This window comes from Selaginella moellendorffii, unplaced genomic scaffold (genome assembly GCF_000143415.4).
Source record: "Selaginella moellendorffii unplaced genomic scaffold, v1.0 SELMOscaffold_103, whole genome shotgun sequence".
NCBI lineage: Eukaryota > Viridiplantae > Streptophyta > Lycopodiopsida > Selaginellales > Selaginellaceae > Selaginella > Selaginella moellendorffii.
In genome coordinates this window covers 351118-418511 of record NW_003314364.1, presented here as the reverse complement: position 1 = coordinate 418511, position 67394 = coordinate 351118, and the positions used below count along the sequence as shown (strand labels likewise).

At 47.7% G+C, this 67394-nt stretch overlaps 8 protein-coding genes and 2 long non-coding RNA genes across 12 annotated transcripts; 4 read left to right on the top strand and 6 right to left on the bottom strand.

Moving 5' to 3' along the window:
* The first annotated feature begins 673 nt into the window (after window positions 1-673).
* Window positions 674-1214, top strand: LOC112342257. Its single transcript, XR_002990901.1, has 3 exons — window positions 674-806; window positions 876-1012; window positions 1065-1214. It is a non-coding gene; the product is annotated as an uncharacterized LOC112342257 (long non-coding RNA).
* A 29025-nt stretch (window positions 1215-30239) lies between these two features.
* LOC9646769 (beta-adaptin-like protein B) lies at window positions 30240-33848 on the bottom strand. Its single transcript, XM_024663816.1, has 14 exons — window positions 33743-33848; window positions 33461-33658; window positions 33300-33413; window positions 32986-33236; window positions 32763-32898; window positions 32541-32720; window positions 32395-32487; window positions 32127-32338; window positions 32011-32074; window positions 31753-31932; window positions 31609-31701; window positions 31192-31541; window positions 30743-31133; window positions 30240-30679 (listed from the first exon to the last, which is right to left on the bottom strand). The coding sequence occupies exons 1-14, from the start codon at window positions 33827-33829 to the stop codon at window positions 30374-30376; spliced, it is 2655 nt and encodes an 884-aa protein (XP_024519584.1). The 5' UTR covers window positions 33830-33848; the 3' UTR covers window positions 30240-30373.
* An 80-nt stretch (window positions 33849-33928) lies between these two features.
* LOC9646768 (sorbitol dehydrogenase) lies at window positions 33929-35223 on the bottom strand. Its single transcript, XM_024663821.1, has 3 exons — window positions 35035-35223; window positions 34744-34980; window positions 33929-34689 (listed from the first exon to the last, which is right to left on the bottom strand). The coding sequence occupies exons 1-3, from the start codon at window positions 35191-35193 to the stop codon at window positions 34009-34011; spliced, it is 1077 nt and encodes a 358-aa protein (XP_024519589.1). The 5' UTR covers window positions 35194-35223; the 3' UTR covers window positions 33929-34008.
* A 12-nt stretch (window positions 35224-35235) lies between these two features.
* On the bottom strand, window positions 35236-37000 carry LOC9646767 (phosphoribulokinase, chloroplastic). The gene is made up of 5 exons (XM_002990000.2): window positions 36223-37000; window positions 36071-36155; window positions 35940-36024; window positions 35640-35884; window positions 35236-35581 (listed from the first exon to the last, which is right to left on the bottom strand). The coding sequence occupies exons 1-5, from the start codon at window positions 36843-36845 to the stop codon at window positions 35321-35323; spliced, it is 1299 nt and encodes a 432-aa protein (XP_002990046.1). The 5' UTR covers window positions 36846-37000; the 3' UTR covers window positions 35236-35320.
* A 43-nt stretch (window positions 37001-37043) lies between these two features.
* LOC9646763 (actin-interacting protein 1-2) lies at window positions 37044-39295 on the bottom strand. The gene is made up of 6 exons (XM_024663819.1): window positions 38894-39295; window positions 38662-38823; window positions 38411-38600; window positions 37953-38363; window positions 37504-37899; window positions 37044-37437 (listed from the first exon to the last, which is right to left on the bottom strand). Exons 1-6 carry the CDS (start codon window positions 39280-39282, stop codon window positions 37189-37191), a joined length of 1797 nt encoding a protein of 598 aa, XP_024519587.1. The 5' UTR covers window positions 39283-39295; the 3' UTR covers window positions 37044-37188.
* Window positions 39296-39298: 3 nt separating this feature from the next.
* LOC9646785 (ATPase family AAA domain-containing protein 1-B) lies at window positions 39299-40938 on the bottom strand. The gene is made up of 5 exons (XM_024663820.1): window positions 40724-40938; window positions 40356-40656; window positions 40120-40278; window positions 39753-40054; window positions 39299-39695 (listed from the first exon to the last, which is right to left on the bottom strand). Exons 1-5 carry the CDS (start codon window positions 40916-40918, stop codon window positions 39498-39500), a joined length of 1155 nt encoding a protein of 384 aa, XP_024519588.1. The 5' UTR covers window positions 40919-40938; the 3' UTR covers window positions 39299-39497.
* A 10-nt stretch (window positions 40939-40948) lies between these two features.
* On the top strand, window positions 40949-41754 carry LOC9646762 (keratinocyte-associated protein 2). The gene is made up of 4 exons (XM_002990017.2): window positions 40949-41236; window positions 41297-41348; window positions 41414-41480; window positions 41549-41754. The coding sequence occupies exons 1-4, from the start codon at window positions 41012-41014 to the stop codon at window positions 41652-41654; spliced, it is 450 nt and encodes a 149-aa protein (XP_002990063.2). The 5' UTR covers window positions 40949-41011; the 3' UTR covers window positions 41655-41754.
* Window positions 41659-44249, bottom strand: LOC9646784 (exocyst complex component SEC15B). The gene has a single exon (XM_002989997.2). It carries the CDS (start codon window positions 44116-44118, stop codon window positions 41701-41703), a length of 2418 nt encoding a protein of 805 aa, XP_002990043.1. The 5' UTR covers window positions 44119-44249; the 3' UTR covers window positions 41659-41700.
* Window positions 44250-44256: 7 nt separating this feature from the next.
* LOC112342256 lies at window positions 44257-45453 on the top strand. Of its 2 annotated transcripts, XR_002990900.1 has the most exons (3): window positions 44257-44396; window positions 44458-44841; window positions 44906-45453. It is a non-coding gene; the product is annotated as an uncharacterized LOC112342256 (long non-coding RNA). The 2 variants fall into 2 exon arrangements; XR_002990899.1 differs by having other exon boundaries at window positions 44458-45453.
* A 1543-nt stretch (window positions 45454-46996) lies between these two features.
* LOC9646783 (exocyst complex component SEC6) lies at window positions 46997-50678 on the top strand. Of its 2 annotated transcripts, XM_024663818.1 has the most exons (25): window positions 46997-47066; window positions 47115-47231; window positions 47301-47428; window positions 47486-47576; window positions 47637-47726; window positions 47793-47872; window positions 47934-48026; window positions 48080-48106; window positions 48154-48261; window positions 48315-48444; window positions 48503-48547; window positions 48603-48658; window positions 48717-48825; window positions 48872-49012; window positions 49067-49246; window positions 49296-49379; window positions 49431-49517; window positions 49565-49609; window positions 49662-49740; window positions 49788-49857; window positions 49907-49994; window positions 50041-50130; window positions 50187-50303; window positions 50357-50419; window positions 50471-50678. In XM_024663818.1, exons 3-25 carry the CDS (start codon window positions 47331-47333, stop codon window positions 50573-50575), a joined length of 2076 nt encoding a protein of 691 aa, XP_024519586.1. In that variant the 5' UTR covers window positions 46997-47066; window positions 47115-47231; window positions 47301-47330; the 3' UTR covers window positions 50576-50678. The 2 variants fall into 2 exon arrangements, with proteins under 2 accessions (XP_024519586.1, XP_024519585.1); XM_024663817.1 differs by lacking the exon at window positions 46997-47066 and having other exon boundaries at window positions 47075-47231.
* The last annotated feature ends 16716 nt before the right edge of the window (window positions 50679-67394 follow it).

Below are 67394 nucleotides of genomic sequence, written 5' to 3'. Positions count from 1 at the left end.
GTGATGGCAGAGTGGTGGAGACTTACACTAGCAGCAATATGGCTCCACCACACTATCCTTTAAGACAGGGGGAAGCCAAAGTGGCTAGAGGAATGGCAGAGAACATGGCTACCATGTTTCGGTGATGGCAACTAGAAGAGGTTCAATGGAGATGGCACACCCCACAATTGATCTTGTGGTCCACACGAAGGGGGGACTTGGACCTGAATGCAGTACAATAGTAGTGACTGCAGCCATTTCTACTTCAGATTTATTGTCAAAGGGAGAGCTCCACTAAATAGTGTATGCCATTAGTCCTTATGGGACATTAGAGAATTTACATACACATTTTATCAAACAACCACATAGAAGAAAAGCAAAATGCATCAAAGAGAAACTATGCCATCTCTTGGGATACTGTTTTCATGGCACTTTTGGGAGTACACTTCACTCGCAAGGAGTAAACTCTTCATTTTAGTCTAAAGTGAAGTTCACTCCTTTCTGGAGTAATCTATTCAAATGCTACCACCTAATTTTTGTTAGTTTTTATAAATTTTAATTTGGTTTAAATTTGATTAAGTGAAGTTTCCTTTGCTGGAGTAAAGTTTACTCCAAGAGTGAACACCCTTATGAAAACAATGTTACAATTGTCCTTTTTGCTATGTAGGGTTGGGCCGTCACGGAGCAGGGGAAGGGCACGAGATCAACGCGCCGTTTGGTTTTGGCCAGTACCACATGAGGGAATCGATCTCCTGCCGTGGAGAAGTGAATCGTTCTCGGTGGCACAGCTGCTTGTGTCACACGTTGTTCCAGTCCTCCAAAAGAAGGTGAAAGAAATTTATCCGAGCTTATAACTCACGATCCAATCTGGGTCTGGCGCATTCTCTCTTTTGTAGAAAGAGAGGAAATTGTAGTCCAGTATGCGAGGTCCTTTGCTGCAGCCACAAGCGAAGGGTACAATGAGTATTGTTTCTTTTCTTCGTCCATCATGACGGGTCGAGATCTTCGTGAGGTTGTTTGTCAACAAGCAGAGGTGAATTTCATTTTTATTACTGTGAAAGATTTTACATCTTCGATTCATACAGCTAATCAAGGACTCGTTTCAAATCCACCCGAGCTTCCTCCTGCTCTAGTGTACATGGTCTCTGCTGCAAAGATACTTGTGAAATAGGCCGAAGAGCAGGTTGTACAGCAATCCTCCAGCTCTTTTTTATTGCCAGGCTTCACCTTTTAGATAAGTTTGAGAATCGTTCAAGGAGCGCAGGTCTCAAGTAAGCTCTCATCCTTGACAAAAAAGACTCTCAGACCACCAAGCCTGGTAAGTCGTCGTCCTCCTTATCACTATCAAACTTCTCACTCTCTGCTGCGTAGGTTCTGTTTTGGAGAGCTCTCTTCCTCAGCATGTAGACGTTGAAGTAGTAGCTTACCAGGTCCTCCCGGCTCCTCCTTCCCGCGAAGGAAGCTTGGAGGTCCGGCCAAAGCTTCTCCTCCTTGTCCCCGCGGCAGCTTCTCACGATCGCCGCAAACTCAGCGTGCTCTTGCCTGCTCCACTTGCCCGACTTGATCAAGCTCTCCCCCATTGTGTGGAATCCCCACTCCTGGAAGATGTCCTCTCCCAGCTCCAGCTTGAGCTTCCTGCGTTGCTCGTCGACGTGTTGCTTCACACAGTCTTCCGAACGATCGTCCGTGCAGAAGCACATACTAGTGGTATGGCTTCTCACCGCTCTTTTGGACCAGACCACTCTTCCTAGAAAGAGCTTCGAGTCGTCGTCGTCGTCGGCATTGAGAGGCACGGAAGAGGGAACTTCGGCTTGAAAGCTTGGTCCGATTGGAACGCTCTCAGGCTCTGATGTTGAACGCTGAAGTTTGGGTCGAGGTGTCAAAGAACGAAGGCTATACTTGGAAGGTCGTCGTGGTCTATTGTTCTCGTATCTCTGTACATATAAGTAGTACAGTAATTAGTTATGAAAATGACCATAAACTATGTAGGGTACCTTCTGGTGGCTGTATTGCTGGTTGTCTTGCCTCTGGAGGCGACCCAAAAACCCCCTTATTATTGCTTGAAATTTCTCGTTCTCCCCTTCACTGTGGGCTGCAATTGCTGGATCTAGAGCCAACTTCCTCACATGGGCTAGGGCCTCTTTGACATGAGAGTGGATTGGTCGCTTTACATTTGGGTCAACATTCCCTTTGGTGGCATTTGCAGGTGCAACACCAGCATCAAAGACTCGGCCACTCTCAAAAGCCTTGAGATACTTGAGATACACTAACTTAACACTAGGCCCACAATGTGGTGGCAACCCTATAGAGGATGCCATATCCCCCCACTTTCTAGACCCACTAGTTTTAGAGTACCCACCTGATTCTTTCACTTTGTCTAGCAAGAGTGCAAGGTTCACTTTGTTGCCTGCTACGAAAGCTGGAAGTGGCCTCTGCCCAAGTGCTCTTCTAGCTTGTAATACCCACTCAACCTTCTTCTCAAATACACTCATCTCCTTATCAGACCTAAAGCCCACTAGGTAAGGATTTTGCACCTTAAAAGGGGCAGATAAGGGTTTCAAATATTGAAGTTGCAACTATTCTAATTTCAGAAATTAAGCACCAAATTGGGTAATGATCCAGTCCTTGTTGCTGGTGACTGATTCGAGCAAACGCATCGCAATAAGCCGTCACTTGCCAAATACAGTTAGCTGCGGCCAAATGTCAAAGTATTTATACTCTTATGAAATGAGGCCATTGGCAAGTGGAAACAGTCAACTAGGCAATGTAGAATCATGTTGCACAGTGAGTTTGTCAAGTGAGAAAGACCTGGGGTTGTGTTTGGGAGTGTACAGGGCGGCTGCTAGGGCTTTTGAGGGGCATGAAGGATCGAGAGTTTGTATCAGTAGTTGCCAACATCAGTGTTCACTGGTGGTAGATATGGATAGCTTTTGTCAGCAAATCCTCTTGATGCTAAGTAGGACAGGATACATCATTTCAAGAGGCGATCACATATCTCAAGCATTTTTCTGCAGGGTTTAGATCGAAGCAATGACCGGCAATCTGTTTTGCAAATGCTAGTCCGAGATTGGATTCCTTGCGGTCTCTCTAGTGTGATTGGTGTGCATAGCAAGAGACTGGAGAATGAGGCTTAACGTCACCAAGACGTGGTTTCTGATTGAATAGATCACTCCAAACGTTGCAGAAACAAATACCAGGATGGAACTTGTCTCCTTTTGGAGAGAAAACACTAGATTGTCTCCGAGGACATGTGGCATACTCAAGTTTAGGGATACCTCGAAAGAAGTTAGGTATGTTTTGTTTGCACGGTTGTTCAAACATATGGAGCTTTATACTGAATTCCGGTGGGAATTTAACACATCCTGGTGCATATACAGCTTCATAGCTTCATGCATCCTACCATCGGCATGCTCTTACGCTTGTCAACTTTGCTCAGAAGAATAAATGCGCGATTTAGTTGGACAGCTAGGCAGATAGTGTCCAGCAAGCCTTGCAGATATTGTTCTTTGTCCCAGGCCTGGGGAGTCCGAGTGGTATGCACGCTCGTGCATAGCTGGAGAGTGTGTTTGCTCTGGACCGAAATTTTTTGTAAGTGTGCTCAGTAGACCACTCGCATCTTGGGACGACTGAGATGACATGCAGACCTACACGGTTCAGATGGCTCTGCAATCCCGCAAGACTCTAGCTTCTTCAAGCTTTCCACAAGCATCGCTACATACCACATGCCTATATTGCAAGATGTAGTACAGTTGGCTTCTAACTGATTCAGTGCTCACGGGTTTTTGATTTTTCTGAGAACACTGGAAATGGTTCAGAGTAAAAAGTAAGGGTAAATATTTGGGTTGGTTTTTAAGGACTGATGTTTTTTAAACTCTGAATAATCTCTTCAAAAAAATTGAATAAACTATCTTTTATTTTTTATTCTTATGACATATAATTATGTCAATTTTAGATTTAAATATATTTAATTTCAGTAAACACTTTTACAACAAGTCAAAGCCACATTAAAAGAAAGCATTTTCTACAAGTTCTACAAGTTTAAAGTTTAATGTGTGGTAGTGAATATACTTAAAATATTCTTGGATATTTTAGAATATTCTACCATTTAACAGATTTAGATTAATCTTGTGTTTATAATTTATAAAATTTTCTAAACACCTATAGTATATTCTAAATTACTAACAAGGATATGTTAGAGGAGGTGCCATAGACCATTTGATCTTCTAACAGTCAGACTCCCATTGTAATGTTGGCAACAAGAAGTTTCTTGTGTTTGAGGGCATGTGCATAGGAATTGCCATCCTTCAGCTTGTTCTCCTTGGCATGCACTTCAGAAATATAGAAGGCCCAATCAATCTCCACACCAAAACATTTGACCACCATCCCAACCAATAGTATGCTTGTTAATATAGTTTTCATTGTATATATGGTTTTTTTTTTTTTCTTTATAGGTTTCCAGCAAACCTGTGGGAATAAATGTAAATCCTTAGACTGATAACTCTTGAATAGGGTTATCACCATGCATATAATTTATATATACATGTGTTTCGACATGATTCTCTCTCAAAGCATAGTTATGAAACCGGAACTACATAACATATAAATTGATGTGGTTTTAAATGTAGATGATATATGATTCTCTTAAGCACTATTATAGAACTAGAACACAATCTAGTATTTATTATAGATATTTTTTCATATATATAATGTTGTGGTTTATAATGTCTTGAACAGATAATGCTGTGGCTTATTAGATTTAGTAAAAAATTAAAACACGATATAATTTATAATAAATATGATATATGATTAATAATTCTATCAAGCATTATCATGAAATTAAAACACAATATGGTTTGTTAATATAAATAATGTTATAGTTTATATTGGCCTTATAGAGTATAAAATTTTTTAAAATTATAACATAGAAAAAATTGTAAAATTTTGCAGAAAAATAAACTTTAAATACCAAAAACCCATAAAAATTATATTAAATTCTCTATATATTTTTTTTACTATAATTTCAATTTTAATACAGTTTGTGAATTTTTTTTTCATGTTAAAGTATTATCAAATTTACTATATACCAAATTTATACTAATTCAATTCAATTAATCAATCATAATTACAGTAGAAATATCATATAGCTTATATACAAAATTTTTATTAAAATAAATATTTTCTTTTAGTTTATTTATATATATATATATATATTTATTTATTTATTATGTATGTAATGTACTTAAAATTTTTAGGATTAGTCTTTAAACTTATTTATATTAAATTCATTTGACTCTTTCTACTTTTAAAAGGTAAGTAATACTTTATAAAGTATATACTATAGTATACCACAATTAGTTTTCCTTCTGGGGGTGAGAGTTGCTCTCAAGCGCTTCCTTGAGAGGTCTTTTTGGCATCCCTCGAGTCCATGTTCATTCCCACCCATTAACCCTTAATCCTAACATTAATTTAATTTAGAAGCACTAGTGAAGAGTTTCTTCAAGACTAAGTCTTTAGCCTCATTATTTTTATTATACTTTTGGAACTTTTTATACCTCCTCTCTCCCCTGGGAAACGATCGCTTTGGGTTTTCACCCTACAACTTGTATTAATATTTAAACTCAATCTTAGACTCAACTTCAGACTTTGTTTGCACAAAGCTTTGCTATCGAATAGAAAACTTGAGCTAGTTCACAATGTCCACACTAATTGCACCATTGGATTTGAGATTATGGGACATAGAGGCATTCAGAGAGGTAGAACTTTTTTCTTAAATATCAGCCATTGTAGCAAATCTAGGACAATCTCCATTTTGAACTTTGAGGGGCAATTGAACAAATTTATATCCAGAAATTTTTCTTGTGCTCATGGCTTTGCTTTTTGCTTTTCCTTTTCTAGCTAGTAAATATGCAAGATTCCCTACACGCTGTAAAATTTTCTAAGGCCCATAATATTGTGGAAACAACTTAGCATTGCCACCCCTTTTTAAAGACCATTGTGCATCTGACAGTTTAAGGAAAACCTTGTCACCAACTTTGTACTTTTGATGACAATAATGCTCACCAACCAATCTTTTATTTCAATCTTGAGTTTGCTTCATGTTCAACTTTGCCAACTTAAGCTTGTCTTGCATATCCTCTAGAATCAAATGGATTTTGGTTGAGTGTCATAATATGCCAAGTGCTAGGCATCCAAGGGTACTAAGAATCTATATGTTAGTGAAGAGGCATTTATTTTGGCTTGGGATGAAGTTAGATGTTGAGAAGTATGTACATGGTTGTTTGACCTACCAAGCGGTCAAAGTTGATCATCAAAAGCTCCCTAGCCTCTATCATCCTCTACGTGTACCCAAGAATAAGTGGGATAGCATCCCGAAGATGTCCCTTAATAAAACCTTCGTGCAAATATTAGTGATAAAGAAGTTGAAGTCAACAAACTCCTTAATCTCATCCAAGAGATAGAATTTACCATCCTAGATAATACATCAGCCATTTTATTGTCACCATTGTGCGTGTATCAAATCTTAATAGACATTTCCTACAAGAACTCTTGCCAACAAGCAAGGCGGCCTCGAAGATCCTTTTGTCGACTGAAAAATTGGAAAGACTGATGGTCGAAATCCATATGGAAGTCTAATCCATACAGATAATGTCACCATTCCTTCACAGCAGCAATCATAGCACACAACTCCTTGTCTCGAGTAGGCCAATTCCGCTGTGTGGCATCAAACTTATGGCTCATGTACACAAGAGGATGCCCAACTTGAAGCAATACGGCTCCAATAGCAATGTCACTTGCATCTGTCTTGACTACAAGAGGCTTCTCAGGATAACAAATCTTCAACACAGGAGCAAAGATACAACATTGCTTTAAACATTGAAATGCTATTTAACACTTCTTATCCCAACTATGAATAGTAGCATGTTTTGGAGAAGATTGGTGCTACTATCTCAGAAAAATTCTTCACAATTTGTCAAAAAACTTTAGCCATATCAAGGAAACTATAGAGATCATGTTTTATCGAAGGTATAAGCCAATCAATGACAACTTGAATCTTTGTGGGATCAACTATTACTCTATGTACTGAAATCAAATGTCCGAGATATCCAATTTCCTCCAAGAAAAACTTGCACTTAGATAACTTTGAGTAGAGTTTGTTGTCCTCAAAAGTTGCAAAACACTTCACACATGCATCTCATGTTCCTCTATTGAAGAGCAAAATACCAAGATATCATCAAAATAATCAATTGCAAACTTTCCCAAGGTTGTAGAACTTGATTCATCAATCTCTAAAATGCTGCATGAGCATTTATTAAACCAAATAGCATCATCAAAAATTCATAGTGACTTGTTCTCATCCAAAATGCAGTTTTTGGAACATCCACTGGCTTGACACAAATCTGATGATACCTTTGTCTTAAATCAATCTTCAAAAAATATTAAGCACCACAAAGACGATTGAGCAAATCATCAATACGAGGGATTGGGAACATGTCAGGAATCCCCCAATTCTTGCCACAGTCCTGACTCTCGCCAGATTCCTGACCTACAGACCACATTCCTGACTCTCGAGACACTTCCCTATTCCTGACTCTTTAATTTCCCGTACAATTCCTAAGTCTTGAGCCACATTCCTGATGATGATATGGCGCCTCCTCAACCTCAACTATATTTAGGCCGTCTTTAATCCAAGAGTGGTGGAGCTTCATCAACTTATAGTATATATAGGTTAGCCTTGTTTAATTTCTCCACAATCTGAATCAACGCTAGTCTAAGGCTTTTTCTTCGTTTCCACTAGCTTTTCTCTTTGTCTTTTGCATTTTCCAATCTTGATCTTGTTGGGGGTCTTGACAGAACATATTCTTCACTGTCTGATCATTCAATCCCTTATAATTCATGCAGAGACACCATATACCATCTTTTTTCTTGACCATCACTACTGGAGTAGCCCAAGGAGACTTGCTGATTCATAACCACCCTCTCTAAAGGTATTCAGCAAGCTGCTTATTAATCTCCTCATCTTTAATGGGACTAGTATGAGTCAATTGTCGCTAATAAAGAGTAGCTCCAGGAACCAAGTCAATCTCATGCTGAATTCCTGTAAGCGACTAAATTTTCCATTCAACTTTAGTCACTTAACCATACTTCTGACCACTAAGAGGAGTCTCACTCACAACCTCCATAAGTCCTATTTTGGACTTGGGCTTGCTAGCCCTGAGAATGGCATCCCCGCCATTCAACCTTTGCACTTGGTCCAAGTGCTCCACATGTCCGATCCCATGACCGACACCCCAAAGTACCACCGTCATATCAGCCCGTTACGTTAAGGCCATGCCCATTCACCTTGGTCACATCGGTGGTCTAACACCACCTACATCATAGTCCTGTCTCTCAAAGACTGGGCCATTCGTCCATGAGTGATCATCCTAGATCCACTCTTTAGCATCCTTAGGATGCCCCTAGCCATGGGGAATAGCCTTCCCCAATATCCCCTTTCCAGTCCCCACCAAGTCCCTTTCTGTCTTGGGCCGTGTTTGCCAACACTGCCATTGGATCAAGGCTTACGAGCCTAACCACTAAGTCTCACTGTCCTCTAGGACTTCCTCACTGTGTGATTGTGTCCTTGGTCACCACACCAAAGGGCTACTCCTCTTCCTTTACACAGTCTGGGACTTTGGGACAATATTTCGGAACACCATGGCCCTATGCAGCCCTCATGGGTACTCTCCCCACCTTCCGCATTTAGGTGCTCTAGCTGTGGGCTTAGAGCGAGGTTCCGTTGAGCCACGCCTGGTATCCAAGTAGGTAGTGCCACCCACACTTGGACTGGGAGCATCGTCCAGTCGATCTCCCAGGGGAACTAGAGCCGGCTCTTGAACACTTCACCAAGCTACCCCACTTGTCGGTTTATGTTCACTTTAGTTTTGGACTTCCCAGTGGGCAGCTCATCACCCAACACTGGGTACAGGCTTTCTGGGCCAAATTGGCCTTTCCTGGCCAAACTGGCTCCACTGCAGTCCTCCCCCTACTATACTTTTGGAGCTCACCAAACCCCCCAAGGTCTGGGAGACGAACGCTTTGGGCTTTCACCCTCTCAGATTCGAACTCAGACTCGGACTCGGACTCGGACTCGGACTTGGACTCGGACTTGGACTCGGACTCGGACTCGGCCTTAGCCTCGGTCTCAGTCCCGATCTCGGTCTCGGTCTCGGTCTCGGTCTCGGTCTCGGTCTCGGTCTTGGTCCCGGTCTTGGTCTCAACCTCGGACTCCATCTCGGGTCCTTCTCGGATTCCATCTCGGGTCCATCTCGGACTCCATCTCGGACTCCGTCTCGGTCCACCTCGGACTCCATCTCGGACTCCGTCTTGGTCCACCTTGGACTCCATCTCGGACTCCATCTTGGACTCTGTCTCGGTCCATCTCGGACTCCATCTCAGGTCCGTCTCGAACTCAATCTCGGATCCATCTCGGGTCCATCTCGGGTCCACCTCGAACTCAATCTCGGATCCATCTTGGGTCCATCTCAGACTCCATCTCGGACTCCATCTCAGGTCCATCTCGGATCCACCTCGGACTCCACCTCGGACTCCGTCTCAGTCCACCTTGGACTCTATCTCGGGTCCATCTCGGATCCACCTTGGACTCCACCTCAGACTCCTTCTCAGTCCACCTCGGACTCCATTTCGGGTCCATCTCGGACTCCATCTCGGACACTTCCACGTGTCATGTGTTGGTCCTTTTGGGTCCCTTTTTGGGGCCTCGCTTATTGCTTGCTTCATACTCGTTCCTTGAGCACTCCGTTGGGAGTTCCACTCCCGCTCTCAACCTTTCAAGTCGGAGCCTTTTAGTCCAAACGTGTTATGCTCGTTTGGCTTTTGCTTCAGCCACTACCACGTGGCACCCTTTCGGCTCCACTTTGGGGCTTAGGGATTTGTGTCTCACAATTCCATGTTCGGGAGGTAAACCATCAAGCAACTCATCCAGAAACACATCACAGAACTCCTCCTAAATGGAATCCACCTCCAAATCAGACATGATCATATTAGAAAGAAACAGGTACACCATGAAAGAGCTAGCTATCTCATACGTGCAGGTCATCAACTCCAAAGCGTTAATCAATGGAGTATCACTAGTGTCTATCCTAACAATTTCTTTCACAATGCCACCAACTTTGATATGTAGAACATTACACTTCTAATCGATCCCTAGCTTCCTATTATAAAACCATTCCTTCTCAAGAATAACATTTGTGAAACCAAGACCCATAACCTGGAACAAGGGATGGTTGAGAATCCCTTGAACCATCAAAGAAACATTTGGAGCCCATTCACCGTAAACACGAGTGTTATATCCATCTGCCATAACCATCTCATAGATTACTGAACTCTTTTCCACAAGCAAACCAAGTTTCTTCACCAACTTGGATCTCAAAAAGTTGTGAGTAGCACTTGGACCAAAAAGAATACTAACAGCACTACTCTGAATGTCCCCCTTGGCCTTCACAAGTTGATTGCGCATAGAACCATTAATATCTACAGAGTTGATACAAATTTAAGACTTAGATTCTTGACCTTTTGCCACAGGGTGTGGAAGAGCCTCCACAATAGATGCCTGAGCTGTATCCACAATGGATTCCATCACATTCACTTTAGCATTCTTTGATCCTTTCACAAGAGGACATGCTATGATGTCTAGTCTTGTGACAACAAAAACAATTACCCTCCACTTTGTCTTTTTCTCGCTGGTCCAAACGATGTCTTTTGGCCTTAGTACTATTTCCACTCTTTGAGCCACAATGGAACAATGGCTGTTTCTTTCCCGAAGATGAAGTATTGGTGGGTTGGTCATCACGTTGACTACCCCATAGACCATCCTGTTGACCAGAGTTGACCAAGTTGACTGACAGTTTGGGTGAAAATATCTAAGCCTTAGTGATAGCATCAGTCAACATTATTGGAAAATCCTTCTTGACCTTCTGCTGCACATCCACTGAACTCAAACCTTTAATAAAACATTGCACCTTTAGCAGCTGATTATAGGTGCCCATGAGACTAAGGCAAAGATCACAGAACTTGCGAGCATATGCATCCAAAGACAAAGTCCCCTACTAAATCTCTAATAGCTAATTCATAAAATCAACTTCTTCAAACTTCTTGACAAATGAAGTATGGAAAACTTTTGTCAAATCAATCCAAGAAGTTAGCTTTGGATTAGCTTTGATGTAATTCTTCCACCATAAAAAAGCATGCCACACAACGACATCATCAAGAATTTCTTCCTCCATCATCACTAATGCCATACTCCTCATCAATATCAATATCTTGCTCACTTGCCATCCCCAAAAGAACATGTTATTCCGATACCAATGAAATGAATAAGAGAGCAAGCTCTAGGCTAACCTCCTAACCCTTAAGGCATTATGGCCTTAAATTCCACATGCTATAGAATATTCTTAGAATATTCTTATGGTTTGTGTCAGCATCCCTCTCATCCAGTATTGCTGTCCATGTTGTTTGTGCTCAGTACCCTTCTTTGGGCCGCTCTCACTAACCTCACCTTCTTCAAGACTTCCCCTTTGAGTGCTGACTGCCTTTTTAGAAGCTTGGTGGAGCAAGTACTTAGTGCTAAGACAAGTTCCCCTTTACACTCATCCAGTGATTCCCAGACAAACTCCAAAGCTACCTAGTCAGCAAATGTAGCTTTGGTGATCCTCCATTGCACTGCCATTCCTTTCTCAACCTATAACTTAAGGACACCTTGGAGTGGGTTGTGGTCCAAAAAGCTGGCAAATGCAAGCCACATTTTGAGCGCTTTGCCATCTTGTTGCAGCCTAGTGGAGGCATAAATCCTGTCTAGGTGTGCTTGGCACCCCATCAATTGCCATCTCGTGAATGGATGGGAATGAGTAGAAAAACCCTCCACATGCTGGAGGTCTAGGATTCCCAAGGCTTCCACTAGCACTGTTCAACTCTTCCTCTCTCGCCCTTAAATGGTTTCCAATGAGCCTCGATGGTGGCTCAAATCCTCGACCATATTAAAGTCTCCTACCATGAGCCACTCATCTGCCACTCCTTGAGTGCTCTACTGAATTTCTACCCACATCTGTGCATGCTCCCTTCACTGAGTAGGTGCATAAATGTTGACAATCCCAACACGCCCAAAGTGTAGGTGCATGACCAACAACTGTGCTTTCCCCAGGACTAGCACCCTGTGATCACATACCTACGCTGACCATTTGGTAGAGACGATGATCACCATACTTCCTGGCCGGATTCCACCAGAGTCTCCCTCGCATGCCCAGGTTGAAGTCTAGTGCCTTCACCATCTTGTGCTCTTGAATGCATAGTATGTCAATCCTCCCCTCCAGTCTGATCTTCCAGATGTGGGACTTGAGTTGTATTCTCTTGTTAAGTCTGTTTTTGTCAGAACTCAGTCCCCAATAGTTCCATGTTAGGATTGAGAGTGTAGTCATGGAGTAACGTATTTCCAAGAGAATACTGTGTTGCTGGGCCTAGCCCTCCATTCCATGGAATAGTCCACACTGCAGTGAGCTTCCCCTTATACTTGGTCTAGGAGAAGCCACATACTGCATATTCTGCAAAGCCCATCCACTCTATGATGGTGCATTCTATAGGAGTCTGGTAGTCTCCAAGCATGATGACCTCTAGGAATGTTGTGTGTCCCCAGTACATCAACCAATCGCCAGCCTCTATGGTTGTCAGCTCTCTCTTATGCGGGATCCATCTGACCACCATGTTCACTGTCCGAGGAAGAACTGGCTGAAAACCTTCACCATCCTTTTCAGCAATCAGGATCTTGAACATTCTAGGCTGTGTCTTAGGCCCAAAGAAAGGTGGCACACTTGGGGATTGGATATGTGGAGCCTATTCCAGAGGATGTTGCTTCAGTTGCTTCTTCACTACCTCTAGGAGTTCAAAAGGTTATCCCGGAGCAAGCTTGGGTTGTTTGGTGGTGCACACATTCTTGTTGTGCTCGGGATGTAGGTAGAAACCACACCATGGTGCTAAGTTCTCCACCTGGATTCAATGTATTGTCCCATGACTGCTATCTTTGTTAGAAGCTTTGATGGTGATGAGACAAAGACCTTAAGCCTGATAAGACCTAGGATCTTGTTTGTGTCCACGGTGTCCAAGCCCAAAGCAATCTGTCCAATGCTTCCTTCAACCAACTCTTTTATCACCTTCTTGATCCCCATCTCTATTGTGATTGTAGCGCACTTTATCTCTCTCCCCTTAAGCCAACTAGAAAAGGGGCAATTTTTTGATGAGAGAGCCCTTAGTGGCTATTTTATCCCCATTTATCCCCCAAGATTCCAAGGATCCACGGTGATAGTATATCCAAATCTTATCCCATTATCACATGCGCTACACTCACCCCCCCTTTAGAGATGTCAATGTCCTCATTGACTATTGACTAACAACCCCTACTGAGCTAAGGGGAACCAACACCTCCATTTCCGCACTCAATCTACCAATCCTTCCATTGTGTAGATTAGCTATTCCATGTGAGGCAACTAGTCATCTACCTCCATTTCCGCACTCAATCTACCAATCCTTCCATTGTGTAGATTAGCTATTCCATGTGATACCGCAGTCCCACAATGGATACTTTCGTTTGTGGATACTCCACACAAGAGGAAAGACGTATGCATGGATGCCCAATACGTACGATTTCATATTTAAGGGTAGGAATATACCTTGCTCAAGGGTATATTATATTTTTAAGTAGCCACTAATCAATGGGAATCGAACCCGTGCCATTTGCTCCGATACCAACTGTAACGCACTTTATCTCTCTCCCCTTAAGCCAACTGGAAAAAGGGCAATTGCTTGATGAGAAAGCCCTTAGTGGCTATTTTATCCCCATTTATCCCCCAAAGTTCATAGGATCCATGGTGACAGTATATCCAAATCTCATCCCATGATCACATGCGCTACAATGATGTCCCAAAGTGCCCTGTTGAGTGCAAAACTTGCCCACTTCAATGCTTTTCTTGATCATCAACCATGAACCTTAGAATCCATGGGTGGAAGGACATAGCCCAGTTGTCATTGATGAGTCCATGTAGCTCCTCTACTTGGGCCCAAGCCTCCTCTGTCTTGAACACCATTGTGTAGCACCCTCAACCGTGTGGGAGCAGGTCCTTGATGGAAATCCCCTGTTCAAGCACAACGTTTAGCCAGTCAATGGCTATATGTGTTATGATCCGGCACAAAAAGACAAAGATCTCGTTGCCCTAGACTATGCTACGCCACCTCTTGAGGTTCCTCACCACCCAACCACCCCCGAGCTACCTCAAAAGCTCCACTGCGCCGCCGCGCCGCCGCTCCACTGTGAGCCCTAGGGTAGGTTAAGTCCCTTACCCTAACATGCCTTAATATACCCTTGAGCCTCCCTTTGACCGACGTTGACCACGTAGTCAAAGCTGGCGCCTAACAATTCTTCCCCCCCAACAAAGTCCTTGTCCCAAGGACGAGTTGTACCGGTGATCACCCTTTCTGGGGAATCCTGCTCAAGCTCCTGGTCCATCTTCCACAGCCGTATACATCAAGGAGGCATTGGGCCCGTCACTCCGAGATAGTACACCTTTCAACTGGCTGACATAAAATACCGGATGAATTTTCACCCCAGCTGGCAGCCGCACCCGATAAGCCGCTTTACCAATGCACTCTAGCACTTCATATGGACCAGCATATCGATGGAAGAGTTTATCACTCTTCCCTATCCGTAAAGGCACCAAGGTGTTCCGCTGCTCACTTGACGGAAAGATCACTCACACGAAAACGAGATCACCCACCTTATATTCCCGGAATTGGCGATGCTCATTAGCAAACTTCTCCGCTCTATCCTGAGCTGCTTGCAAATTCCGTTTGCATACCACCAGAATCTCATCAAGTTCTGTGGCCAGATCAGTTGCCTCGGAATCAAGCTTTTCTTGAACGTCCTTACTCAAATGCAATCCCAACTCCACCGCTGTTCGAGGATGCCTTCCAAACATCGCAAAGTAAGGACTTAGCTTGGTTCCACTGTGTTGGCTATTGTTGTAAGCAAATTGCACCAACGAAAGATATAGATCCCACTGTCCTTGCCTTTGACCAATGCTACAACGTAGCATATCCTCCACCACCTGATTCACACGCTCAGTTTGCCCATCCGTCTAAGGATGATCTCCACTCGAGAGTTTCAAAGTCACTTGCATAGCCTTTGCAAAACTTTTCCAAAATCCACTGGTGAACTTTGAATCTCGATCACTAATGATATCCTCCGGCAAACCAAAATCAGGAAAAACCTTCTCCAAGTAAACCGCAGCCAAGTCTGAGGCAGTGACAGTCTTCCGAAGAGCCAACAACCGCACATACTTCGTCAACCGATCTACTATGACCTATACTTGCTCCTTTTGCCTCTGTGTTCGTGGCAAACAAGTGATGAAGTCCATAGAGATACTACACCAACGGCTCTAAGGAATAGGTAAAGGTTGCAAAAGTCCCCCCGGCTTCTCCCGTGGCACCTTAACCCGCTGACAAAGCTCGCATGATTTACAATACTTGAGGATATCAGCCTTCATATTCCTCCAATAAAAGTTGCGCTTAATCAACTCATACGTCTTCTTCCCCCCAAAATGACCGGCCTCTGGACGATCATGATAGTGGAATAAAACTTGAGTAATTAACGCATCCACCCGTGGCAAATAGACACGGCCATTGTAGTAGAAACTCCCATCCACCAATGAGAAAGGAGCTTCCATCTGGTCTCGCAAAGAGGCCACCTCAGCATCCTGAGCCTGAGCATGCTCAACCAACTGCCCAAACTCGCTGACCACCTTACTCAAATGATGACAAAATCGTGTTCGTAACATCGTCACATGACGAACACGAGATAAAGCATCCGCCACCACATTTGATTTTCCCGGACGATGCTCAATAGGAAACTCCCCAAACTCCATGAGTTTGACCATCCAACGAGCTTGCCTAGTGTTCAACTCCTTCTGTGTGAAAAGATACACAAGTGGTTTATGATCTGTCAACACCACGAACACTGCACCATAAAGATAGTGCCGCCACGTCCGCAAAGCATGAACAATAGAGAGTAACTCTTGCTCATATGTGGAATAGCGTTGCTCCGCGGAATTCAAAGTTCGACTCTCATATGCAATAGGCTGTCCCTCTTGCATGAGAACTCCTCCCAGTGCATAACCACTCGCATCGCATGTCACCTCGTAAGGTTTCGATGGATCAGCAATGCGAAGCACTGGAGCCTCGATCAACAATCGTTTCAGCGCCACAAAACTCTCCTCTTGTGGCGTCTTCCACTCGAATGGCACATTCTTGCGTAACAACCGCGTCAACAGAATAGCCACCTCTGCAAACTTATGCTGGAAATGTCGGTAGTAACTAGCCATACCAAGAAAACTGCGCAACTCGGCCACTGTAGTCGGTGTAGGCCAGTTTTCCACCACAGCCACCTTCCTTGGATCCATCTTGACACCCTTAGATGTCACAATATGGCCTAGATATTCCACCTCCGACTTTGCAAATTCACATTTGCTCTTCTTCGCATAAAGTTTGCTGTCTCGAAGTAACAAAAGAACCTTGCGCAAATGCACCCTATGCTCCTCCATATTCTTGCTAAAAACAAGAATATCGTCCAAGAAAATCTCCACAAACTCATGAAGATAACGCCTAAATACCTCCGTCATCAACTGAGTAAATGTGGCCGGTGCATTCGTCAAACCAAATGGCATAACGGTAAACTCAAAATGTCCGAAGCTTGTGTTGAATGCCGTCTTGGAGATAGATGCATCATCCATTGCAATCTGATGATATCCACTCCTCAGATCAATCTTGGTAAACACTCGTGCTTCACCAAGCTTGTCTAGGATATCATCCACACGTGGCATCGGCATTTTGCCCTTCACTGTCTTCTTGTTTAAAGCACGGTAGTCAATACACATCTGCATTGAACCGTCCTTCTTCTTCACAAGCAAGACCGGAGCACCAAACGGAGACTTACTTGGCTGAATAAATCCAAACTCAAGTAACTCCTTGACTTGTCGTTGAACTTCTTGCTCCTCTGCATAACTTAACCGAAATGGACGCCGGTAAATTGGCCGCGTCCCCGGCTCCAATGTAATCACATGCTCCACACCTCGTAATGGAGGCAATCCATGAGGAAGTTCAGATGGAAAAACATCAGAAAACTCATCAAGTACATCCCGTACTGCTGCTTCTCCCCCACACGTGCCTTGGTCCCCCAAGTCACAAACAAACAGCAAGTAACTTGAAAGTGCTTTTCCATTACGACAAGCCTGCTTCAAAGATGTAGCAGAGAGCATAACAACTGGTGGTTGAACGCCCTCGCCAAACCACACATCTTTAACGCCACCATACTCCAGCGAGATACACTTAATGCTCCACTTTATCTCTGGATCCACCTTCACCAACCATGGCATCCCAAGAATGAGATCCACACGATGGATATCCGCGAGATAAAAAGTCTCCACAAGTGTGGTTTTGCCAACCAACACTTCCAGCCCCTCGACACAAGCATCGAAATGCTGAGCAGAGGCAGCTGCATCTTCCACTGTGTATGGAAGAACTCCACGTGTGTTCAGGCGATGCTCCGCAACAAACTTTGCCGAAACAAAGTTGTCATCGCTCCCACTATCCAGTAAAATCCGCATTGGATCGCCACGGAACACGCCCTCCAACATTAAAGCTGATTCACGCGTATCATCAAGCTCCATCTTGTTCCACACACAGTTGAGCTGACGAGCAACGATCGAAAGTCGCTTCCTCCGACCGGAATGGTCGTTCTCCTCCTCCTCACACTGCAAAGTTTGCAACTTTTTAGTATCGGACTTACCGTGAGAAGAAGATTGGCCATTCTTCTTGTCCTGCTGCTTGTTCTTCAACTGCGGACAATCAGCCTTGTAGTGTCCAAGTTCGCCGCAATGATGACAACCCTGTCTATAATTCTTCACAAAGAACTTCTGCTTCTTGGACCCCTTTGCATCCGAGGTAGTCACCACCGACTTCAACTTGTGATGCTTGTTCCCATCCTTGTGTCCACGGCAATCATCACGACGATGCTCGACAGAAGGACTCCGCGAACGCTTGCAAGACTTGTGCTTGTCATTATCAAGTCAACGAGCCGCATCAAAGAGCTCCTCCAAACTCTTTGTAGGCTGAGAATGACGCAAGTGTTGCCACATGCTCTCACTATGTAGGCCATCAATGAAGTAGGATTTGTTCTGATCTGGATCCTTCGTTGGAACATGACTAATCAAGCGAGTAAGCTTCTCAATATAATCCCCAAGCGTCATTTTCCCTTGTTGGAAATGGCGAAGTTCTGTACGAGCATTCTCCACGTCGTAATGAGGGGCAAAACGTAAACGGAAAGCAGCCTCAAACTCATCCATGGTAGATACTAGTGATTTCTTATCCGCAACACGGGACTCCTCAAGCCAATTCCACCATCGAAGACCCGCATCACGCAAAACCATCGGAATAGCCACTAAAGCCTCTGCATCTGGAGTTCCTCTAGCAGCCAAGAACTTCTTCACATTGGCTAGCCAAGCGAGACACTCGTCCACACCACCATCACCGGAAAAGGTTGAAATCTTGAGTCGATCTACCAAAGAAGGCTTACTTGGAGCGCTACCCCGTCCAGCCTCAAGTGCCTCAACACGCCCACGCATGGTATCCATCATGCCATGCATCTCGTCTTGCATCTCTTGCTGATTTTTATTAAGGGCTCGCAGCTCATGAACCACATCTTGAATGGTCCAAATCTCCGCAACTTCGTCGGCACCATCGTCGGCACCACCATCGATGATAGGATTCCAGCGTTCAGCTTGGTCGGCCATCGCAACCAATGCTCTGATACCAATGTTATGATCCGGCGCAAAAAGACAAAGATCTCGTTGCCCTAGACTATGCTACGCCACCTCTTGAGGTTCCTCACCACCCAACCACCCCTGAGCTACCTCAAAAGCTCCACTGCGCCGCCGCGCCGCCGCTCCACTGTGAGCCCTAGGGTAGGTTAAGTCCCTTACCCTAACATGCCTTAATATACCCTTGAGCCTCCCTTTGACCGACGTTGACCACGTAGTCAAAGCTGGCGCCTAACAATATGACAAGTCGGAAACTTCCCCTTGAAGACTGTGATCACTGCTCTATGTTGTAGTTCTTCTCTAGCTGCCACTACCTGGCTTAGTTTGCCCAGCTTAATTGCCCTTGCTATCACTTTGGGGTCTTGCACTGTGCTGGCCCGTTTCCTTGGTTCTCCTGTGTAGGACTCTTGTTTCAAGGCTTCTGCATGTGAGACTTCCTTTGCCAACTTTCCCTGTGTGGAGCAACCTCCTCACTCTCACTCAACTCTTAAATTGCCTTGGTCTTTGGGGCCATCCAGACCATGTCACAAAGTGGGCTGCTCCTTGGCTACCACCTTTTCCCAACCACATCCTGCCAAGGCTCCCTGGGCTTTTCCTTTAGGTGATCTGCCTGTAGCCTGTTTCTGATCCTTAGAAAACATCTCCTCTTCGTATAAGAACTCCTCCACCTCTTTCGCCCATGCGAGGGCCTCCTTTGATCTACTCTGGGATTTTAGCTTCTTTCACACCACCTTGCATTCTTTCCATCTTGTTTTTTTTTACCTCTCTGTCCATCTCCAGCCCCATGCGCTTCATCTCCCCCTCCTGTTCTTCCAGCAGTACTGCTAACAGTTTGTCTCTTTTTTCCAGAATCGGTTCCTCCTTCAGTGTCTCCATTTTCTGCTCTCTCCTAGGGTCTCCTTGCCTTGTTCCCTTTCCTGTTCCACTTCTTGTTCCTGTGACTCTTGTGCCTTCCACATGCTTGTCTCTTCCTCTTGCATCATGGTTTTTCGGGCATCTTGGCTGTTCATTCTCTTCCGCTTTTTTTGTGTTACCAATGCCACCATCACAAGTTCAAGGGCTTCCCTGAGGGCGGGGCCAAGGATCTGGTCTTCCCCCAAGGGAGTTGCCTCCTGGTACCATACCTCCATAGTGAGTATGTCTTGGTGTGAAGCTGCACTTTGCCCTGCGTGGTGTCTTGCAGAGCCTCTGCGAAGGTTGAGGGATCCCAACACAGCATTCCTTCTTCTATCTGGTGTGGCATACATTGTTGCATCACAAGGGACTGAGGCTTGTTGTTAGGCTGGTGGCTAAGAGAAGTTTTGCTCTTGAATCAAGATCCTACAAACTTCGCAAGAGAGCTAGGCAGCAACACTCTCACTTTGTTGGTCAGATCTGAGAGGCACCTGTGGGCAAACTTCTGGCTGAGTGGTCCCCTTTTGATCTGGGCCTGGATATCACTTTTGGCCCTAGTGAGACCAACTCTTCCCCATGGACCTGATCCTTTGACTCTACCTTGTGGACATCATGAGACTTCATGTTCCCTTGTAGATCTCTCACTTGAGTGTAAGCTTTTCTCCTCTCCTGGATCTGCCCTCAGCTCCTCTAAGTGTTGACTTACTGGTAGTGCAGCAACTATGGCTGCCCTCATTGCTGCCACCACTGCCCTTGTGGTGACACCGCCTCTGTTCCTGCCTGGATTAGCACATGTCTTGCCTTTAGTTTTTCCAATTAGATCTTGAATTGAGATCAAGAGCTGTCTCTCCCACATTGAGAACCACGCTAAGTCCTGTTCACTCGGCGATGGGGGTGACAAAGCTCAGTTCTAGAGCCTTGCTTGTGGCCACCTCCTTGTGCAGCCTGTCTCCACTGGCTAATTCTCCAGAGCCTAAGAAACCACTTGCTTCCTGTGTGGGTAGAATGCACAATTCAGCACTTATTTAGGGTGGGTCCCATTTGCTTATTTGGATTTGCATGCCACCTCATTGCTTACATAGGCATGCCACTTCATTACTATAAATTAAAGACTATTCTAGTATATTATTATTTCTCTCAATAAGATCAGAAAAAGTAAGAATACTATCTTGAGCATGATTTATATATTCCAATCTAGCCATAATACTAAAGAGAATGATAAAAATAAGATAGAAAATATAAGAAGGAACACAAAAAACAATGAGGAAAAACCTAAATCAAGCCATAGCTCATTCACTGGCTAATTACAAAATTATGGTGCTACTAATTAATATTTAAAGTTACTAATTTAAATTTAGTCGTTAAACATTTAGGGCTGGGCGTGATTAAGCATGACACAGAGTGCCACTGAGGGAGTGAGGAGTGAGCTTAGCAAGCAAGTAGCCATGTAAGAAAGGGGGGTGTTGCATTATACATTTCTCCCCACATCTTTGTTGCTCAGGGGAGCCATGATGCTTGGTTGGTGAGGCTGGTTGAAATGTCCCTAGCCCATGCCCCTAGAATCTCCAACTCTACTGCTCTGTCCATGCTCCTGCACAGCCCCACTGTCTTGTGTATCACCATTCCCATGTCTCTAGGCAAGACTACTGCTTCCAGTGTATTGTCTTTTTCTTGTAGGTTCCCAAAAAGTCTTGAGTCAGTCTCAAGGATAATCCCTGATGCTGGTATCCCATCCTTGGTTGCCGATCTGTCTTTGTACTCACTGCCATCTTGCTCCAGTTGGACAAACTTTTCTAGATTGCACGTTGGGGAGTTAGTTGGGCCAGAACCTGTGTCTGCAAGTTCAGCAAGGAGCTTACGAGTGGCTGAGCCCTGTCCATCATCTCTCTCATTCCTTGCACGACCTCTTTATGGAGATCCTTGGCCGCGCACTCCATGAGCACATCACTTTCTGTGTGATGTGATTTCTGCCTCAAGCCTGCTCGATCACTGACTGTGTGCTCACTACTTCCTACCGTGCCACTCAAGCTGAGCTTCTCATTGTCCATTAAAGAACCTAGCGAAGCCCTCCTTCCAATTGGGGTTTTGTTGTTGGCAGCTCTTCCCTTCAGCATCCCTCCTTGGGGCAATCAGATGTTGAGGCCGCAACCTCTAGCACCTCTTCCAAGTGCCAAAGGCTGAGGCTTGGATCTCCCTCCACTGCTGCTTGGTGTTGGGTGGCATTCCATCCTAGACACAGCAATGTAAAACAAAAAATAGAGAGTTTTTGGAGAGTTTCTTCTTTGATTCTTGTGGTGGATGCCCCCTCAAATGGTAGCAAGTGTGGGGAGATTGGGCACTATTATGATCCGGCACAAAAAGACAAAGATCTAGTTGCCCTAGACTATGCTACGACACCTCTTGAGGTTCCTCACCACCCAACAACGCCCGAGCTACCTCAAAAGCTCCATTGTGCCACCACTCCACTGTGAGCCCTAGGGTAGGTTAAGTCCCTCACTCTAACATGCCTTAATATACCCTTGAGCCTCCCTTTGACCCACATTGACCATGTGGTCAAAATTGGTGCCTAGCAATTCTTCCCCCCCAACAAAGTCCTTGTCCTAAGGACAAGTTGTATTGGTGGTCACCCTTTCTAGGGAACCCTGCTCAAGCTTCTGATCCATCTTCCACAGCCATATACATCAAAGAGGCATTGGGCTTGTCACTCTGAGATAGTACACCTTTCAACTGGCTAACATAAAACATTGGATGAATTTTCACCCCAGTTGGCAGTCGCACCCAATAAACTGCTTTACCAATGCGCTCCAACACTTCATATGGACCAGCATATTGATGGGAAAGTTTATCACTCTTCCCTATCCGTAAAGGCACTAAGGTGTTTTGCCACTCACTATATCCTCCACCACCTGATTCACATGCTCGGTTTGCCCATCTGTTTGAGGATGATCTCCACTCGAGAGTTTCAAAATCACTTGCATAGCCTTTGCAAAGCTTTTCCAAAATCCACTTGTGAACTTTGAATCACGATCACTAATGATATCCTCTGGCAAACCAAAATCAGGAAAAACCTTCTCCAAGTAAACCGCAACCAAGTCCAAGGCAGTGATAGTCTTTCGAAGAGCCAACAACCGCACATACTTCATCAACCGATCCACTATGACCCATACTTGCTCCTTTTGCCTTTGTGTTCATGGCAAACAAGTGATGAAGTCCATAGAGATACTACACCAACGGCTCTAAGGAATAGGTAAAGGTTGCAAAAGTCCCCTCGGCTTCTCTCGTGGCACCTTAACCCGCTGACAAAGTTCGCATGATTTACAATACTTGAGGATATTAGCATTCATATTCCTCCAATAAAAGTTGCGCTTAATCAACTCATACATCTTCTTCCCCCCAAAATGACCGGCCTCTAGATGATCATGATAGTGGAATAAAACTTGAGTAATTAACACATCCATCCGTGGCAAATATACACGGCCATTGTAATAGAGAATCCCATCCACAAATGAGAGAGGGGCTTCCATCTGGTCTCACAAAGAGGCCACCTCAGCATCTTGAGCCTGAGCATGCTCAACCAACTGCCCAAACTTACTGACCACCTTACTCAAATGATGACAAAATCGTGTTTGTAATGTCGTCATATGATGAATACGAGATAAAGCATCTGCCACCACATTTGATTTTCCCAGACGATGTTCAATAGGAAACTCCCCAAACTCCATGAGTTTGACCATCCAACGAGCTTGCCTAGTGTTCAACTCCTTTTGTGTGAAAAGATATACAGCCACCTTCCTTGGATCCATCTTGACACCCTTAGATGTCATAATATGGCCTAGATATTCCACCTCCGACTTTGCAAATTCATATTTGCTCTTCTTCGTATAAAATTTGCTGTCTCAAAGTAACAAAAGAACCTTGCGCAAATGCACCTTATGCTCCTCCATATTCTTGCTAAAAACAAGAATATCGTCCAAAAACATCTCCACAAACTCATGAAGATAATGCCCAAATACCTCCGTCATCAACCGAGTAAATGTGGCCAGTGCATTCATCAAACCATACAACATAATTGTAAACTCAAAATGTCTGAAGCTTGTGTTGAATGCCGTCTTGGAGAGAGATGCATTATCCATTGCAATCTGATGATATCCACTCCTCAGATCAATCTTGGTAAACATTCGTGCTTCACCAAGCTTGTCCAAGATATCATCCACACGTGGCATCAGCATTTTATCCTTCACTATCTTCTTGTTCAAAGCGCAGTAGTCAATACACATCTGCATTGAACCGTCCTTCTTCACAAGCAAGACCGGAGCACCAAACAGGGACTTACTTGGCTAAATAAATCAAAACTCAAGTAACTCCTTGACTTGTCATTGAACTTCTTACTCCTCCACATAACTTAACTGAAATGAACACCGGTAAATTGGCCACGTTCCCGGCTCCCATGCTCCACACCTCATAATGGAGGCAACCCATGAGGAAGTTCAGATGGAAAAACATCAGAAAACTCGTCAAGTACATCCCGTACTGCTATTTCTTCCCTAAACAAACAGTAAGTAACTCGAAAGTGTTTTTCCATTACGACAAGCCCGCTTCAAAGATGTAGTAGAGAGCATAGCAATTGGTGGTTGAACGCCCTCGTCAAACCACACATCTTTAATGCCACTATACTCTAGCGAGATACACTTAATACTCCACTTTATCTCTGGATCCACCTTCACCAACCATAACATCCCAAGAATGAGATCCACACGATGGATATACGAGATAAAAAAAGTCTTCACAAGTGTGGTTTTGCTAACCAACACTTCCAGCCCCTCGATACAAGCATCAAAATGTTGAGCAGAGGTAGCTGCACCTTCCACTGTGTATGGAAGAACTCCACATGTGACCAGGCCATGCTCCGCAACAAACTTTGCCAAAACAAAGTTGTCATCGCTCCCACTGTCTAGGAACACGCCCTCTAGCATTAAAGCTAATTCATGCATATCCTCGAGCTCCATCTTATTCCACACATAGTTGAGCTAATGAGCAACGATCGAAAGTCTCTTCCTCCGACCGGAATGGTCATTCTCGTCATCCTCACACTGCAAAGTTTGCAACTTTTTAGTATCTAACTTACCGTGAGAAGGAGATTGGCCATAAGGGCTCGCAGCTCATGAACCACATCTTGAATGGTCTAAATCTCCGCAGCTCTGTCAGCACCATCGTCGGCACCACCATCGACAATAGGATTCCAGTGTTCATCTTGGTCGGCCATCACAACCAACTCCTCTGATACCAATGTTATGATCCGGCACAAAAAGACAGAGATCTAGTCACCCTAGACTATGCTATGCCACCTCCTGAGGTTCCTCACCACCCACCTTAAAAGCTCCACTACGCCGCCGCTCCACTGTGAGCCCTAGGGTAAGTTAAGTCCCTCACCCTAACATGCCTTAATATACCCTTGAGCCTCCCTTTGACCCATGTTGACCATGTGGTCAAAGTTGGCGCCTAACGAGGGATAGGATTATAGCATTGGTATCGAAGCCCAATTCGATTCTCGTGGCTAACGAGTGGGGCAAGAATATTCTAAAGGAATATTCAACATGGTGGATCTAGAGGGAGAACCAAGGTTTAGTAGACCCTAAAAGAAGGACCATGGTGACCAGAGGGTGGCCTAAGTATGATCGCGGACGATCATGCCCTAACGAGGGGAGGATTGTTAGGCACCAAGTCAAGATAATAGAATAAGGAAAGGGCCCTACAATCAAGTGATCACCCCTTTAGCCAATTGGCTTAGGGTGTAAAGGATAGGATCCTAACAGGCACTCTCCCCTGTGTGCTCTTCTCCCTTTGACTGCACATTTGATAATATAGGTGGTTTCTCAAGCATGATGGCATTTAAAAACCTGATCAATGACCTTTTATTTTTCTAATTTTTAGGGTCTTGTGCGAAAAAGGAAGGGGAGGGATGGCTTGGAGCTATTGTGTTTCCATTGGCCGGCTGCAAGCCACCCTAGAACTGGAAAGATGGGGCTCCAAAGCACTAGGCAAGGCACAATTGCCCCATTGTTACACACCCTTTGCAAGAAAGAGACCAAAAACACTCTTCTATCCCTCAGATTTTCTCAGGGCCACTAAATTGCTGCTAGTAGGCCATGAGGCACTCTCTCGTGCTTTAGAAATCCTCCCTCAAACTCTGTCAATCCTACACTCTGAAGATCTGATTTCTAAAGAACACTATCAAATTCAAGGTCATAATCCCAGGGCCATTATGTTGCCACTAATCAGCCATGGGATGCCTAACATAAGCTCAAGGCTTGTCTTTTCACAAAAGAGGTCCTCAAAGTACAACTTGAATAAATTCACGTAGAATATGGGTGCATTTTCTCCATCTTCTGAGGAAGCTTGAGGCAATAACTAATTTGAGCCAGCCCTTGTTTAAAGAATTTAAGATCAACATTTGGAATTTGTTGAAGAATTCCTTAGAATGGGCTTAACAAAGATAAATAAAATATGCAAATTAGCAACATAGAGATATGGGGCAAGAAGGTGCTGAATACTAAGAACCTCGTAGGATAAGCCAAAAATTAACCTAAAAGTAAATGAAGCTCGAGGGGGATGGCCTAAGTCTTTCTACCATAAATGCCTCCACTACAAGCAACTTTCCATAATACTTGGCCATACTGAGTTATATGGGACTTTCAATAGCTTATCCAATGATGACTTCCTATAAATTTACTTTAAAATTTAAATTTGGTGAGTTGTCATAGCATATTTTCAGAAGTCTTAAATGAAATATCCAATTTGTCTAGTTTTTGGAGACATAACATCACAAATAATCCTTCAATTGTTTATTCATATTTTCTGTTTGTCCATCTATCAAGATTCATTAATATCACAGAACTTTATTCAATACTTAATATTTGTAGGTGATAGGCTATGTTGAATTTTAGTTTGGTGTGATATTCTTCTAAAAGAGTCCTCCAGAACTTATTAGTTAATATCTTATCTTGTTCTGAGATAATTTTTTCTAGCCTCCAAGAATAGGTAAGCTTTCCCTCTTTTTTTAAAAATTATTTTGCAAATATTGTGAAAATCATGGAGCACTAGAAAGACAAAATACAGCACCTTACTCTTCTCTTGCTCAATACCCAGCCTGGGAAAATATCTCTCTCTCTTTTTTAAAATCTTTAAAATTCTTTTTTAACTCTTGATTATCCAGCTCCTAGTCACAGCCATGGCTCTTGCACCAGAAAGCTCCCTGCCATGCTTATACTCTCAAGGTGATTGAGAAAAGTGATATCTCCAACTTTGGAGTGGTGCCGCTGGAGCTTGTCTTGGGCAAGAGTCCGATCATGGTGGAGTTTAGCAATAGAGTGGACATTGCAAGGTGTGTCTGTGACAAGATAGGGCACTGCCTTCCACAACTACTCTTCAACCATAGCAGTGCCATGGTGTTGGAAGCCTTGCAGCCCTACACTCCTCAGCCATTACATCCTAGAGATGGTGCTCAACTCAAAAACCCTAATGAAAATATGACTAAGTGTTTAATTTATACTGGAAGCCTTTGATTCTAAATTTATTATATTTTATCCATAAATGAATACTTTAATGACTAAAATACACTTCTTATTTAAGGAGGAAATTTTAAATGATAAGTCACTAAGTCATGGTTTTATAAGAATATATTAAATATTAAAAGTACTTAATAAATAATACTTGATAAAAATTAAAATTAAAAATTCATGATTTAAATTTATTTATTTTATTAATATTTTTATTTTCATAAAATACTTAAAATTTATTTATTTAAACTTTAAATTTTAGTTTTTAAAATTTCTAAAAATAAAACTTAATAAGAATTCAGAAGTAAAACCTTTAAATCAATTTAAAGTCATTTTATAGTTGGCCTATAGTACCTAAACCATAAACAAGAAACATCAATTTTTTTTATCATACTTACTTATCTGGTAAGTAAACAAAACTGTGTTTTGGTGTAAACAAAACTATGTTCTTTATGAGTTTTGTTTACTAATAAACTTTTAAATTTAAAAAACTAAGTTTTGTGATTTCTATATATAGTTTTTATACCTAGTATTTTTACCTTAGTCCAAGTGCTTTATATATTCAATCTCACTTTCGACACCCAAAGGTACTACTGACATCTCAACCTATTATATTAAAGTTATATTCATTCACCTTTATCTCATTGGTAGTCTAAGACCATTTGCAACACAATCTTGTCTCTCCAAAATTAGGCTATCCATTTATAAGTGGTCATTCCATGATCACACCATGGCATATTTAAAATGCCTTAAGCCAAAGAGAACACCATCTTCTAATATCCCTCCTTCGATCTCTACCAAGTCCCTCTTTATTCATGGCAATGCTCACCAACACTACCATGTGTCTAGGGCCTAAAGGCCCACCCACAAAGCCTACTAACCTTTGGGACTTCCTCACCACGTAATTATACCCTTGGTCACCAAACAAGAGGACCACTCTTCTTTTTTTCCATAATCTAAGATTTTGGGATGATGTTTCGAAACACCATGATCTAACATAAGCCTTGTGGGTACTTGCCCCACCTTCTGCCACATAGAGTTTGAAACTAGGTTTAAGACCAAGATCAAGACTGAGACTGCAACCAAGACTAAGTCTTAGTTTAAGTCTAAGTTCGAGTCTAAATCCAAGGGTAAAAGCCCAAAGTGATTACCTCCCAAACCTTAGGGGTTTAGTGAGTCTCTATATGATAGTAGGGGGAGGGCTCCAATGGAACCAATTTGGCCAAGAAATGCTAAGGAAAGTTAAACCCATGTAGTGGGTGATGATAAAATCATTAAGGAGTCCAAGGCTAGAGTGTATATAAATAGACAAGTGGGGTAACTTGGTAAAATGTTCCAAAGTTAACTTTAACTCTTCTGAAAGATTAGATGGTCAATACTCATAATCCAAGTATAAATGGCACTATTTACTTGGATACCTTGTGTAGCTCATCGGAACCTCACTCCTACACTTTTGCATGTTATAACACTTGTTATCTTTTATCTTCTTTTCAAGTTTCACTTTATAATTGCTTCGTGCTCATTTTTTGAGCACTTCTTTGGGAGTTCCACTCCTGCTCTTGACTTTCTAAGTTGGAGCTTTTAGTCCAAACGTGTCATGTTTGTTGGGCTTCTGTTTCAGCTACTACCATATGACACACTTTGGGCTCCACTTTAGGACTTAGGGATTTGTGTCTCACAATTTGCTTTTTAACTTAAAGCATACCATAATATTCTTCTTCTCATGTTTATAATGGATTTTGCAATCAAACTCAATCAAAACCCCTCCCCCCTTATATGAAAGCATGATCTCTAAGACAAGCTTGAAAACTTACTAAATATGGAATAATACTAGTTCGTGAATTAAGATGTACTATGATTTTCAAGACACTCTCTACATTTTGTAGATATACCTCACTTGCCCTAAATAGCACATGGGACCAAAACCAGACTAACATATAGGGCATAATAGTAAGGGTGGTAAACTATTATGCAACAATGTTAAAGAATTAAGCTCAATATGCAAAGGTTTTTGCCAAACCAGTACAAAACATAGCAAAAAATAAATAAAACTAAAAGCTAGGTTAAGTATGTTTAATAAGAAATACATAGAAGTTCTTACATTATATTTATCTAGTTAAATATACATACTAAGGCAAATTTACTACACTGGACTAACAAAGGGAACTAATAATTCCAATCTCTTACCATTTGGCAATAAAGAGACATTGTTTGAAAGGATTAGCTGATTAATATCTTTTGATACTTGAAATAGCATCCACAACACTTATACACAAATACTTAACTAAGTCTTCAGATGTCATGTTATATATAGCTCTGGTATTAATCATCATTCAAACTCGATGTCCACAGACAAAGTTTATAAAATACATTAACATATCAATGTTTGCATTAACTGCAAGAAAGATTTGAGGAAAATAATTCACCTTTTTTTTCTCATAGTTTACATTAGCTAATTTGTCAATCCCTTCAACTTCACCACATTTTCCCTCGTGATATTGATGCAAAATTTTATATTATGCTTATTGGGACATTCCAAGGATTTATGTCCTATGACCAACCTGAGGTTTAGGGTTTACCGGTTTTTAGGGTTTAAACCTGGATTCTTAAAAGCTTACAAAGTGCTAGTGTAGTGGCATGTATGTGGCACCGAATTTTACCCCCACTCTGCCAATAGTCACAAGCACAGGTAAATCCAGTCAATTCTTTTAGGTGTGTTGTTGGAAAGGGCATGGGAGTCGTCACCTCTTTTGCTCAAGTTTGGAGAAAACACTAGGGCAATACACATAAATGTGTGATCCACATCAGTGCTTGCGGTATACAGGGATATTAATAATATGTTGATTTTTTATGTACATTGATGAATACCTTGTTGTTTCCTTTTACAGATAAAAGACAATGAGCAAACATTGAATCTTAGGTTGAAATTTGTTGTTTACACTTAAATCGCACACTGCAAATACTTTATATATCTAAGCAACAAAATGGGAAGTACGAGCCTTCCGAAGCCGCCGCTTGCAAGGAGGTAGAGATTCATGTACTCAACAGCGCTTCAAGTGCATCAAAGAGAAGCGGTGCCATCTCCGGGGATACCGTCTTGACGGCGCACTTAACACCTGCCGTCCCAACCACGGTCGCCAGCTCCAGAAGGAAAACAATGTTGGGGGGAACTTTGGCGGACAGGTAAAGCAGCTCTTGCCTCGTTTCTTTCTGGGCCCTGCGTGCAATGAAAAACAGGTTGGTGGCTTGCAGCTTCTGGATTGCTGACTCCACACTGTTGACACAAACACTGGGTAACTCCTTGATAAACTCGTGTGAGTCGGGAATAGTCTTCCAAGTCTGGGCAAGGTTGAAAGGAATTATTAGTCAGAGCACGCAAGCGCTAAGAAAAAAAACTTGTACCTCCAGAAAGTGCTGTCGTTCCATTTTCCCATCTTCGCCAAACAAAGCTTCGATAGAGATCTTGTCGTTGAAATACCAGACTGGCTGCTGGTTATTCTTAACAGCAACTTGGAGAAGGGAGTTTGGAGGGCCGGGAGCAACGTTCTGATACATCACCATCGGCAGCGCCACACTTTCGGATCGTCCAGGTACCAAAGGTGGCAGTTGAAGCGGAGCCGCAGCTGCCAAACCGAATGTGTTCTTGTTGAACTGTATCATGAAGCCGTCCAGTGGTATCTGTGAGCTGTTCTCGAACGTCAGGCTGTAAACCACTTGACCATTCCTGCGAACCAGCTTGCCACTAATTTGCAAGCCCTGGCCCGCGGACGCACTAAGCAGAACTGGCAGTGATCTGTAAGCAACACAAAGAATGAAGACTTCTCTTAGCACGTCAGTTCACACACTCTTACCTGGTCATTGATTGTTGATCAGCTGATCCATCCAAACCCATCAAGTCTCCTAGAAGATCAGGAGCAGCAGCAGGCTGCCCTGGGACACCTCCTGGCGCAGCCACGGAGGTGGTAATCTCCGAGACTGGTGCAGAAGACGACTCTGGATCAAGACTCTCTGCTGCATATTCTTCGTCATCGTCACGCTGGACTGTTGCACGGACGCGGCTCACAAAAGAATCCGGAGGCTTGTGGTAAACCGAAGCCAACGTAGCAATGTTTGAAAGCAATTCATCCAAGAGCGACGGCTCCAACATGTTCGAGTCATCATTAATGGTCGGCTTCTCCGCGAGCACGACATCCTTGGCTGCCTGCAAGCACAGAAGAAGCATACAAGCTACCAACTGATAATAAACTATAAGAAAAGTCAACACAGACCTCCGGATCCGTGGAAAGCAATCGCCAGTAAATGTATGCACGATCGCGAAGGTCTGGATTATCCGTCTCTTGTGTTGCATTGTTAAGCACAACCTGCGGGAGAAGGAGCGAGTGTAAATATAAAATAAAGGCACGGACATCAACCTGAATCATTTGCTGTGGCCCCTCCGTTGGTTTCTTCAGGAAAAGCTTCACAGTCGCCGTCAGCAATTGCAACTGGACCTGGGCGGTCTCCTCGGGGAACGTCTCGAGGAAACCTTCGAGTAACTCATCCGCATTGTCAATGCGCTCCGCGTATTCACCAATGATCCAGATCATGGACGCCTGCAGTGCACAATCATGGACCAGGCGGTAAAAAAAATCTCGTTTCTCTCTTCGTAAAGGTGAAACGCGAAGGTAAACCTTGGCTTCGGGTTCATCCAAGTTATCCAGGTTCTCACAAAGCGTTGCGATTATGGACTCGTACCTGCAAGCACGAAATTGTATTTTTTCAAAACCGTGAGAAACGACTTTCTTACGTGTTTGGATAGCGGCGGAAGATGTCTTTGATCACTACTATCGCTTCCTGCACGACATAGTTAACTTTGAGCTTTATGAGCTCGAGGAGGACGCTAATGCAGCGCTCTGCTGCCCGCTCAAGCTTGATAGCGCATCGACCTATGGCTCGAACGGCTTTTCGAACAAAATCAACGTCAACTTCCGTGGCGTATTCTTTAAATTCCAGCAGCACCTGCGGCACATCGAAAATTCCTAGCGTCAGAAACTCTCGCCGATAATGGGACGAACCTGGTCAATATTTCGATCAGAAGCAAGCTTGATCATAATTTCTAGCTTTTCCATTTTCACATAGATGGGATCGTTGTACTTGCAGAAAAAAACCTGAAGGTAAAAGAGGAGAACACGATTCAGTAGCGCGAGGTGGTCAAGCTTGCCTTGATTTCATGAGCAAGAATAGTCGGCCTGCGCTGCACAATGAGGTTGATGTTCCGCAGGGCCACGTATTGAATCTCTGGTTCAGCGGAGATAAGCGTGACGAGAGGTGGTGCCATTTTCTTGCACAGATTCCGGACAACATCAGTGCTCGTAATAAGCTCCATTTGTTGCAGAATAACCTGTGGACGTGAAGTCAGAGATGTTATCTAGCCTGGTTTTACCTTGACAGCGGAGAGAACCACCGCACAGTTAGCGTGCTGGAGGCGCGGTGTCACTCTCTCCACAATGTTCTCTGCATCGCGGACGTCCTTGGCTTTGTATCTTGAGAGAGCGTCTAGGATAAAGACCTGACCCCACCTGGAACGAAAGAAAAAAGAAAAAAGAAACCAATGCTTAGCAGTGAGAAGCCATAGAGAGGGAGAGCATCTGTACCATTGAACTCACTCTGTGCATTCGTTGAGGGCAGCCAGGAGCTTGAAGAGAGTGTGGTTTGTGATCTCGAAGATGATTTTGGTGGTGCCCTCCTGGATCTCGGCAAGGGCAGCGACAGCATTGGCAACCACCATCGGATTGCTGTCGGAGATGAGATCCTTGAGGATTTCCAGAAAGCCTCGGTCTTCAACCAGCTCGGCATTGATATCGTGCAGCTTGGCAACACAGATAGCGGCTGTCTTTCGGACGTAGGGGTCGTCGTCCTGGGAGTGGAAAAGATGGAAGAGCTTAGACGAAACATGGAAGCAAGGCAAGGAAAGTGGTACCTTGAGACATCTCTGCAGTGGATCACACAGGTACTCGGTGATCTTGTCAACTCTAATGCAGCCCATGGTCCGGACAGCCAGGGCTCGGATCAAGGGGTTGGGATCTTGAGAATCCTGCGAGGAACGAGCGTGTGAGCGAGCAGCAAATCCGGGGGGCTCACCTTGACAAATGTGTTGACTGCGAGAATGGCGAGATCCGGCTGGCTCTTGGCGTAATTGATGAGGTAGAGGTAGACGAGCTTCTTGAGCTCCAGGTTCTCGGTTTGCATGCAGTTGACGACATCGGTGAAGAGCATGCTCACGTCCTTGCCCACCGTCATTGCAGCAATCACCTTCTTCACCGCATCCTTCTTCTTGTCCTGGAAGGCAATGCGGGCGGGGCGAGAGAGTGAATGTTAAGAAGAGGGTTTTTGAAGCGCGCGTCGAAGCGCCGCCGCGCATACCTTGTACTGCGAGTTGAGCTCCTCCTTGAGCTCGTGGATCTCTCCCTTTTTGGTGGTGGTGAAGTACTTGGAGTCATGGCCGCTCATGATCTCTCCTCCTCCTCCTCCAAACAATGTGCCCTTGCCCTAAAACTAGGCTCTATTCTGTCTCTCTCCTCTCGCTTAAGCGCTACCTAGCGCGGCAAGAGCACAATGCCCAATTCGTTTCACAAGGGAACGATAGAACCATAGAACCATAGATGTAACAGGGTAGCTACTACGAGGATCTAGAGGTTGAACATGACCTTGATGGCGCTGCCACCTTTGGCACTCGTCTCAAACGCCTCCACAACCTCCTGCTGCGAGAATCCAAAGCGGTGCGTGATGAGCGGCTTGACATCGATGCGCTTGGACTCGAGCAGCTGGATGCACAGCGGGTACGTGTTGCGGTAACGAAAAACGCCCACCACGTCCACCTCTCGCGCCGCCGCCGCGCCCGTGAGCGGCAGCGTCATCTCGGTGTGCCCCATGCCGATGAGGCACACCTTGCCCCCCGCCTTGCTCGCTCGCAGCGCCGTCAGCATCGTCTTGCCCACCCCCACGCAGTCCATGGCCACGTCCACCTCTCCCCCCGCCACGCCCTGGATCTCTCGCACCTCCGCCTCCACGTCCTCGGTCTTGGTCGACACCAGCACCGTGCTCACGTCCGGCGCTCCCAGCTGCGCAGCCACCGCCAGGCGAGACGCGTCCACGTCCGTGACCACAATCCGTGTGGCGCCGAAGGCTCTGGCCGCCAGCATTGTCACCAGGCCGATGGGTCCGGCACCCAGCACGAGGAGCCGGACGCCTGGGACGATGCCCGCCCTCCGGCACCCGTGGACACCCACGCTCAGCGGCTCACACATGGCGCCCTCCTCCACGGACACGCCATCCGGCAGCTTGAAGCACAGCTCCGCCGGATGGACCACCTGTGAGTTCCATCACAAAGTGAGTTCCATAGTTCCATAGACACGAGTACTTACGTAGTTTGCGAGCGATCCATGGATGGGGGGCGTGGCGAAGAACTTCATCTCGGGGCAGAGGTTGTAGGAGCCGGTCTTGCAGTGTGTGCAGTGGCTACACGAGACGCCGGGCTCCAGCGCCACGCGGTCCCCAACCTTGAGATGCTTCACATTACTGCCCACCTCCACAACCAGCCCCGCGCACTCGTGCCCGATCACCATCGGCTCTGTCACCACGAAATCCGCGCAACGGAGGTGCTACATCAAGCAAAGATGAGGAATCCACGAGATCAAGTTCACAATCAAGCTTACCCGGTAGTAGTGGACATCGCTGCCACAGATACCGACCGCCTTCATCTGGACCTTAACTTCATCGCTGCCAGTCGGGGGCAGCTTAAACGGCTCCACGCGAATTGTGTTGGCCGCCACCAGCCAGGCGCCCAGGTTCTCCTGCTCTTGGACATCGCCCATAATCACCGCCCTCTTCTCGCTCTACGTGGAAACACTTGGAAACACTTGGAAACAGGGTCTGGTCTATTATATATTTATCTATGTCATCTTTATCGTAAGAAGATAACGTGATACGATACAGCAATAATTAGACCTTGGAGGTGGCTGCTGCCGCCCCAACGGGGGAGCCTTGCTTGGAGGTGATGCGCTCAAACACATCTCTGATCTTGAGGCCCACAATGGTCTGGAACAAGCCCGTGCCGTTGTTGCTGCCCGGGAAGTCGGCGTGCTTGAGCATTTGCTGCGTGATCTCCCCGTAGAAGCGGGTCGAGATGTTGCTCAGGTGGCTTTCCACGTAGATGAGCTCGTCCAGTTTGTCAAACTGTCCATCCATCTCCAGCACTGACACCTGCATTGCACAGTAATGGTTCGCCACTGTTCAAAGCGCAGTGAGCAATCAAACTCACCTCGTTGTCATAGTAAATGTCTGGGCCGTAGAAGAACTTAATCCCCGGGTAAGAACACGTGAGCTTCCTCCCGCAAGGTATCCACGAGATTGTGGAGCCTTCGTCAAACAGGTAGACGGGCTCAAAGTTGTCAACGCCCTCTTTCATGATCATCCGAACGCGAAGGACTTTGCCTTCGTTGTCGTCTGGAATGAGCTGCGTGGGAAGCACTTGAATCACCACGTCTGCGTACTGCTTCTGTGTGTCTGTTTCAACACCGCAGCTTGATATACATATCTTGAAAGCAAATCAACTGGTCACCTATGTAAGCATCAAAGTCGGGCTTGCGGGCAGCAATGCTGGCCTTGATGCTCTCCAGGCTGTGTCCCCTCTCGGCCATATCTCGCTGCCAAAGAGTTTCAATACAAAGACTTATGTTTGCACCCACTCACCTGGATCTTCCAAGCAAACTTGACAGCATCGCTGATATCAAGGTATATACTGAAGTCGAGGAGCTCTCTCACTCTAGAATCGAACCTTGGAAACACAACAAGACCGTCATGTTGGCGCGTCAACTTAGTCTTTCAAGTTAAAGCTTACTTACATGGGGTGGAGACCTTCAATGACAAGGATCTTGGGTGACTGGATGAGTTCCGGAGGGTCAAGCAACCCCGATACGTGGTTGTAGATGGGCTTCTGGACAGCTTTGCCTTCCTTGAGTGCCTTGACCTGCTCGTACATAAGATCGAAATTGTTGGCCTTCGGATCCAGCGCCGTCACCCCTTTCTCCTTCCTGCCCGTCCTGTCCAGCGAGTGGTAGTCGTCCAGGCAGATGACCGTGGTGGTGTCGCTGATGAGCGTGTTGGAGTCGGGATTCCCACCTTTAGGAGGCGACGCTGCTCCCCCAAACACGCTCGTCAGCCGCCTCATGAATGTGCTCTTGCCGCACCCAGAGTCTGCTGCCAGACCAATCACAATCGTCTTGCCATCGCCACCAGCCGCACAACAAACCAGGACTCTCACCCTGCTGCTGCTGCTGCCGCTGCTGCCACTGCCGCCGCCGCTGCTGCCAATCCGGGCTCCGAGCTTGGGGAAGGAAAACAATGAAGAGGCATGCGATCCTCTCCACGGGTGGTGCTGCAGTATGCCGATGTTGCTGCTACTGGAGCTAGCCTGGAACCACCCAATTCGGCTGCTGCTGCCGCTGCTGCTGCAAGCCGCTGCCATGGTCGATCGATCAAACAAAACACTCCAATGCGGAGTGTAAGCGAGTAATCAAGCCACAGTGCGTCGAGCGCAGAGGGCAGCGATGGCCCCTGGTGGCGAAGCTAGGCCCGAGCAAGCGTGCACTAAGCCAAGCCCCTCCTCTCTCAGCAGTGGAGGGAAGATTGTGTGGTGCTCAGCAGATGGCCTGCCACGTCCTCATGCCCACGAATGAATGATTGGATTATCACGTAACTCTAGTTCCATAGTTCCATGGCGGCCATGGCTTTAGAAAACCACCATTTTGAGCAATCATGGTGTCAACTTAAAGCCAGAAACACAAACACAAACACAAACACAACAAGCTCTAGGACTTCCACACCCGGAGAAATGCATCTTGCCCGCCACTAACAAGCTCGCTAACGTCTGCGAAGGCCAGGCCGCTCACACCGCCCGGATGAGCTCCTCTGATAGATATCCGCGCTGAAGCAGGCCGGTCCACGTAGTAAACATAGATGCAACCGTCTACACCCCCAGTCGCAACCTTGGAGCTGTCCACAGCCCACGCAATGCACTGGATGCTCGTGGTGTGATAGAGCATGTTTTTCAGCTTGACCTGCAGTGGAACATCAACCGCAGACTTGTGAGTAAAGTAGAGAAAGCAAAATGCAAAGGGAGGTACCTCTCTCTTGACTGCGTCCCACACAAAAGCTTCCCGGTTTTGATCACCCGAAGCGAACATCGTGCCATCCGGGGAGAACTCGAGTGCCGTGACAGATGCACGATGACGTTCGAGCAAGGCTTCCTGGTGCAGTCCGTCCTCACCGAGCGAGAACAGGTGCAGCTTGCCATCTTTGTCCCCAACTACGGCAGCTTTCGCGTCTGGGGAGACTGCAACAGCAGTAGCTGTAAAACGAAGTGATAGCCGGGAGACGACAGCAAAGTCTCTGAGCAGGATCAGCTCTTGCTCTGTGCAGGCCAGCACCACCTCACCATCTCTGCAGGGAGCAATCGAGAACCCGACGCAAGCTGCTCCCAGATCAATCGTGCTCTCGGTCCCTCCCACAATTCTTGAGAGCTGTGAGATCCAAAAGCTCGGTTAGAGTACCGAGTAAAGGTGGCATACCATACCTTGGTTTGCCCGCATGCCACAAATGTATCCTCACTCCCAGCAACAGCTCTCAAGCCGGAGACACTGGAGGAGAAGCCATTGCCGTCGAGGCGAGCTACAAAGCCCTCTCCAAGTCTCCACTTGACAATGACCCCGTCGTAGCTGCTCGAGTAAATGTCCGTGCCCGATGCGGAAACAGCCGTGATGCTCTTGGAGTGTCCGGAGAGCACCTTGTCTGGTGCCGTCAGGTCTCCGGTTGCTGACAAAACGTTCATCCTGCCATCCAGGGAGAAGGTGACGATGGAATCGTTGAGCCAAAGACAGCCGAGTTGCACGTCTGACGAGCAGAAAGTTGCCTCCAGGCTCCCGCCGGATCCATCTCCCGCTATGCTCCACAGCTTAGCGGTTTTGTCCGCGGATACTGTCACCACCTGGGCAAAAGACTTAGAGAGGTAACACGGCACCGAGGTAGTCTTACTTGGCTGCTGCTTGCGTTCCAGCTCACAGCGTAAATGCTGCCTGTATGCCCATCGGACGAGGACGAGACGAGGCCAGTTCTGCTACCCGTCTTCCCGTCGAACACGATGAGCTTCTTGTCGGATCCAGCCGTGACGAACTTGGTGCCGTCGGGAGCAAAGCGCACACAGTTGACGAAGTTGGTATGATCTCTTGGTTGGCAAAGCTCGTATCAACGTGCCGCAAACGAAAAGCAGAGAAACGAAACCATACCTGTGAGAGGCAGTGAACTTGAAAGGCGGACCCTCGTAGAAGTTGACAACGAAGTCTTCCCCGCCGGTGGCGATCCGGAACGGCCGCGTGGGCTTGAATGCGCAGCTCAAGACGCGCTTGGAGCTGCCCTCGAAGTCTCCAATGCTGGTGCCCGTGTCCCAGCTATAGAGACATCATGGTTGTAGGAATCCATCCCATCCAGAAACAAAGCCCAGCCAGCCACGGCACTCACCTGAACGCTCGGACGAATGACTTCCCTTTGCCGTCGCCGCACACAACAATGCGCTGGCCATCGTGTGACCATTGCAAGTCATCGATGCGCCCCGAGAGAGCGGTGTACTCGTGCCTGAGTATGTGATCCCCGGTGGCGCCCCAGATCCTGACAATGCCGGACACGTCCGCCGAGGCTATCCATTGCGCGTTCGGCGAGATCCTGGCCACACTCACCGGGTACGCGTGCTGGCAGTAGACATCCACGAGCAGGGGCTGCACCAGGCTGCGAATCACGACGCTGCGACCATTGCAGTAGATGATCCAGCTCGATCTGGCATCGCCATCCACGAGAATTCCCCGCCCACGCTCCACACTGGGCATACAAGCGTACACCTCCGCCAAGCTCATCTCGCTCGCTGTACTCTTTAACTTAGGGCATGGTTTGCATCGATTTTACACGTACAAACGGTACAAGCGCGGCTATAGCTACCTAAGTGCCGTTTCTTGTCTGCGCCCATGCCAGAAGCAAGCCAAGGCATCGACGTAATACCTGTATCGCCTCTTCCACGCTCTCGCTCTCGCCAAAATGTGAAAAAGCCGGAAGAATTTATGGCCTTGTTTGTTCAGCTGGAACGGCCTCGGCTGTTGCCAGCGGCACCAAACGCCGCCAAGAGCTGCAGAACGTCAGTGATGGACACCTCCTGCGGCTGCTGCTGCTGCTCAAACTGCCGCCGGTTTTGGTAGTCGTACGCAGCGTCCTTGGAACTGCGAGCGTTTTGCAGCACCGTCTCGAAGTCGCTCTGCTTGAGAGGCCTGGCCGTCTGCCACCAATCCACACAGATGAGATCAATCAAGCTATGGGAGGAGAGCTCAGTCACCTGTTGCTCGCTCGAGTGCCCGTTCTTCTCCTTCTCCAGCAGGTCCCTTATGGGAAGATAGGCGGCCTGCTTGCACAGCTCCGTCAAGTCGGAGCCACTGTAGTTCTCGGTCAGGCTCGCCAGATAGTCGATGTTCACCTCGTCCTCCACCGCCTCATCTTTGAGAATGACCCGCAGAATGCTGGCACGCTGCCTCGCATCCGGCATGCCCACCTCGAACGCGCGGGGAAGCCGGCGGAGGATGGCTTCGTCGAGCTCCCATGGCCTGTTGGTGGCGGCGAGAACCATGACCCTGGCACTCTCTGCACACACAACACAGCTCAGGAGCTTCTTCATCCGTTTCGGCTTCCAACCACGGCATACTTACGGTCAGTTGTGAAGCCGTCCCAGAGTGCCATGAACTCCGTCTTCATGTGAGTCATGGATTCGTGCTCCGTCGCACGCCTCTGCCCCAGAAAGCTGTCAACCTCGTCGATGAAAATGATGGATGGCTGCAGCTTGTACGCGAGAGAGAAGACGGCGGTGACTGCACCAACAAGAGTCAAGTGAAACGCGGTTGGCGGCAAGCAGCCGAAGAAAGCGAGGAGAGGAGGAGAGGTTTACCGAGCTTCTGAGCGTCTCCGAACCACTTGGACATGAGAGTGGCAATCCGGACGTTGATGAAGACGGCTCGCGACTCCTTGGCAATCGCCTTGGCCAGCAACGTCTTGCCGGTGCCGGGAGGCCCGTAGAGCAGCACTCCCTTCTGAGGTCCCAGCAGCTTGCCATGAGCAAACAGCTCCGGGCGCTGGAGAGGGAGGATGACGAGCTCGAACAGCGAGCTCTTGACGTCCTCGAGGCCGCCAATGGAGTCGAAGGTTACGTCAATGTCCTCGGGGTTGATCACATCACAGGCGATCATGTCCTAGAGTTGAGACACTCGCGATTTCACTAGGAGCAAGCAAGCAATGCAGGGAAACAGGGAGTAGTACCTCATAGCTGTTGGTTTGCACCAGTGAGCGGCCCAGGCGCTTGGCAATCTCCTTCTTGCGCTCGGCGGCTTTCTTGGCCTGGTAGCGATTTGGGTCGAGATGGCGCACCCCAACGAAGAGGACCAGGCAGCTCAAGGCGGCGCTGACGGCGTAGAGGAAGAGCTCTTGCCCTAGAGATGTGTCGCGCCCTCCCATGTCCCTCGCTCCCAGCAGCGAGCAAGCAATGCCCTAGGTAAAAAGTATAGGTAGGGCACAAGTCAATATTCCTCTCTTCTCTCTCACCGCGCGATGGCTGCCGCCACTGGTGCCGCCGCCGCTCCGGCCGGAGATCACAAGGGCAAGAGCAAGCGCAGCAGCGGCACCAGCCCGCCCAATTCGATGCTCTACGCATTTCTCGTCTTTGTTGTCACGCTGTCCTTGCAGCAGATGAACAAGAAGACGCTGGCGTCGTCGGAGCTCTACACCATCCTGGGCGGATTCATCAGCTCGCTCCTCTTCCTCCTCGCGCTCACTGTGAGTCTCGAGTGGTTTCGCGTGTAGGCTGATTGCGATCTCCCCGATCTCTCCCTGCAGATGATTGGCAACCTCCAGGAGTTACTGGGCAGCCGAACCGGATGGGGTGCTGGTGAGTAGAAAACGAAGGTTTTGGTGTGGAGGAAAGGCTGAAACTCTTGCGGTGTGTGCGTGCAGTGCTTGCGGCGGAGCTCATCGCTTGCGTTGCTGCCGGGGCGGTACATAGAGTGTGCATCACCACATGGTAAGGAGCCATCCTCTCCTTGTCTCTAAAGAGAAAGAGATTGCTCACTCCGCTCCCTCTCAACGCAGCTTCATCTTCTCGCTCCTCTTCGTGTACGAAGTGAACAAGGTGTCCTTGACGGCACAGCAGCAGGCCGCGGTGACGGGGCCGGACACGAAGAAGAAAGTTCACTGACTACTGCCGGGTAGCAATCGGTATCTCGGTTTTTTCTTCTTGGTTGTTATACAAACTCCTTGAGCCGCTTCACCAGCGTCTCAAATGCCTTCCTCTTGCTTACCGGCTTACTCCCTCCAACAACACCGCGGAAGAGGCGATCCGGCAGGTCCTTGTACTTCTCCGCCACCACCATCACCTTCTTGAAGTCGAGCGCCGGGTAGCTCCTCTCCCGGATCACGGGGTTGAGGAAGAGGTCGGGCTGGTTGGACAGCAGCAGGTTGACGAGCTGCCTCGCCTCCGCCAGGCAGCTCTTGAGATCGGCGCCGCCACCCAGCCCCTGCAGCTGCGGCGTGGAGACGAAGCGCTCGTGCGCAAACGACTCGAGCACCCGCAGGTCGGCGTCGACGCCCATGACCGAGTGCACGTTGAAGCGGCGCACGTCGTCCGACACAAAGGTGGCGACGATGCAGTCGGACACGTGCGTGAGGACTCCGCGGATCCAGCGGTCGAAGGCGTGCGGAGGCAGGATGGCCTGCGCGCTGGGCGTGAGCGTCTCCAGGTAGATGAGCACCTCGTTGAGGTAGGCGTTGCCGTGGTCGGGCGCGTCGTCGGGCGTCCAGTCGATGTGCGCCGTCAGCAGCATGAAGTCGTCGATCTTGGAGTTGACAAGCTCCAGCATCCGCTCCTGCGCCGCCGCCTGGGAGCTGCGGAGCACCGCCCGCGACTGCAGCGGGGCGGCCAGGCGCGGCGGCACGCCGCAGCTGCGAGCAATGTGCGCCGCGAAGAAGTCGCATGCGCGCTCCAGCACGGTGAGGTTGGCGGCCAGCTGCATGGCCTGGGACATGCCCAGCGTCGGGCTGCGTACCAGGCGGAGCAGCGCCTCCGCCACGCTCGTCGACAGCAGTCGGTCCGTGTACTGGCGGACCGCGTCGTAGTAGTCGGTCGCGCCGCCGGCGTGTGACAGGAAGCTGACCGAGTCGTCCGTGAAGGAGCGAACGATGCGGCACAGGTTGGGGACGCTGGCGGAGAAGGGCGCCACGTACGGGAACGCCGGGGTGGCGTCGCTGGCCTGCAGTCCAAACGCGGTTACGTGCATACCATACTCGTACTCCTTGCGCAGCAGCATCTGTTCGAACTTGTCGTTGGCGAGGACGTCGTGCACCGAGGCCCGCCGCTCCGCCAGCAGCAGCTCGTGGTAGCGCTCGCGGCACCGGTCCAGCGCCTCGAGCAGCGGCGCCACGTTGTAGCCATAGCCGCGCAGTGTCGCCGCCAGCAGGCTGGCGTTGTCCACCACCAGCAGAATGTGGTTGGCCCCTGGCATTCGCATCAGCTGCTCCTCCACCAGCGACGCCATGCGCGTCACCGCCGTGTCCCACAGCGACTCCACCGCCAAGGCATCCACCAGGCCGCCGGCGGTGCGCGCCACCCGCTCCTCAACGATGAAGAAGCCCGCCATCTGGGCAAAGAGCGACTGGTGGCACTCGAGGAAGGGCCCCGGCGGGAGATGGAGGTCAGACTGGAGCTGGAGACGCCGGTTGTCAAGATAGTAGGCACGGAAGTGAGCGCCCAGGCCCAGGCACTCGTGGATGTAGTGCGCACGGTACACGGGCGTCAGTTGTAAGCGCTTGGCCACCTCGGCTTCCTCCTCTTCCTCGCCACTCGCGTCCACCAGCAGCACGTAGCACGACGACTGCAGCTCCTGGTCACCTCCGCCGCCACCACCCCAGCGGCTCTGCTCCTCGGCCTGCCGCTGCCGCCCCCGCATCTCCTCCTCCCGCTGCCGAGCGCTTGAGGCGGCACCCATGGACAGCTGCCCGATGTCCCGTGCCACCCCGCGGATGTCCACCAGCCAGTCGCTAAACTCGGCGCTCACCTTCTTTTCCACGTAGCCCCGGAAGCGCGGGATGTGCTGCTCCAGCGCGCTGGCCAGCGCGGTGGCGGGCATCTTGCGCTGCTGCAAGTAGTCGCGCTCCACGCAGTCCACTGCCTTGAGCGCCGGGTAGAGCTCGTCGCGCTCGACGTGAGAGTTGACGCGGCTGCACGCCTCCAAGGCGCCGCTGCAGTGGAGGAGCGCCTCCACCGCGGCCGCCACGTTGGCACGGGTGGCGTGCCACTGGATGAGCTCCTCGAGGCAGCTCAGCAGCGATCTCCCCACCTCTTGCATCTGCGCATTGTCGTCGGCGAGGCGCTTCTTGAGCTCCTCGGCGTCGACGAGCACGTTGCGCAGCTCGTCCACCGCGCGGATAAACTCCTCGTAGTGCACCCGGCACAGCTCCTCGATCTCGCCCTCCTTGCTCTTGACGAAGCCCTTGAGCTGCTGGAGCAGGGCCTCCGGCCGTCCAATCTCGAATGCCGCGCGGATCAAAGTGCCCAGATCCTCACCATTGCCAATCGCAGATGCCAGCGTCGTGGATTCGTCCTCTTGCCCTGCCGCCGCCGCCGCTCCTCCTCCTCCTCCTCCTCCCCTCTTGGCCACGGCCATCTCGCTACCTACCTGTGAATGACCTAAAGGTAACAATGTGGCAGGAGCTCGGGGTGGAGGCCAAAGAGGCGCCTGTGCGGGAAGCTCCTGCCCTATTCGCTTCCATCGCCATCCTGCTCCTTGCGCCAGCAGGTACGTTTGCTTCGTTGCAGCAAACGAAGCAAATCCACGCTCTAGGCGAATGACGCGCAGCTCAGTGCGGTGCGAGTGTCATTGCACAGGTTGATGGGCTCACAGCCTCGGAGGCCGCCATAGCTCCCTCGCTGACTCATTGACAAGTAAGAAAGACGATCTCCAGTTCGAAGAGGAAAGTGATACGTGCATGCCCGACTGTGCCAGGAATCATCGAGCACCACGATCTCATCAAGCTCCTCAGCAACGTCCGCAACAATCTCAACACAACGCTCAATGTGTGTGTATCCTTCTTCCACTCAAAGAAAGGCTCCTCCCACGGTACGTTTTGCTCGCAGGACGTGGAGGGGATGATGTCCATTTCAGTCGAGGCTGCGGAAGCCAGAGCATCGCTCAATGACGACAAGGAACTCGTGACGACTTTGGAGGCATGAAACTCTCACTTCCTATACACTCGCTGCTAACTTTGCCGGCATTTCTTCCTAACTTAGATGGCCCTCGAAGGGATTTGCACTGGCGACAGCATCTTCCAGAACTTTGTGACCAGCTTGTCAAGGAAGAGCCAAGCGCTGCATGGGATGAAGCGAATGCGTTGAGCCTCTCTGCCTCTCTGCCTCTCAGCTTGTTCTGACGCAGATATAAACCCGCTGTGCAGATCGGCGGGGAGCTGCCGGATGTGTATGACTTTGTGGCCCCGTGGTACAGTCTAGGTTGCGTGCATTTTCAAGTGCTGAGACTTTGCTGCTGCAACTTACAGCTATGAGATCTTCCTGGTGATGGTGCAGCTATATACGGGGTGCTTCATCCAGATGCTGAGGGCCCTGGCTGACCGTGCAAGTGACCACATCCTCAAGGTCGGTGTACATTGTGGAGCTTTCGAGTAACTTCTAAACAGGTATACAATATCAAGAGCAGTTGCTAAACTTGGGGGTGGATGAGTTAAGCACCGCGCTACTTGCCAAGGACTCGCCAGAGTAGAACTGCCGCCTATCGATAAGATCTCGTTTGCGGCCTTACGCAGGGAGATGGAAGGCGCTGGCTATGCTACTGCGGGAGAGGAGAATCGGATGCTGGCTCAGGCCTACTGCGATTGAGCAGCTGATTACTCTAGGAAAACAGGTGGTTATTCTATAGACTGGAGGGTTTACTTCTTCCTGTGTTCAATATCATTCTTATAAAAACTCAAACCATTTCCTGTCGCAATATTTGATGTCAACCATAGCCGATCTTCCTTGACAGAGGTACGACATCCACAAATCTCGCACAAACTCCCAAATAACGATGGCCACTAACGTGTTGCAGAGCATATGAATGCACACAGATATGAGGTGATGACAACAATTCTGGAAGAGGTGCTCCTGTCGCCATGGTTCCACAAATAAGCATCCAGCACTTGATTCAGCTTTTCCCATGTCTCTTTGGTTTTAGATATGCATCTTCCTCCACATCTAGTGTGTGCCTCACAAGTGTTAATTGTCCCTTTAACTGAATAATACATGTTTTTGGGGTCTGTTAGTGCCCATCTGGAGGCATAAGACCAATTGAAACAAGCCTCCTACACTCCCTACTCTCTCTTATGATTGAGCAACCCCATTCTACACAGGTAGATAGCCAAGAATGAGTGGACCTTTCATATGAATCAGATGCAGGTTGTGGTCTCAACTTCCTCTTCAAAACCTTCCCGATATATTGAAACGCTACCGGCTTCTCCCACTTATTCAGCATGATATGGTCCTATTAGGATTAAATTCTCACAGTCCCTAATACTCTGATACTAAGGTTCAGGTCCCTGTGAGGATTTAAACTAGTGAAGTTAGGTGTTATCCACAGGCACGCTGTTACCCGTGGAGAGCTTCTATTATTGCTTATGTGGCACAAACAACTAATACAAAAAATATGCCACGTGTCACTTCATGTGCCTGCCTCCCGTTAAAGATGGTTAAAATGGGTTTGTTGACGGAACATACCCCATCCGACATATTCTTAGTGGTAATGGGCTTTTAACCGTCTCGTATATAACTTACACTAAATCATATTTTAAACACCTGATTAGCCACCACAAGAATACAAGACGAAGAAACCCACCTGTTAGTGCACTATATCCAGGCCACCACCATAACCCATAGAAGGATTAGGAGGATAACTGCTTCCAGGAGGAACATAAAGAGACTTCACACTCCAAATTCCAGTTGTTGAATCAAAGATAACTGGAGTAAGCATAAACCACATAGTATGGGTTCATCATACACCTCAAGGAGGTGGAAGCTGTCAAGGCTGGATCCAGCTCAAGATCATAGAGTGTTGTTGCTTGTGACTTCCACTTGTGGTGGAGATGGACAAAGGCAAGCTATGCCATGCTCCACAATGCCAGAAGTGGTCCAATTCCTCCAGCTGCAAGGAATGAGGATGCTACTGATTCTGCAGCTGTTACTGTTCTTGTTCCAAATCAAAAACTGGCCTTTGCGACAAGGGCCCAAGTTTGGAACCTCAATTCAGAGCCTCGACTCTCACCTGCTGTCCAGTGGCCGTATGTGATCCACCTCATCTGCTGCTACACCCTGATGAAGAAGCCTGCCATCTGGGCGAATAGCGAGTGGAGGAAGGCGCGGAGGTCCGACTGGAGCTGGAGGGTTGTCAAGATAGTAGGCACGAAAGTGAGCGGCCAGTCCACTCGCGTCCAAGCAGCACGTAGCTCGATGACTCCGCCACCGTCGCCACCCCAGCGGCTAGGGCTGCCCGATGTCCCGCGCCACGGAATCCTTGAGCGCCGGGTAGAGCTCGGATGTGGCGCGGCTGGCAGCGTCGTCGAGTGCTAGGTATTTCTCTCTTGAGCAAACGAATGACCTAAGGTAGCAATGTGGCAGGAGCTCGGAGTGGAGGCCAAAGAGGCGGCCGTGCGGGAGGTTGCCAAGCTCCTGCCATATCCCGACTCACTCGCTTCCATCGCTATCCTCCGCACTGACTACTCCTTGCGCCAGCAGGTAGGCTTCGTTACACTTCCACTCCTGCGCCTAAATCCACGCTCCATTCCTTCGGTCGGATCCCTCCAGGCGAATGACGCGCAGCTCAGTGCGAGTGTCATGGCACAGGTTGAGCAGGCCAAGGCCGGGATCGATGCGCTCACCGCCTCGGAGGCCGCCATAGCTCGCCTAGCTGACAATTTCCTCGTTATTGACAAGTAAGAAACACGATCCAGTTCAAAGCTAGAAAAGTGATACACGCATGCGCGACGCAGGCTGTGCCAGGAATGCCAGACGCTCATCGAGCACCACGATCTTATCAAGCTCCTTAGCAACGTCCGCAACAATCTCAACACAACGCTCAAGGTGTGTGTATTCTTCCTCCACACAAAGAAAGGCTCCTCCCACGGAACGTTTTGCTCGCAGGACGTGGAGGGGATGATGTCCATTTCAGTCGAGGCTGCGGAAGCCAGAGCATCGCTCAACGACGACAAGGAACTCGTGACGACTTTCGAGGCATGAAACTTTCACTTCCTATACACTCGCTGCTAACATTGCCGGCATTTCTTTCTGACTATACAGAGCCTGACGGCCCTCGAAGGCAAGAAGCGATTTGCACTGGCGACAGCATCTTCCAGAAAGGAGGAAGCCAAGAAACTGCGGTCAGCCACACATTGTTTCCTCTCCTCGTTACATTGTCTCTCTCACGTTGTGCCTCTCCAGGGACTACTTTGAGGATGTCAATAGGACGCGGGACAAGTTTGAGCAAATGCTTTGGGATCACATAAGGAACTTCTACCAGCTGTCTCGAAAGAGGTTCATTCTAGCTTCTGTGCGGACAGTGTCACCATGTTTTTCGTTGCATGCAGCCCACAGACACTCGTTCGTGCGCTCAGGTTCGCCCCCATTGTCATTTCTCTCACTCACTCACTTGTGTTGGCAGGGTAGTGGAGATGCAGGAGGTGCTGGATCAGCAGCATGCCGAAGAAGCTGCTGAAGCCGAGGGAGCTGGACCGGTGGCACTCATATCCAACACCAGGGCCGCTCGAAAGTAACGCTGTTCCCGAGAACTCGTGACCAAGTTTGGCTAATGGTTGTTTCAAGGTCCGCGGTGGCGTCCGGGGTGGCGTCCGAGCCTGACCAACCACCTAAAAACGGCAAGGGGTACAAAGATCGCTGCTATGACGAGATACGCAAGTCCGTGGAGGACAGGTTCCATACGCTCCTTACCAAGGTATGCTCTCCGCGTAGTGTAATGCGAGCTGCTGCTTAAACGATAACTTTGTGACCAGCTTGTCAAGGAAGAGCTAAGCGCTGCATTGGATGAAGCGAATGCGGTGAGCCTCTCTGCCTCTCAGCTTGTTGTTACGCGGCGATAAACTCGTTGTGCAGATCGGCGGGGAGCTGCCGGACGTGTATGACTTTGTGGCCCCGTGCTTTCCTCCTCGGTACAGTCTAGGCTGCGTGCATTTTCAAGTGCTGAGACTTTGCTGCTGCAACTTACAGCTATGAGATCTTCCTGCTGATGGTGCAGCTGTATACTGAGCGCTTCATCCAGATGCTGAGGGCCTTGGCTGACCGTGCAAGTGACCTGTCCAATATCGACATTCTCAAGGTCGGTATATAGAGTGGAGGTTTCGAGTGACTTTGCACTTCTGCAGGTAACCAGCTGGGTTGTACAATATCAAGAGCAGTTGCTAAACTTGGGGGTGGACGAGAGTTTAGCACAAGTATGTGCAGAGAGTGGAGCCATGGACCCGCTAATGAATGTCTATGTGGATCGCATGCAATCAACAATGCAGGTAAGAAATGTACCACCTTGCGTGCTCTTGTTTCATGCTTACGTGCTGTATCAGAAATGGTACACCAACATCCTGGAGGCGGATAAAGTGCAGCCGCCGAAGAAAACAGATCAAGGAAAGCTATGGACCCCAGCTGCTGTGGATTTGTTCAGGATACTTGGGGAGCAGGTTCAGAATGTCCAGGAAAACAGCACAGATGTAATGCTTTACCGTATTGCTCTCGCCGTTATACAGGTTTGCATTCAGCACGTTTCAGGCAACTGTTAATGCTGTACTTGGTCAGGTGATGGGCGATTTTCAGGCTGCAGAACGGCATCGACTTGAGGAGCCGGCGGCGGAAATCGGCCTTGAGGCCATTTGTGCGATGGTAAAAGACTCCATTTTTCTTTCCCTCTTCAACCACCATCCTTCGTTCAAGGTTAATAACAACATTCGTTGTCACGATCTCTCCTTGGAATTGAGCGGCAATATTATGGAGTCACTTGCTCCATACTATGCGGAACAGGTAAAAGTTCATCTATCTTCCACTTTCTCTCAGTTTTACCATGTCAGGTCAATTTTGAAGACACATGTAAAGGGTTTCTTGAGGTGGCCAAGGTGAGGAGGGAGGTGATGTAGAATGAGGCGATGACAAAGTGCATTCTCGTAGGAAGCCGTCCAACAAACCGTGAGGGTGATTTTTGAAGATCCTGGAGTAAAGGAGCTACTTGTCAAACTTTATCAGAAAGGTTGCTAGTCCGTTCAACATTGTAGATTTACATCCGTGTCTGTGCAGATTGGCATGAAGGACTTGTGACCGAGTACCTGGTTGCAACATTTGGCGATTACTTTGGGGATGTAAAGATGTGAGACACGATTAACCGAGCTACCCGACTTTCAATGTGCGTTTTGCAGGTATATTGAGGACAGATCGTTTCGAAGGTTTGCCGAGGCTTGTCTAGAGGAGACAATTGTCATATACGTGGATCATCTCCTTACACAGGTTTGCTTCTTTTCCTTAAAAAGCTCAAATCGCATCTGTGTTGCAGAGAAACTACATCAAAGAAGACATGCTTGAAAGGATGAAAGTAGACGAGGAGATTCTTGCCGATTTTTTCAGAGAATATATCAGCCCCGCTGTAAGCTAGATATTGCAATATACCTTGTTATGACGAACGTCTTCATCCTTATGTAGAAGGCAGCCAAACGAGTCCAACCGCTAGCTGAATTTCGGGACCTTGCATCTGCTGAGAGTTTGGAAGCATTCACACTGGCTTACACCAATATGTTACAGAACCATCCTGATTGTCCTGTAAGTACTGTTCACAACCCAAGGGCCTTCATCCTGTTTGATATTTCTGGCAGCCGGAGGTGGTAGAGAAAATATTAGCACTGCGGGAAGGTATTCCAAGGAAGGATGTCCGAGAGGTAAAAGACTGGTCATCTGGTTAATCTCTCTATATTAATCTGTCTATACAGGTTTTCCAGAGTTGCAAGGACATTTATTCGAAAGCAGTCGCATCAGGGGATGGAGTAAAAGTCGGGCTTTTCAGTAAATTGAGTTGCCTCCAGCGGAAAAAGTGAAACCCAAAAATAACCTAAAAGTTAAAAATGGTTAAAGTTCAAGATAAGATTCCGGTTTTTAGGGTTTAAATGCTAATCTGATATAACCCAAGTTCAAATCCAATGAGCATATAATTCCCATTGATGCCAGTAGATATAAAAAGATGGTAAACATGTGATAGATATTAATATTAATGTTATATTAATATATTAATATAACATTTTAGATTATTTTTATTTATTAATGTTTCTTTTGTTTAGATTAATAACAGGCACTATTATCATTATAAAACCAAAAAATATTATGTATATATTATATTTATTTAAAAAAATTAAATATTAAATATTTTACACTTATTTTTATTTACATAATAATCTTCCTTTCAATCACATTTAAAATAACTTATTATCTCAGTAATTATTTATATAATTATTAATGGTATAACTTCTACATAATCTTCTAGGAGTATAATTGTTTCCTTTATATATACAAATTTATCTTCATTATTTTTTATTTTTATGATAATCACAATATTTAATATAGTTTCTAAACTTGTAAAATTTATATAATTATAATTTATTTTAAATTATCTATTATTTTTATATTTAGAAACTTCTAATCATTTTCTCAAATACTCTACATTTGCAGCATTGAATTTAAAAAAAATCGCAAATACAATTACTACTCTATATATTTTTATATTTAATTTGTTATTTCTTATACATATAAACTTTTTATATAAGTTTTTAATCATTTTTCAGAACCTTTATTTTGGTGAATTTTAATACTGTAGTATATATACAAACTTTATTTTATTAAGATTAATATTTTTTATATTGTATATCACAAAATTTTATATCAGCTTTACTTGAGAGTATATAAAAAAATTAAGTTTTATTTTATATAAAAAATTGTTATAGGTAAAAAAATTGATAAGAAAATTATTATTCATAATAAAGTGTAAGTGAAAAATTTTCCTTTTGCACTTTGATAGCCTCACAATGTTTGTTCTAAAGGTTCTGAATCAAAAGATGTATACACAAGATTTGGGATTTATAACGTGTGAGACACAAATCCTTAAGCCCCAAAGTGGAGCCAAAAGGGCACCATATGGTGGTGGCCAAAGCGAAAGCTAAACAAGCGTAACATGTTGTAAGCGACTAAATTTTCCATTCTACTTTAGTCACTTAACCACACCTCCAACCACTTGGAGGAGTTTCACTCACAACTTTCATAAGTCCTATTTCAGACTTGGGCTTGCTAGCCCCGAGAATGGCATCCCCGCCACTCAACCTTTGCACTTGATCCAAGTGCTCCACGTGTCCGATTCGACTGACACCCCAAGGTACCACTGACATATCAACCCGTTACGCTAAGGCCATGCCCCTTTACCTTGGTCACACCAGAGGTCTAACACCACCTGCATCACAGTCCCATCTCTCAAGGACTGGGCCATCTGTCCAAGAGTGATCATTCCAGATCCACTCCTTAGCATCCTTAGGATGCCCCCAGACATGGGGAATAGCCTTCCCTAATATCCCTTTTCCGGTCTTCACCAAGTCCCTTTCTGCCCATGGCCGTGTTTGCCAACACTGCCACTGGATCGAGGACCACAGGCCTGACCACTAAATCTCATTGTCCTCTAGGACTTCCTCACCACTCGACTGTATCCTTGGTCACTACACCAGAGGACTACTCCTCTTCCTTTCTATAGTCTGGGCCTTCAGGACAACATTCGGAACACCGTGGCCCTACACGGGCCTCATGGGTACTCTTCCCGCCTTCCGCCTTTCGGTGCTCTAGCCATGGGCTTAGAGTGAGGTTCCGTTAAGCCACACCAGGTATCCAAGTAGTTAGTGCCACCCACACTTGGACTGGGAGCATCGGCCAGTCGATTGTAAGCGACTAAATTTTCCATTCTACTTTAGTCACTTAACCACACCTCCGACCACTTGGAGGAGTCTCAATCACAACCTCCATAAGTCCAATTCAGGACTTGGGACTTGCTAGCCCCGAGAATGGCATCCATGCCACTCAACATTTGCACTTGGTCCAAGTGCTCCATGTGTCCGATCCCACGACCGACACTCAAAGGTACCACTGACATAGCAGCCTGTTACGCTAAGGCCATGCCTAATTACCTTTGCCACACTGGTAGTCCAATACCACATGCATCACAGTCTTGGCTCTCCAAGACTAGGTAACTCATCCGTGAGTGGTCATCTCAGATCCACTCTTTAGCATCCTTAGGATGCCCACCGACAAGGGGAATAGCCTTCCCCAATATCCCTCTGTCCGTCCCCACTAAGTCCCTTTCTGCCCCTGGCCGTGTTTGCCGACACTGCCACTGGATCGAGGCCCACAGGCTCGACCACTAAGTCCCCCGGTCCTCTGGGACTTCCTCACCATGTGACCGTATCCTTGGTCACTGCATTAGAGGCCTACTCCTCTTCCCTTTCACCGTTTGGGACTTTGGGACAACATTTCGGAACACCGTGGCCTTACGCAAGCCTCATGGGTACTCTCCCCACCTTTCGCCTTTAGGTGCTCTAGCCATGGGCTTAGAGCGAGGTTCCGTTGAGCCACGACAGGTATCCAAGTAGGTAGTGCCACCCACACTTGGACTGGGAGCATCGGCCAGTCGATCTCCCGGGGGAACTAGAGCCGGCTCTTGAACACTTCACCAAGCTACCCCGCTTGTCGGTTCGTGTTCACTCTAGTCTTGGACTTCCCAGTGGGCAGCTCATCACCCAACACTGGGTCCGGCCTTCCTGGGCCAAACTGGCCTTTCCTGGCCAAACTGGCTCCACTGCAGTCCTCCCCCTACTATACTTTTGGAGCTCACCAAACCCCCCAGGGTCTGGGAGACGAACGCTTTGGGCTTTCACCCTCTCAGACTCGAACTCGGACTCGGACTCGGACTCGGACTCGGACTCGGACTCGGACTCGGACTCGGGCTCGGGCTCGGTCTCGGCCTCGGCCTCGGTCTTGTTCTCGGTCCCGATCTCGGTCTCGGTCTCGGTCTCAGTCTCGGTCTCGGTCCCGGTCTCGGTCTCGACTTCGGACTCCATCTCGGACTCCATCTCGGACTCCATCTCGGGTCCATCTTGGACTCCATTTCGGGTCCATCTCGGACTCCATCTCGGGTCCATCTCGGACTCCATCTCGGGTCCATCTCGGACTCCATCTCGGACTCCATTTCGGGTCCATCTCGGGTCCACCTCGGACTCCATCTCGGACTCCATCTCGGACTCCATTTCGGGTCCATCTTGGGTCCATCTCGGACTCCATCTCTGGTCCATCTCGGACTCCATCTCGGACTCCATTTCGGGTCCATCTCGGGTCCACCTCGGACTCCATCTCGGACTCCATCTCGGACTCCATTTCGGGTCCATCTTAGGTCCACCTCGGACTCTATCTCGGACTCCATCTCGGACTCCATCTCGGGTCCATCTCGGACTCCACTTCGGACTCCAACTCGGGTCCATCTCGGACACTTCCACGTGTCATGTGTTGGTCCTTTTGGGTCCCTTTTTGGAGCCTCGCTTTTTGCTCGCTTCGTGCTCGTTCCTCGAGCACTTCGTTGGGAGTTCCACTCCCGCTCTTGACTTTTCAAGTCGGAGCTTTTGGTCCAAACGTGTTACGCTCGTTTGGCTCTCGCTTCAGGCACTACCACGTGGCACCCTTTCCGGCTCTACTTTGGGGCCTACGGATTTTGTGTCTCACAACTCCACCACCCATAGACGAAGTTCGATGTCCTCATCGAATGGTAAACCATTTTGTAAAGTAACACCCGCATGTGTCACCATTTCCATCCTTGGCACTCAGCCAATATTTGTCTATGGTTTGACATTGAAGGCTCGCCATGCCTTTTGCATATTCCTCAATGGTTTGACACCAAAGGCTCACCATGCCTTGCCTATCCTCTAAGGAGGGTAGTCTCTCCAACTTAGAGACTGATTGGACCACATGTAGTGGTTCTCGCCTTTTATTGGTTTAGTTCTCGCTAAACCTCTTAGAGACCCTTCTCTAAGTCAATCCCACTACTCCTCGAGTAGTCTCAATTTCCATCTATTGAACGTTTGCACCTTGGAACTTTTACTCTTTTGACTTTTTGGAAGTCAATTTCCTAGGTGTCTCCAACACCTTGCATTGCACAGATTGTGCAACTCCACTTCCCCATCCTAGGAAGTTCATTACTTGAGGGCACCATCATCCTCTCTTCTATTTCGTGCCACCTTGGGCACTAAGTTCCATTTATCATACTTTGTGCTAGGGCTGCCCATGGCCCTATCATTTCGCTACCTTACCGCTCCCTCCCTTGGAGCTTCCACTTTCGCCAAATCGGAGCAATTCGGAATCCATCCTTGGAAACACACTTCCTTTCCTGCAACTTGTTAGCGTTCAACACATTAGTGTTCTTCACTTAACTTCGTCACTTGGATTCCTTCCAAGGGATTCCATGGCCCTATCTTGGCCACTCATCTTTTGCTCCTATCCTTCATTGTTGCACTCAGCAACACAGGATTGCTACCTCCATTTTTGAGGTATCCCTTCAGTTCCATAGCAAAGACTCTTTTTTGCCAAGTCCGAAGGATGTTCACTAGTACGTCTCTTTAGGATCTTCTGCTATGGGCTCTATCCACGGCCCAATTGTATGACCCTCCCATGGGTCTCTTATAGAGACTACTCTCCTTGACCTCACTATGCTATTGCATTGACATATCTTATTTCCCTTAGGTGTCCTTCCCACTTGGTCACCTTGACCAAACCACACCATTATCAATAGTTCAAATCAACGTTTTGAACTAGGAACCTTGTTCCTTAACATCACAAGGACCTTGTCCTTGTTTTTAGCCATAAGATCACCTAGTGATCTAACTTTGGCACCTTAATAGGTTTTGCCAATAGGTACTAGGTCTCCTCGACCTTTAAGTTGTTGACTATGACCCCGGGGGCATCCCCCACACTTGGCGGTGCGCCCAAGCCAGCCCTTCCAGCCAAGGGTCTATAGCAACTGAGACTGGGTGTCCCCATCTCATTCACCTCGTCCTTGGTGCCCCTTTGCACCAAAGTGTTCAAGTTAGATATGCTGAGCTTTCACACTAAGCAATCTAACCGTGCATCACGACTCCGAGGCATCCCTTGCTTGGCGGTGTGCCCAAACCAGTCTCCCCACTGAGAGTCCATGACCACCTAAATATGAATGTCCTCATATTCCAAACCATCACCACGCCCTAGTGATTTGGGACTCGAACCCAAGCACTAGAGGGTCGGGACTCGAACCCAACCTCCGTATATGCATCTACGGACGGCATCACACAAGATGCCTGGCATGACTCCCCACGCCGGTGCACCAACTTATTTTTAAAGCCCGCTACAGATCATAACTTAGGAACCTAGTTCCCCCACACTGCCAAGTCCTCTCACTTGACATATCTGTGATCATGCATGGGCTCCTCCATGCTTGGCCCCATGGGCCACCCTTTTTGAAGTTAGCACCTTCAACTAGGGTATTTGTTCCCCCCAACTTGCCAATCTCACTTAGCAAGTCGTCCGGCCACCGTAACATGGTTCATGCATAAGCGTGGAAGTCCTTAACCATCAACTTTCGTTTAAAGCCCTCTCTTTGAACACTCGGGAACTACTTCCCTAACCTTGACAGCCTTGCCTCATGGCAAGCTTCAAGACCACGCTTCTGCTGCGCCACTCTGATTTCGCGCGTTCTATGAACCATTTACACTTGGCCTTTCTAGGTACTAAGCTACCTAGAATCATCTTTGGGAACTTTGAAGGAACTTTGTACCTCAGCTTGCTAAGGCCTCCCTTTTTGCAAGCTTTATAGTTGCCATATAGTCTAACATGGATAATTCCATATTTTAGACTCTCCATGGCATCACGGTTGCTAGCGGCAACACCCTCGAGCCCCCACTTGATTCTCCACTCCCAGCTGGCATAACCAACCTTGGTTATGCCGTTCAATTCTTGTGGTTCGGTTCTATCCCCTTACTTCTTGCTTTTGGCTTCACACCTTTCCTTCGGTCATTCTCCTCCAAACCAGGAGGATAGCTTTGCACTTTCTATCATGCCTTAGCAAGTATTTTTAGGGATGAACCTACCCAATAGCATAGGGAGTGGTTCCTCAATCTTGGGCATGCTCACCTTATAATCCCACATATCGAGATTAACGTTGCTGCTTATGGGCTTGTACATACCCATCACTAGCCTTGCCAAAATTCCATTTTTGGCTTTGTCCAATTTGGGTAGACAGTCTTCTCCTGTCTCTACAACCTTGGACATTTGGATAACACCTACTATCCATCATTCGCTAGGGACTTAGTCCTTTGGGCCTTATCTATTGCCCTTGCGACATAAAACACCACCTCTTGGTGTTCTAGAGTGTTTGGGTGTCCCAATGATGGCCTCCTGACAATGAGCATTCCCGTTTATGACATTGACTTACTATATTGCAACATAAGCAATTTATCCCCCGTAAGAGTATATCTAACTTCCTTATGCCATTAAGAAGTCTTGGGTAGCTACCTTCTACCCATTTAACTAATTATCTTGCACCTCTTGCTTAGTTGCCCCATAATTGTCAAGTCCTACAACTTATTGCTTGGTGCTTTCACACCTCCATCATTATCCGGGTCACCACACTCTAACCGCATGCCTTTCAGCTTAGGCCATGCCATTCCCATTTCCATTGGGATTCCTTTGGACGGGGTTCTCATGAACCCACCAACTTGACCTCAAGGCAGCACGCCTTGGCACCTTTGGTGTCTCCACACCATCGGCTCCACGAGCCTATCCTTATAACACTATTTATCAGTGTTTAGGTCTTTGCCAAGACCAATATAGTTGTTCCTCATGCTAACTATCCGTTAGCACTGCACCATAGTGTTTGCACCCAACTCTGGGCCAAAGTTGCTTTCTTCTGGGAACATCTTTCCCATAACTTTAGCATGGCACATTTTGCCATCGATGAGATACCCTCTGTTCTCATCCTTGGATCCTATGATCCCCCCCCCCATCCTTCGTGGGGTACAACACACCTCAGTCCAAATGCTTCCATCAGTCCTTTTAGGACCATCCCTTGACTCTACTTGAGTCATCCAGCAGTTTTGGACTTGGTTAATCCACAGACCCGTAAGGTCCTACTTGTGAGGCACTAGCTCACTAGAATACACTTCTTGCATTCCTGTCCCACTCAAAAGGACTATTTTCACAAGTGTTACTCTGACACTTGATTTTGTTCTCTGGGGGCCACCTTTGCCCCTTAGGACTACTTGTCCATGTGATGAGAATACCACTCATCTCTAAGTACACCCCCCAACTCCTTGGGTTGTTCCAGCATTTATTAAAGGTAGCCCCGGCTACCATTTCAAGGACTTGAGTCCTCTTCCGTATTTGACCTCCCACGGTCATTACCTCTAGTCTCACATTCATGAGCACCAACCTCAACTATATGAGGATAATCTTGTGACTCCTTTATTGTTTTGGAGTCTCTATCTTTCCCGTGATCCCAACTTTAGTTGTTTACCACAACAACCTTTTTGGCCCTTTTCTATCCACCACCTCGCTTACAAGTTCACACATGAACTGTAATGGAGAGCCATGCCTTCCCGACTTGCTACTCCTCAAGGATAGGCCCACTCCTCGGACCTTCCGATGCCAACACTAGTGGTGATATACTTGAGCACCAATAAAAGTCGGACTAAGGAACAGCTCCGATACCAAATTGTAAGCGACTAAATTTTCCATTCTACTTTAGTCACTTAACCACACCTCCGACCACTTGGAGGAGTCTCAATCACAACCTCCATAAGTCCAATTCAGGACTTGGGACTTGCTAGCCCCGAGAATGGCATCCATGCCACTCAACATTTGCACTTGGTCCAAGTGCTCCACGTGTCCGATCCCACGACCGACACTCAAAGGTACCACTGACATAGCAGCCTGTTACGCTAAGGCCATGCCTAATCACCTTTGCCACACTGGTAGTCCAATACCACCTGCATCACAGTCTTGGCTCTCCAAGACTAGGTAACCCATCCGTGAGTGGTCATCTCAGATCCACTCTTTAGCATCCTTAGGATGCCCACCGACAAGGGGAATAGCCTTCCCCAATATCCCTCTATCCATCCCCACTAAGTCCCTTTCTGCCCCTGGCCGTGTTTGCCGACACTGCCATTGGATCGAGGCCCACAGGCTCAACCACTAAGTCCCCCGGTCCTCTGGGACTTCCTCACCACACGACTGTGTCCTTGATCACTACCCCAGAGGACTGCTCCTCTTCCTTTCCATAGTCTGGGCCTTTGGGACAACATTTCGAAACACCGTGGCCTTACGTGAGCCACCTGGGTACTCTCCCCGCCTTTCGCCTTTAGGTGCTCTAGCCATGGGCTTAGAGCGAGGTTCCGTTGAGCCACGACAGGTATCCAAGTAGGTAGTGCCACCCACACTTGGACTGGGAGCATCGGCCAGTCGATCTCCCGGGGGAACTAGAGCCGGCTCTTGAACACTTCACCAAGCTACCCCGCTTGTCGGTTCGTGTTCACTCTAGTCTTGGACTTCCCAGTGGGCAGCTCATCACCCAACACTGGGTCCGGCCTTCCTGGGCCAAACTGGCCTTTCCTGGCCAAACTGGCTCCACCACAGTCCTCCCCCTACTATACTTTTGGAGCTCACCAAACCCCCCAGGGTCTGGGAGACGAACGCTTTGGGCTTTCACCCTCTCAGACTCGAACTCGGACTCGGACTCGGACTTGGACTCGGACTCGGACTCGGGCTCGGTCTCAGTCTCGGCCTCGGCCTCAGCCTCGGTCTCGTTCTCGGTCCCGATCTCGGTCTCGGTCTCGGTCTCGGTCTCGGTCCCGGTCTCGGTCTCGACTTCGGACTCCATCTCGGACTCCATCTCGGACTCCATCTCGGGTCCATCTCGGACTCCATTTTGGGTCCATCTCGGACTCCATCTCGGGTCCATCTCGGACTCCATCTCGGGTCCATCTCCGGACTGGGAGCATCGGCCAGTCGATCTCCCGGGGGAACTAGAGCCGGCTCTTGAACACTTCACCAAGCTACCCCGCTTGTCGGTCCGTGTTCACTCTAGTCTTGGACTTCCCAGTGGGCAGCTCATCACCCAACACTGGGTCCGGCCTTCCTGGGCCAAACTGGCCTTTCCTGGCCAAATTGGCTCCACTGCAGTCCTCCCCCTACTATACTTTTGGAGATCACCAAACCCCCCAGGGTCTGGGAGACAAACGCTTTGGGCTTTCACCCTCTCAGACTCGAACTCAGACTCGGACTCGGACTCGGACTCGGACTCGGACTCGGACTCGGGCTCGGGCTCGGGCTCGGTCTCGGCCTTGGCCTCGGTCTTGTTCTCGGTCCCGATCTCGGTCTCGGTCTCGGTCTCGGTCTCGGTCCCGGTCTCGGTCTCGACTTTGGACTCCATCTTGGACTCCATCTCGGACTCCATCTCGGGTCCATCTCGGACTCCATTTCGGGTCCATCTCGGACTCCATCTCGGGTCCATCTCGGACTCCATCTCGGGTCCATCTCGGACTCTATCTCGGGTCCATCTCGGAATCCATCTCGGATCCGTCTCGGACTCCATCTCGGACTCCTCCACTTCAGACCCAACTCGGGTCCATCTCGGACACTTCCACGTGTCATGTGTTGGTGCTTTTTGGGTCCTTTTTTGGAGCCTCGCTTATTGCTCGCTTCGTGCTCGTTCCTCAAGCACTTCATTAGGAGTTCCACTCCCACTCTCGACCTTTTCAAGTCGGAGCTTTTTAGTCCAAACGCGTGTAAGCGACTAATTTTTCCATTTTACTTTAGTCACTTAACTGCACCTCCGACCACTTGAAGGAGTCTCATTCACAACTTCCATAAGTCCCAGTTAGGACTTGGGGCTTGCCAGCCTTGAGAATGGCATCCATGCCACTCAACATTTGCACTTGGTCCAAGTGCTCCATGTGTCCGATCCCATGACCGACACCCCAAGGTACCACCGACATACCAGCCCGTTACGCTAGGCCATGCCCATTCACTTTGGTCACACCGGTGGTCTAACGCCACCTGCATCATAATCCCGTCTCTCAAAGACTGGGCCGTCTGTCCATGAGCGATCATCCCAGATCTACTCCTTAGCATCCTTAGGATGCCCGCAGATATGGGGGATAGCCTTCCCCGACAACTCTTTTCTAGTCCCCACCAAGTCCCTTTTAGTCTATGGCCATGTTCGCCAACACTGCCACTGGATCAAGGCCCGTAGGCCTGACCGCTAAGTCCCACTATCCTTTGGGACTTCCTCACCATGTGACCGTATCCTTGGTCACTGCATTAGAGGCCTACTCCTCTTCCCTTTCACCGTTTGGGACTTTGGGACAACATTTCGGAACACCGTGGCCTTACACAAGCCTCATGGGTACTCTCCTCGCCTTTCACCTTTAGGTGCTCTAGCCATGGGCTTAGAGCGAGGTTCCGTTGAGCCACGACAGGTATCCAAGTAGGTAGTGCCACCCACACTTGGACTGGGAGCATCGGCCAGTCGATCTCCCAGGGGAACTAGAGCCGGCTCTTGAACACTTCACCAAGCTACCCCGCTTGTCGGTTCGTGTTCACTCTAGTCTTGGACTTCCCAGTGGGCAGCTCATCACCCAACACTGGGTCCGGCCTTCCTGGGCCAAACTGGCCTTTCCTGGCCAAACTGGCTCCACTACAGTCCTCCCCCTACTATACTTTTGGAGCTCACCAAACCCCCCAGGGTCTGGGAGACGAACGCTTTGGGCTTTCACCCTCTCAGACTCGAACTCGGACTTGGACTCGGACTCGGACTCGGATTTGGACTCGGGCTCGGCCTCGGTCTCGGCCTCGGCCCCGATGTCGGTCTCGGTCTCGGTCTCGGTCTCGGTCTCGGTCTCGGTCCCGGTCTCGGTCTTGGTCCCGGTCTCGACTTCGGACTCCATCTCGGGTCCATCTCGTGTCATCGTCGTCCAATTTCTTTCCATCCTTTTAATATTAGCTCAGTTGCTCCGAGTCTAGGTGGAGCCCAAGTCCCCATTCAATCTTTACTTTCCCCTTATTAATAAAACAACTTCGTAGACTTCCAATAACATGCTGTAACACTTCTAGTATAATGCAAATCCTTTCAAAGAATTGTCTTTTAATATTAATACAATGGCATGGAACCCCATGCCATAATAAGTTACATTTTTAAATAAATACATGCCATCTCAGACTGTTATTTTTTGCCTCCAACGCCTATACAATAATCTTGGAATTTCATCACTCTCCACACTATCAGGATTTAAACCCAATAGTAATGCCATCTCTTCTCTAATACGTCCACGCTCATGTTCAGTAGTCGAAGAACCCATCCGGTTGAGCAGATTATGGAGATGCGGATAGTGCTTGGCTAGACAATATACATGCCATAAATGATGACTGGTGTCTGTCCGATCAAATGGCTTCTGATATACCGTTCCATCTGCCATTTGGTTGATTTCTGCAGCCACCTCCTGGACTGGCCGGTTCTCTATCACCATCGCTTCAAGCCGTTTTGCAAGGTCCCCCAGAACATACGGTTTCTTCTCCCTAGTTTCCATACTCCAAGAGATGGGGTGCACTGCATATGTGTGCGTGTTCGCTGCAGTTTTAATCGGCGAGTCATCGATGATGAGGATTTCACTTAACCTAGCAGTCCGGTTCATCACTACAGCCTCTGCCTTGACGAAGATGGGCTTGCTACCCCTCACATGGACCATAGTCAAGCAATCCTCCTGCGTTAGGAGAAAGTCAAATGGTAATATTACTCGCGTCTGATCGTGCATCATCTGTAGCAACGTTAATGCATTGTGGCGCATCATGGATGTCCAAACTCCCAATTGCAAATTGAACCCGGCCCTCTGTTTTAAGTGTCGCATGGTCATTATTAGATCCCGCAGTTTCTCCCGTGTGATTAATGTGAATCTGTCTCTTTTGACCAACTTGCGACCGCAGGCTTTGGAGGGTGCAGTGACATTCGAGGACGAGCCACGCTCATGGGAGAAAAGGACACCGTTCAGATCAAAAACGATACAGTACTTTCGCCGTGACTCTGAAATGAAATGCGTCAGCATAAAAAATGGTACAAATCAATTTTACCATCTACAATATTAGCGAATGGTGCTCCCGATGGTCGTTCAGAGGGTTTTGGTCGAGGAAACGTGAAGGGCGGAAATACTCTCCTCTACAATGTGGGGTCAATCGCATCCGATGGCGTGTGGGCACATGCCATTTCAGCTGTAGACTCTGAAGCTCTATTTCGTTAAAGTGGGAATTGTCATTATCCCACTTGTAAAATAAGGTTTCCAAACCTTTATATAGTATATAAATATAACAAAATTCAACTACATTGAGGCACATGCCATTTTATTTTAAACAAGGAAATGTCTACTCAATCACTTTTCACTGCTTCACCTCTCTCTTCTCCTTGTCATCGTCGTCCAATTTCTTTCCATCCTTTTAATATTGGCTCAGTTGCTCCGAGTCTAGGTGGAGCCCAAGTCCCCATTCAATCTTTACTTTCCCCTTATTAATAAAACAACTTCGTAGACTTCCAATAACATGCTGTAACACTTCTAGTATAATGCAAATCCTCTCAAAGAATTGTCTTTTAATATTAATACAATGGCATGGAACCCCATGCCATAATAAGTTACATTTTTAAATAAATACATGCCATCTCAGACTGTTATTTTTTGCCTCCAACGCCTATACAATAATCTTGGAATTTCATCACTCTCCACACTATCAGGATTTAAACCCAATAGTAATGCCATCTCTTCTCTAATACGTCCACGCTCATGTTCAGTGGTCGAAGAACCCATCCAGTTGAGCAGATTATGGAGATGCGGATAGTGCTTGGCTAGACAATATACATGCCATAAATGATGACTGGTGTCTGTCCGATCAAATGGCTTCTGATATACCGTTCCATCCGCCATTTGGTTGATTTCTGCAGCCACCTCCTGGACTGGCCGGTTCTCTATCACCATCGCTTCAAGCCGTTTTGCAAGGTCCCCCAGAACATACGGTTTCTTCTCCCTAGTTTCCATACTGCAAGAGATGGGGTGCACTGCATATGTGTGCGTGTTCGCTGCAGTTTTAATCGGCGAGTCATTGATGATGAGGATTTCACTTGACCTAGCAGTCCGGTTCATCACTACAGCCTCTGCCTTGACGAAGATGGGCTTGCTACCCCTCACATGGACCATAGTCAAGCAATCCTCCTGCGTTAGGAGAAAGTCAAATGGTGATATTACTCGCGTCTGATCGTGCATCATCTGTAGCAACGTTAATGCATTGTGGCGCATCATGGATGTCCAAACTCCCAATTGCAAATTGAACCCGGCCCTCTGTTTTAAGTGTCGCATGGTCATTATTAGATCCCGCAGTTTCTCCCGTGTGATTAATGTGAATCTGTCTCTTTTGACCAACTTGCGACCGCAGGCTTTGGAGGGTGCAGTGACATTCGAGGACGAGCCACGCTCATGGGAGAAAAGGACACCGTTCAGATCAAAAACGATACAGTACTTTCGCCGTGACTCTGAAATGAAATGCGTCAGCATAAAAAATGGTACAAGTCAATTTTACCATCTACAATATTAGCGAATGGTGCTCCCGATGGTCGTTCAGAGGGTTTTGGTCGAGGAAACGTGAAGGGCGGAAATACTCTCCTCTACAATGTGGGGTCAATCGCATCCGATGGCGTGTGGGCACATGCCATTTCAGCTGTAGACTCTGGTACAACTGGCTCAACAGTGGCATGGGGTGGTTCCGATGGCGTGTGATCACACGCCATTTCAGCTGGTGCCTCCGTTGGCAAAGTGGACATGACCGAACAGGCAGCAGGGGCGGTGTAGGGAGGTTCCAATGGCGCGTAGTCAGACGATTGGGCACACGTTGGAAATGAGGATACGACCGGCTCGGCGGCTGGGGCGGCCTCATGCGGGTCCAATGGCGCCTGGTCACCGTCAGTTGGATACGTGGACAAGATTGACTCAGTGGTATGGGCAGCATCAAGTGGAGCGTGGTCAGCTTGCTTGGCGTTGATATGGATAGTAGCCTCCACCAGCTCTGATGACTCTTGCAGGCAAGTAGAGTCCACTGGCGGATCCATATGCATGTCCAAATATCTCCCTTCGATTGAGATGGTATCCTCCCGTGCTACTAAAAACAAACTCATTAGCACATTGAATCGACTATACTGTATTTACCATCAACTGCTATTGAGGAACTAGGACCGATATCACTTGGGCGCACTGCTGATTCTGAAGGATTAGACATACGTTTCGACCCTTGCTTGGCACTATCCTTCCTCGACACTAAAGGCTAGAGTTTGTATCTTAATTCAACTGAATAATCTCTACTTACCATTTCTTCTGCGACCTACATGGACAATGTTAGAAATGGTAAAAGGTTAGGAATGGATGTACTATTATTTACCTGATGGTTTGTCTTGTATGACCTTCCTCCGCTGCTCTTTGGCCACCTCAGGCTGGCCCTCATCGTCATCATCGTCATCGTCGTTATTGTGATCGTCACCATTGTGAGGACCATCCAAGTCCTCTTCGTCCTCCTCTTCTTCGTCCTCCTCTTCTTCGTCCTCCTCTTCTTTGTCCTCCTCTTCGTCCTTCTGCTCTTCCTGCTCATTATCTTTCTCTGGCTCCTCATCCCCCTCTTGCATTTCTTCCATAGGCTGCTCAGGCTGGATTGCTTGTTTTTCCAGGACCATCTTGGAAAAATCATATGGCCGAGTCTCCATCTCAAAATACAAGACATCCATAGCCTGTTTTAGTGCGTGACCTAGGACCGTATCCTCACCCGACTGTCTTAACATGGTTTCTGCACGTTCTTGCACCCTTCGAAGACGACGAGATGAGAAAAACGTGGCCCTGACTTGAAAAGCATCCCTCATCCATTGTACCTCTCCATTGAGATTGGGGAAGGGGAGTCCGCCATAGGAATCTAAGTCAGAAGGTGGTGACTGGCTCCTTTCACTCAGCCCTTGATCTGCAATGAATGGCATGAGCACACACGCCATAACCGCGAGGCATTACCTATCATCTTTTCGTTGCCCTTCTTCCTTTTCGAATCAAACGCCTCTGATCCCGACGACTGTCCAACGTGCTTTCTCTTTTTATGACCACTGTCAGTTTGAGCTTGGCTGGTGCTTGCCTGTTTTGCCTTTGAAGAAGTGTCTCCTGCAAGGAATGGCATGAGACCACACGCCATTGCAAATATAATTTGTACCTCCTTTTTTCCTATTGCTTGTCTGTTTGTCCTTCTTCGACGCGCCACCAGTGCGCTTTTCAGTCCTCGTGTCTGAATATTCACAACGATCTATAATCAAAATGGCGTGAGGCCTCACGTGACCTTACCTTGTGCAGGTTGTGACCTCGGCCTAACATCAGTAGCTGTTAACGCCGTTTCAGCATCTGGGGGTGGCCACGCTCCTGCATACAGAGCTTGTGAGATAACATTTAAACTTAAAGTGCGTACTCACCAGGTTCGTAGAGAAGATACTGTTTTTCTTTGGCAACTGTAATTATATGCTCCATTGAAGTCACCTCTTCAATGGAGTTTGTCACCGCAACACACGGGACACCCTTGAGTAGTGCGGCTCGAAAGAATAGTCCGCCGCAGTTGTACTCGACAACGCATTTGCCCTTGGAGTCACCCGCTATTGCGTTGAAGACCCAACTGAGCATTTCCCATGCTGCACCTGGAGCTTTCTTTGGATTCGAAAGCTCCATAGCCGTCTTCAGTTCCTCAGGCATGGGTAAATTGACCTCCCTCAGATCAATTCGATCGGCTTTGTTGAACGAAGCTGGGAAGTCACTCCAGTCCCACTCTGCTGCAGGACCAATAACAAGGGCGACTGTGAAGATGCGGACATTCGTCGGTATCTTCTTCTTAGCCATTATCCCATGGATCTCCCGCATCTCCTTGCCTTTCAACCGAGCCTTCACCTCGTTCAAGGCCTTCCAGAACTTGTGATAGGATTCGGAGTCGTAGATCATATAGTGGACTGAAGATTCCACCTCCGCAAGTCCCACCATTAAGTCAATGATGGAGCTGACTTCGTCTGCATGAGTGATCTCCTCGTTTGTGAAGTCCATCACACAAAAGATGTTCTTGACCTGCTCATCTCCGCGGGAAACGATGCTCCTCCACCTTTGATCCTCATCCGAATTCACGTATACCCGGTAAGGTTCTCGATAGGCCTCTGCTGCGGGGTCGAGCTGTTTCTGAAGCCGGCGGTCGACATCCCTCTTAATGAAATTTGGATACTGATCCAACTTCTCAGCTTTACTTTTCGTGGCATCCCGCAGCAGATCGATGAACTTGGGGGCCCCCTTCACGTACTCGTCGATGTCTTCATTTGACAACTCCAGCTCTTCCATCATCTCTTGCGTGCTGTCGATGCTCACCCTCGCCACGGCCACTTGCTCGAAGATCCAATCCTTCAATAGCGCACAAGCTCTCAGAGTCGTGCACAAGTCCTCGTATGTCACAATATGGCCGGGAGTCATTTTGGTTTTGTTGAAGACTACCTCACCACGTAGAAGAGCATTAGCCACTGTCAGAAGGTCGTCGTCGTCTAGAGACCGCGAGAAACGCAAGGCGTTGAGCTTCAAATCATTGGGCTTCCGGCCGTCCTCCACACCCATTGAGTTTAGCAACTCCCCGTCATGGTACCTCCTTAGCACATCTACCCATTTGTCAAAAATAACTTTTGTCGCGAGTAGAATGTTATGGATGCTGAGTGTGTCATTGACCCCCATTGTT

What these genes read in the sequence shown, in the direction of transcription:
- LOC9646769 (XM_024663816.1), bottom strand. Translation starts at nt 33,829, where the DNA reads ATGAGCGGCCATGACTCCAAGTACTTCACCACCACCAAAAAGGGAGAG. An exon ending in AGCTCAACTCGCAGTACAAG is followed by an intron (nt 33,659 to 33,742) that starts GTATGCGCGGCG and finishes ATTGCCTTCCAG; the next exon opens with GACAAGAAGAAGGATGCGGT. An exon ending in AACGACAGCACTTTCTGGAG is followed by an intron (nt 30,680 to 30,742) that starts GTACAAGTTTTT and finishes AACCTTGCCCAG; the next exon opens with ACTTGGAAGACTATTCCCGA.
- LOC9646768 (XM_024663821.1), bottom strand. Translation starts at nt 35,193, where the DNA reads ATGGGCGATGTCCAAGAGCAGGAGAACCTGGGCGCCTGGCTGGTGGCG. An exon ending in GCGATGTCCACTACTACCGG is followed by an intron (nt 34,981 to 35,034) that starts GTAAGCTTGATT and finishes TGCTTGATGTAG; the next exon opens with CACCTCCGTTGCGCGGATTT. An exon ending in ATGGATCGCTCGCAAACTAC is followed by an intron (nt 34,690 to 34,743) that starts GTAAGTACTCGT and finishes TGGAACTCACAG; the next exon opens with GTGGTCCATCCGGCGGAGCT.
- LOC9646767 (XM_002990000.2), bottom strand. Translation starts at nt 36,845, where the DNA reads ATGGCAGCGGCTTGCAGCAGCAGCGGCAGCAGCAGCCGAATTGGGTGG. An exon ending in CGACTTTGATGCTTACATAG is followed by an intron (nt 35,885 to 35,939) that starts GTGACCAGTTGA and finishes GTGTTGAAACAG; the next exon opens with ACACACAGAAGCAGTACGCA. An exon ending in ACATTTACTATGACAACGAG is followed by an intron (nt 35,582 to 35,639) that starts GTGAGTTTGATT and finishes TGTGCAATGCAG; the next exon opens with GTGTCAGTGCTGGAGATGGA.
- LOC9646763 (XM_024663819.1), bottom strand. Translation starts at nt 39,282, where the DNA reads ATGAGCTTGGCGGAGGTGTACGCTTGTATGCCCAGTGTGGAGCGTGGG. An exon ending in TCATTCGTCCGAGCGTTCAG is followed by an intron (nt 38,824 to 38,893) that starts GTGAGTGCCGTG and finishes ATGTCTCTATAG; the next exon opens with CTGGGACACGGGCACCAGCA. An exon ending in GGAACGCAAGCAGCAGCCAA is followed by an intron (nt 38,364 to 38,410) that starts GTAAGACTACCT and finishes TCTTTTGCCCAG; the next exon opens with GTGGTGACAGTATCCGCGGA.
- LOC9646785 (XM_024663820.1), bottom strand. Translation starts at nt 40,918, where the DNA reads ATGGGAGGGCGCGACACATCTCTAGGGCAAGAGCTCTTCCTCTACGCC. An exon ending in CGGAGACGCTCAGAAGCTCG is followed by an intron (nt 40,279 to 40,355) that starts GTAAACCTCTCC and finishes TTGTTGGTGCAG; the next exon opens with TCACCGCCGTCTTCTCTCTC. An exon ending in GGACGGCTTCACAACTGACC is followed by an intron (nt 40,055 to 40,119) that starts GTAAGTATGCCG and finishes TTGTGTGTGCAG; the next exon opens with AGAGTGCCAGGGTCATGGTT.
- LOC9646762 (XM_002990017.2), top strand. Translation starts at nt 41,012, where the DNA reads ATGGCTGCCGCCACTGGTGCCGCCGCCGCTCCGGCCGGAGATCACAAG. An exon ending in TCTTCCTCCTCGCGCTCACT is followed by an intron (nt 41,237 to 41,296) that starts GTGAGTCTCGAG and finishes CTCTCCCTGCAG; the next exon opens with ATGATTGGCAACCTCCAGGA. An exon ending in CCGAACCGGATGGGGTGCTG is followed by an intron (nt 41,349 to 41,413) that starts GTGAGTAGAAAA and finishes GTGTGCGTGCAG; the next exon opens with TGCTTGCGGCGGAGCTCATC.
- LOC9646784 (XM_002989997.2), bottom strand. Translation starts at nt 44,118, where the DNA reads ATGGCCGTGGCCAAGAGGGGAGGAGGAGGAGGAGGAGGAGCGGCGGCG.
- LOC9646783 (XM_024663817.1), top strand. Translation starts at nt 47,106, where the DNA reads ATGTGGCAGGAGCTCGGAGTGGAGGCCAAAGAGGCGGCCGTGCGGGAG. An exon ending in CTCCATACTATGCGGAACAG is followed by an intron (nt 49,518 to 49,564) that starts GTAAAAGTTCAT and finishes TTACCATGTCAG; the next exon opens with GTCAATTTTGAAGACACATG. An exon ending in GGTTTCTTGAGGTGGCCAAG is followed by an intron (nt 49,610 to 49,661) that starts GTGAGGAGGGAG and finishes GCATTCTCGTAG; the next exon opens with GAAGCCGTCCAACAAACCGT.